Raw genomic sequence first — 55,408 nt, forward strand, 5'->3', positions numbered from 1 at the left:
AGTGTACACAAATGACAGTATGAAATTATCATGATTAATTGCATTAAGTGCATACTGCAGTTGTGCTGCAATTCTATCACAGTTATATGTTTGCATTGTCCCAGTCATAGAAGAAAAAAACTTACTATATTGGCAAAAGAAAGCAATGCTGAAATGTGGCTGGAGTGGCCACGATCCTTGCTAAACTGCCACCCGAAACCGTCAGCAAAAGTTGTTACAGGCGATCCTTAAGGGCCCGTTTCCACTAGCGCGCAGGATTTTTCTGCACGGTAGACCCCGCAGAATTCGCCTGCATGTGGAATGCAGGCGAATCACAGGCGATGTATTAGGGAAATCGCTTGCGGTTTCCCCATGCGTTTTTTGCAGCGAATTTGCATGTGAATTCGCATGGGTACCAATGTAAATCCACACAGGCAGTGACATGGTTACATTCGCATATACCCTTACCTATGCGAAATCGCGGCAAAAAACTCCGCATGCGATTTCGCCAGCGGTGAATCCAGGTGATTCCGCACCGCAATAGTGGAAACGAGCCCTAAAGAGAGACTGAGGCCACTATAAAAATCAGTTTTTACCTTTTATTTCTTTTAAGGATCATTGCCAGACATAAACCGCCGCATCCCTGCGGCAAAACAAGGGTTATATCACCCCCAAATTCCCGGGGCAATGTTGGGGGAGCGCTTCCTGATTGAGCCAGAACTTTCCGCTGTAGCTCTGCCTCTAGTCTCATCAATCCACGCTGATCGCCGCCTCTCTCCGCCCCTCTGTCGTCTTTCACAGAGGGGCCGGGGAGAGGCGGAGATCCGCCTTGCATTGACGCGAATGGAGGCAGAGCTTCAGCGTTAAGCTCTGCCACCCTGGGGAACAAAATCCATGACCAGGAAAGTCGTGAATTTTGCACAGGGGATTTGGGGGGTATAAACCCCTCGTTTTGTCGCGGGGATGCAATAATCCTTAAATGAAATAAAAGGTAAAAAACTGATTTTTATAGTGGCTTCAGAGTCTCTAAGTGAATCTATAGCTTACATCAGACTTCTGAATGCTGACTTCTGCAGCAATCCTTAGAATATAATGTCTTTATAAAGGCCGCCATGCCCGATTGAACTATGCATGGGAACGTGATGTCCTGGGACATAGCTTCTGCCTAGATATCCACGCCACAAAAAGCTGTAACAAGTGTTTTGGAGGCGGTCCAGCTGGGCGGGCTGCAGGCGTTTGCATGCCAGCGTGTGGCTTGTTTACGTAGAGGAAACAGTACATAGAGTCTGCCAGATTAGCCTGTGTGTGTAAAGGACAAGGGGGCTCTGATTTCACATCTGCTCCCTCTGTCATTGCTCCATGGGCTGCCGGTGGTAATAGCTGCAGCTCCTGTAATCGCAGAACAGCTAATGGCTGAGAAATGTTTAGAGGAGCCTTTGCAGTGTTTCTTCAACAACCAGTGCAGAGCTGTGTGTGGTCTGCTAATAACCATGTGCAATGCATCACCTTCTGTTTGGCAGGGTTTCTATTGAGTGGGTGCCTGTTTTGTGTACTGCAGGAAGGCTCACTCACAGGCACAAATAAATCAGCTGATACATTAAACCAAGCGTTCTGATTGGTGGCTCTGAGAAGCTGCTCCATTTTTTTTCTCCAGTTTTCCTTTGTATGTTGATTTGTAGACTAGTCCCATTGGCTTAAAGTGGATCCGAGATGAACTTTTACTCATTGCATAATTGTGTTCCTTTCCTATTGTTTATAGGGCATTCCTCAAGCCAAATACTTTTTTGTTTCTGTTTTAATACTCTAATTCCCTCTAAACTAAAGAAGCCGCGCCCACAGGTTTTCAGAGAGCCAAGGCACTTTTAGACAGTAGCAAGGGCTCATGGGAGATCTGTCTGGGCAGGAGGAGGGGAAGGTATTACTAGCCAGAGATTTCAGAGGCAGAGGGGAGGAGGAGGGGAGATTAGGTGTTTTTTTTTTTTTGTTTTTTTTTTGCTCAAGATGCAGATAAGCCTGCTTGTGTGTAATGTTTTACAAACAACATGGCTGCTGTCGTATCACAGGAAGAAATAATCATATTCTATTAAAGCTGTTTGCAGCTAGATTTGCTGTGTAAACTATCTAAACTTTAGATAAGATATATAGGCCAGTTACTTGTTATAGTTAGTTTTTTCATCTTGGATCCACCTACTTAAAGCAGACCTGAACTCAGAACTTCTTCTCTGCTCTATGCTGGGTACACACTGGGATTTTCTGGCAGATTTACTGTCAGATCGATTATGTCCAACATGTCTAATCTGATTTCGGACTGTTTTCCATTTACTTTTATCGGAAATCAGATTGGAAATGTTGGAAATAATCGATCTGACAGTAAATCTGCCAGAAAATCTCAGTGTGTACTTAGCATAAAAGATAAGCAACAGCATAATGACCTTTAAAGAAAAACCTTTCTTTTACAGCTGATACAAATCCTGCAATCAACCTGCAGTGTGTCTCCCTCCTGCTTTCATGGAAACCGATATAGGGTTAACATCCTGTGTTTACAAATGAGCTGCTCTGCCAAGGCAGCTGACACAGCTGAGAGATCAAATTACAGTTGTGATTAGTCACAGATGAGGGGGTTGTAATTCGATCTCCTCCCTCCCCTGTGTCACATGACTGCCATGGCAGATAAGTTCATTTGAAAGCACAGGATATTAACAATATGTCTGCTTCCGTGAATCAGGAAGTAGAAGCTGCAGATTTATTTTAGGATTTGTATCAGCTGTAACAAAGAAATGTTTTTTGTTTAAAGGTTATTATGCTGTTGTGTGTATCTTTTAGAGCAGAGAGGAAGTTCTGAGTTCAGGTCCAGTTTACAGTGTACTGGAGTTGAAGCTCGGGTCAAAAAAGGAAATGCCCAAGAAGAGGGAAGCCTCTTTATCGTGTAGAGACTTCCTGGGGGTCCTCCCGGCTCCTGCCTCTGCTCACCGGGACCCTCCAGAAGATTCTGGGCTGCACTTTTCTCCAAGCACGAGCTGCTGCTTTCCATCTTCTTAAGGGGCCCATACACCTAACGATTTTCCTGCCGATTTACTGCAGATTCGATCACTGTGATCGAATCTGCTGTGAAATCGTTGCGCAAACGATTGATTTCCGTCCGAAGTCAATCGTTCCCATTGAGCAATCCGTGCGGAAGATTTTGCTCGATCGCCTGCGGGTTGGGAGTGCGTAGATAGTGGCGTTCGAATGACCGACGCAATACAGCGACAATACATTAGCTGCTCTGGCAGGCGCGAGTCCCCGCTGTCACTTCTCTGCTGGATTCCGAGTTCCGGCTGGCTACTTCCTGTCCTGGCAGGAAGTTTAAACAGTAGAGCGCCCTCTACTGTTTAAAATTCCCCGGACAGAAAGAAGTGAAGCCAGCCGGTCCGGAACCCAGCGGAGAAGAAGACAGCGGGGACTCGCGCCTGCCAGGTAATGTATGCGGGCGGGGGGAGTGGCGGCAGCAGCACCACCACCACAGATTGTGATCGGTTTCATGTTGAAATCAATTCACAATCTGTTTGCAATAAAGGCAGCCATACAATCCCTCTCTGATCAGCTTTGATCAGAGAGGGATCTATCTGTTGGCCGATCTGATGGCAAATCGACCAGTGTATGGCCACCTTTACATTTTCGCCTTCTAAGCTGGAACTTCTGCTCTGCAGACGGAAGTGTGAGGAGATGGAATGCAGCATAGAATGCATAAGAATGAAGGCGGTGGCTATGTGAGTTATCCCCAACATATCTCGCCTCCTGCACACTGCAGGACATTCTTGCTTTTCACAAGAATGTAATCTCTTATCCCTACTCGCCACTTACGCCTACACAGAGCTGTGGCCCAGGAAGCTGCACAGCTGATACAGGAAATGGGGGCGTCACCTGCAGTAAAGATCGGGCCACACTAGATGCAGTTGCAGAATGCAATCCGCGATCCGGGCTCCGGTTTTCTAAAACCAGAACAGAAACTGATCTGTGCTGCCCTATTGCAGCATATGTTTGATATCCGTTTGCGCTTTAAAAAACTGATCCCCAGCTGTGGGTGGGGAGGGTTCCGCCATGTGGGAGAGGGTAGCAGCCAGAAGGGGGGCAGTGGGCACAATGCTGGGGAGGGGGCCGCCATGCTGGAGGGGGTAGCAGCCAGGAAGAGGGGCAGTGGGCACAATGGTGGGGAGGGGGCCGCCATGCGGGAGGGGGTAGCAGCCAGAAGGGGGGCAGTGGGCACAATGGTGGGGAGAGAGGTTGACCCCCCTCACCTGGGTGCCCCCTTCCACGCTCCCCCTCTAGCTAGTTTCTTTTAAAATCAATCAAGCGGGAAACTCGCTCACTTCCTTGTTCCACGTCTCACCGCGTCACTTCCTGCAATGTCGCCCTCTGAACTACAGAGGGAGGCATTGCAGGAAGTGACGCTGCTAGCGATGGAATGCAAGGAGGTAGGTGAGTTCGCCGCTCGCTGCTGGATTGATTTTCAAAGAAACTAGCTGGAGGGGGACCGGGGAAGGGGGGACCCAGGTGAGGGAGGGGGGTGCGACCCTCCTCCCCACGGCTGTGCCCACTGCACCGCTTCCTGGCTGCTACCCCCTCCAGCATGGCGGCCCCCTCCCCACCCACAGACTGAGCAGGGACACTGGAAACGTATCCGTTTCTGTGTCCAAAGCTGTCTGTGTAGAGGGAGATCGGCATTTGCATTGCTTTTCACTACCCCTCCGTGTATCCGGGGTCTGTGAAAAACTTGCAAATCCGACCTCTGCTGAGTTTATCAAACGGAATCCCCGGAACGCCCACGGATCTCTTTTTAAATTGTGTGAAGACGGCCGCTATTTTTAACATTGGTATCCGTGGCACCGGTTTTGGTCCGGGCCAAAAAACGGAGCCATGGATACACTTCGTATACAAGTGTGAGCCAACCCTAAGGCAGAATTCCGTTGTTTTGCTTGAAATGTAGAGCTAGCAAGACACAGAGCATTGAAAATATTGGAGTTCATCAATGGAAAGAAAGCAGTAATACTTGCAGAGAAGTTGCTTAGGATCCATGTGCCATTTGACAGCTGGACTCTTCGGTTGCACTAAGGATCTGCTGCACTTTAGTTCCAGTAATCCTTCCTTTGGTCTGTGTCTCCCTGCTGATTGTGTTTCTCTGTTTTGCATTGAAGAGTTCTCAACGACTTGCACCAGCTATTCCTCCCCAGAGAGAGTCACCGAGACAGACCACAGAAGAGCCGATCCCGGAGGAGCCAGAGATTAAGGTGCAAGTGAAGATAGAGAGGGAGGATGAGGAGGAGAGGATTCCTGTCCCTCCACCAAAGGTCACACAAACCTTACAAGCCAGAGAAACAGTAAGGACAATCAGTGTATTACTTACATTAAAGCACGAGGGTCAGCCATAATATCTCAGGAAAAAAAAAAACGTACCGGTAGATAAATACTTAAAATCTGTATTGTACTGTCCATGTTTTGATTTCAGTGAATTTTATTAAATACTAAATAAAGAGAAAACCATTGCAGACATTTTCTATCTTTACTGTCTCTGAAGCCAATCCTGATGTAATTTCCTCACTTAATCTTTTGTTCTCTGCCTAAAATGGTGAACGCATTGCCTGCCCTCATCCCCACTGAGCTCTGTACTAGGAACTGCACTGTCAGTTTGCTTTTTAAACACACGAGCACAGCATACATCAGTTTTCAGGAGATTCTGCAGAGGGGCAAGGTGATGTGACTTCTATTTCCCTTCTGAACCTTGTGTCACACAATCTCCCTTAGCTGCCCGCAGCCTATCAGTGAGGAGCAGGAATGTGGGAGGGGACGAAGTGGAGATAACAATGCTTTTTTGCTTTTTTTGCTTTAAAGCTTCCCTTGGCAATGTACAAGAAGAGACGTCAGGCTGACTGAGATAAGATTCATTACAGCAGACACATTTATGATTATATTGGAATGCTTGCAATGCAGGGTCAGGTTGTAGACTACTTACCGTACATACTGGCATATAAGCCGAGGTTCCCACCTTTCCCTTAGAAACCAGGAAAAAAATGATTGACTCATGTATAAAACCCTTCACAGTAGCCAGATATGCACCAAGTTCGAGTCATCCGCTCTTCCTATAAGCCAGTTCTGCTTCAAAGAAGATACAGCTGTGTCTCAAGATGCCACTAGATGGTGTCATAGGTATGAGAGATAGAGATTGCCACACAGGAAGAATCCCTGATCATTGCACCGCCTACACCTTGCTGGCATGCTCCGCTCCATAAACCGGGGGACACAGGTAGTCTTGAGCAGCGCACTCTACACACCTTGTAGCAGGGGATAGGGGGCAGGGACACAGCAGGGAGCCAGCTGGCAAGAGTAGGATCACTAGTGCACAATCCTTACACTCCTCTGCCAGTAGCAAAACCCACTCCACCATCTGTTCTGCTTCACTGACGCATATTAGCCGAGGGGGGAACTTTTTAGCACATTTTTTGTGCTGAAAAATTAGGCTTATATGCGAGTATAGGTAATAACACAGAGCATTGGGTAACTTTATTTTGATTCCATGGCTGTAAATCCCTCTTTAAGAATCTCAGTTTTGACACCACTACGGGGTATATGAAGCAGTCTTATCTTGGGGTAGCAGATGAGAAGCTGTATTTTAGATGAATGCATGGACAGTCTTTGGTTTAGATCTAAATGCTTGTTTGTTTGTCTTTCTCAGGCAAATGACACCTTGCTCCTGAGGACCCAGGAGCACGATATGTCAGCGATGGAGAGAACGCCAAAGCCAAGAGGCCGACGCCCACAGACAAAATTCTCCCCGGAAAGCACGCCAAAGTCAGAGACTCAGAACAAGCCTGCGCAACAGGAGGGCACATTCCCCTGCAAAAAATGTGGCAGGTAGGTGGCTTGTGTCTCTGACTTCTTTAGTGGCTCTATGGTGTACTGGTTACGAACTTGGACATAGGAGACCGGAGTTCAAATCCTGGCTGAAGCCAGTACCTATTCAGTAAGGAGTCATTGGGCAAGACTCCTTAACCTGTAGGGTGGCTTATGGAGCACATCCTTAGCACTTTGAGTCCGACAGGAGAAAAAACGTTATACAAATTATTATAACATTATTGTTATTGTGATATCTGTGTCAGGAAATGATCTGAATAAAACAGCATTTGTAACGATAACATAGTTTAAAGATAATTTGTAAATTTAAATGGACTCCCCAAAAATTCTAATTGTTTTGAATGGAATGTATAAAAAAATATATTTTGTATAAAATCTTTTAACATACTGTGTGCAGCTTTTTCTCACAGTTTGCAAAGCATGCCGAGCTTTCTAGTTAAAATGCCAGGTAGTGATGAGACGAAATTTTGCATTATCTTAAATACAACACGAAATTTGCAATTATGACACGAAAACTTAATTAGTAGAAAATTCCTACATTTGTGTTGTAATTTCGCTTTTATTGACATGACACAAATGCAAATGCAGGCAAACTGCAGCAGGCACTGGGATTGCTTTTTGAAATCTTAATGCATTCGTGAGGAAGATGCGTTCATTCCATAGTTTCCCTGGTGTCCATGCGAACAGCAAAAACGCATGCGCTTCGAAAATGCGATTGAAGCGCATGCAGTGTGGAAGGGCCCTTAGAGGATGATCTTTGTATCTTGTAGATTGATGTGGTACCTCTGTGCGTTAATAATCACGCTGATGAAATTGTAATCTGGTTTGTTTTTCTAGAGTGTTCACCAAAGTAAAAAGTCGCAGTGCGCACATGAAGAGCCACGCAGAACAGGAGAAGAAAGCGGCAGCCCTGCGGCAGAGCGAAGCAGCGGCAGCCTTGCGGCAGAGCGAAGCAGCGGCAGCAGCAGCGAGAGCGGCGCTACAAGCGAAGTCACGCCATATGGACAGCAGTGACAGCGGGAGCAGTAGTGGCAGCAGCAGCGGGAGCAGCATTGACACCAGCGACAGTTCAGATGGAGAGTTATAACTGGACCACCAACTGGCGCAGTGAGGCTGGACCCTCGCGCTGTCCCCACAACCCGTTCTTTTTTTTTTTTTTTTTTTCCTTTTTGTACAAAGTATCACATCGTCGGCAGTTTTCTGTAAGGATCAAATTACTGAAAATGTAAAGTGAACTTGAAACTTTTTATCTTAAATTAACTATTTATTGGGAAAACAATATATAGTTTACCAAGCGGTTTGGAGAGTAAAATAATTATTTTTTATTCTACACATGTGCCTGTAAAGACAACTTGCATAAAGAAAATTTCTGCAAAACTTTTTTTTTTTTTTTTTTTTCCTCCTCACCTTCCTTTCTTGTGAAAGGGGAATTTCTGCTGAGTAATAGAAGCATTTCCTTTGTGGACATGGTGTGATTTATTTTTATTTTTTTTTACTTCAGATATCACCTCATTATGTGAATTACATCAGTTTGTATTCTTGTCTTGTAATATTCACTGTATTACGATGAGGGAATTTTGCACAAGAACACAAGTATTGTGACGACGTAAAGGAGTTTTTCACGTGCTGCAAAAATATCCTGTTCTGGGGTCCTCCCCACACTCTGTATTATTGCATGGGTGTGTATCAGCACTGCCCCCTTTCTGCCCAGTTGGGAAGCAATTTTCATAGATTGTATGTGCTGGCATAATGTTGATAGTTATCTGGGAGTTGTTGCAATCCTGAATAAAACACAAATATGCTGCACACCTATATTTACTGTGCAACCGAACGCTCAGTACTGAAAAGGCCGGCAAAGGTCACTTTTGCTTTCATTCGAAGAAAACTGAAATCTGGTTTCCCATGTCTCTGTCTCTGGCCCATAGCTGACTGGTAGTTTAAATTTTGAGTTAAAAATGAAACATTTTCTAGAGATAGACAACTGAACTTTCCACATGATGTGGCCCTCATGACTCCCCCCATGCCTAGATCCAATGCTGCTCGTAGCTGGCGGCCACAGCAGATTTTGACCTATCCTACAACAGGATTACAGAAATACCCAAGCAGCTCGGGGTGACCTAAAACCACTAGGAAAGTATAGGGACTAAAATAGACCGAAAAGCACTCCTAGTGAAAAGCAATGCTTGGTGTAGAACAGAAGTTATTTGTGAATCAGCTTTAAAGTAAACTGCGGTTACCCACAATGCACCGCTACTGAATATGCAAATTATCTCTTTACGCCCTTAAAGGGAGGGTTCACAGAGAAATAAAAATACTAATCCACTTACCTGGGGTTTCCTCCAGCCTGTGGCAGGCAGGACGTGCCCTCGACGCTGCTCCGGAGGCTCTCGGTCTTCTCCCGTGGCTCACCCGACCTGGCCAGGTCGGGCTCTTGTGCGTTCCAACGTGCGTCTCACGCGGTCGCGCTGACGTTATCGGACGTCCTCCAGGCTGTACTGCGCAGGCGCAGTAGTTCTGCGCCTGCTCAGTACAGTCCGTAGGACGTCCGATGACGTCAGCGCGACCGCGTGAGATGCACGTTAGAGCACAAGGAGAAGCATGACCAGGAAGCCGGCCAGGTCGGGTGAGGCACCGGAGAAGACCGGAAGCGTCCGAAGCGGCGTCAAGGGCACGCCCTGCCTGCCACGGGCTGGAGGAAGCCCCAGATAAGTGGATTAGTATTTTATTTTTTAAACAACTCCGTGGATCTTCCCTTTAAGCCAGGCTTGCATTTAGAACCGCTGGTGTATAGAAAGCCTATGGGTAATAAATGTTACTGAGCCACACCAAACCCACATACGGACATAAGGACTGGATACTTTGCTGTGTCCAATAGTCATCCTCTTCACTCTTATGGTACCCATAAACTGTGCAATAATTTCAATCAAACTCAATTCAATTAAATACTTTTTCATTAGATTCAGTGTTTTTAAGTTGAGCCCCTCTCAATCGATGATTATCATTTGGAAATTGCTTGGTTAAAGCTGTTCTTTTTGCCAGTGAGTGAGCTGGAATGTGGCGAGGACAGCAGTAAATGATCGGTTGCCACACAAGGCAGTACAAACCCATTGGAATTTGGAAGTGGATCAAGTTTCTGCTGGAATTTGATCCCGTTGTGCATGGTTGTTATTCCTGGAGAAATCAGTTGTTCCCTCTAATCTACTAGTGTGTAGTCCTCTTTATACCGCAGTAATGGACACCAGGGAAACTGCAGGCTAGTTTCTATTGATTACCATCCATGAAATACCTTATAAGAAGATGTAAAGCATTACAATTAACTAGTCAATTTAAGCAGCCAAACAGACGCATCAAGGATTTAAAAAATCAGTTCAAAATGACACTGGTTTGAGTACACAGCATTAAAGAGACACTGTAGCGAACTCATTTTGCCCATTTTACCTTATAATATGCTTCAGTGCTCTCATGACAAGTAAACTGTTGCGTCCCCGCCGCAAAACCAGGGCTGCAGAGCCCCCAAATCCCCAGAGGGCAATCCAGCCGGCATTTCCTGGAAGGGGCAGGGGCTTTCTGCTTCAGCTCTGCCCCTCCTGATGTCAATCACGGCGCATCACCGCCTCTCCCCGCCCCTCTCACTCTTCCTTTACAGAGAGGGGCGGGGAGAGGCGGCGATCTGTGCGCCGATTGACGGCAAGAGAGGCAGAGCTACAGCTCATAGCTCTGCCTCTCAGAGCAGCAAAATCCTTGACCAAGTTGGTCGTGGATGTTTGCAGAGGGATTTGGGGGCTTTGAAGCCCTCGTTTTAGTGGCGGGGACGTGGTGGTTTACTTGTCATGAGAGCACTGAAGCGAAATTATAAGGTAAAATGGGCAAAATTAGTTAGTTTCAGTGTCTCTTTAAAAGTACTCTGAGCACTGCTCATGGGTCCTGTAAAGAGACTCCGACCAGTACTGAAAAGTACTTAAAGATGCATACCATTCTGTAGCTTTTGCTCTCCTCTTTCATTTGATGCCTGAATCGCTTTAACTTCCAGGTCACCCCTGTCTTCTCTGTTAGAGAAGTGCATCACTGAATGAAGCAGGAAGAGGAAGTGACATGCATGGCCATTGCAAGAGGCTCCTCCAGAGGGGTCATATCACAACTTTGTTGGAAGTCATCTGGCTTAAAGGCATACCCATGAGAGGTGCTCTGAGTGCCTTTAATAGCTGCTGTGGCCATGGCAACTACTGAAAGGTTATTGCATTGGCATTTGTGTGGTTAAAGCAAGCATGTTTTATTTCTCAGCCCTTCTCTGGACAAATGTAATTCACACTGTGGAAATGTTGCATTTTTTTGTGCTTTTGCAAAGTCAGAAACAGAAGAGTAAAAGTGCTTTGTTTCAGGCCCTGAGGTTGTGGAGTTGCTGTAGGTTCTTCAATTGGATCATTCTACTGTTAAGACTGCAGGACAGGTGGCACAGACTGAATTTGTCTGTGAAGATTGCAGCCTGTAGCACAGTCAGACTGTGGTATAGTAAGTAGCTGGTGTCTGAAATTTGGATTTTAACTTGAGATTGGCTAATCAAGGAACTTTGTAGATGGATAAAACGAAGTGCAGCTATGGAAAGCCCATACCGTCACAGGGACTTATTTTGCCCGGAGTACTTCCAGGATTTATGTTGAATGCTTCTACTGCAGATGTACGCACACAAATACTAACCAACTTACCTTTCTGCAACCCCTTGTTGGGCTGCAGGGAAATGTAGGAGAGTAAAATGTTGCCAGCGGGGTTTTTTTTTTTTTTTTTTAAACCTTCTGTGACTTAACTGGGTGACAAACAGCATACAGATAACTTATGGGGCACCAGATCCAACAAAATTTGTGCAGTAAACTATAAAAAGAATCTTCCAAACATAATAAAAACCCCAAACATACTGCTTTCTTAATTCAAAGGGTGATGACACCCATAATATGACATCAGGGTGGTCCTGTCTAGGAGAACTCCTGGAAAAGCATGTGCTTTGTTGGATCAGATGATAGATTTGCAAAGCTCTGATTTGCTGTGATCACATCCCGCTTTAGCACATGATCATCACTAGCAAATCAGTGACTTGCATATCTATCACCTGACCAAACTGATCACATGCTTCTCTATGAATTTTCCTAGACACGCCCATCACTAATCAGTAAAGTGTGTGGAGCAATCCAGTCCTTTCTTTTGCAAAGGAATGAGGTGCCTGGCTCCACCCACCATGTATGAGTTATCATGCGCAAATACCTTCTGTTTCAAGAAGGCTTCACAGTATTTTGCTGTATCCTGAGCGTCTTTTTCCATTTGACTTGATTTCTGGTTTTGTTTGCCACAGACAGACACAAGATGTCAGTTGCCTGATATAGCCAGCTTTGGTTGGATTGGTAAGAAGAAAAAAAAATCAGATTGTAGGAACAATTCTCAGCTGATGGTTGTAAACGGTCTCTACAGCTTATTTCCCCTCACACCCCCCTCCCAGGCATACAAGTCTTCACTTGGCCAAGTGTTTTTGTTTATGAACAAGTTGGCAGCCATGATGTCCTGAATTGATTGCGCCCGCAGGTTTAATCATGGCCAGCTTGCTGTTTACTTCATTGCCCAGACTTGCATAAAAGTCTCAATATATTGGCGTTTTTTTTTTCTACTTTACAAAAACTACTACAAATGGTAAATACAATGCAGATGTTATGTATATACACTATATGTAATATATCTACTTTATGTTTTGTAAAAAAGAGTTAATAATAATCTTTATACACTTATACATTGTGACGTTCATCATTTTGGGTCGAGTGAGTGAGCGAGCTGTATTTTATTCATGGATAATGAATGTTGCTAGCGTATGAAGTACCATGTACATGTGATACAGAATGTTCCACCAACATTCTCTGGCTTCTAGTTGTGCAGAAGCAATGGGTGTGCATACAAAATGGGAACAGAACAGTATTAGAATTCACTGTAAATGTATACCTGACTGCTGTGACATGTATATTGTGTTATATTATATGTTGTGTATATTATTATGTGCTGCACCTGCATCAAGCTAGCAAGGCCAGGCCCACAGCTGCATCAACTTTGATTGAGCATGAGCTCAGCAAGGCCAGGCCACTCCTACAGGCATATGTAACTAATCGGTGCAGGATACAGACAGCATATGGCTTATCCTGCTGCACAAGTTCCCGCCTGCGTTTATTACTATTCCCCCTCCAGGTCACTGTGGATAGTGGGGAATGTTGTAATTCAGCTTCCAGCAATAGCTGGAGGCCGAATTACAGAGTTTTAAAAGCTGCACTTGAGAACAACTGCTCTGCTCCTACAGATGGCAACCAGCACAACAAGGCCATGCCACACCTACAGCTAGCATGAGCTCAGCAAGGCCAAGCCACTCCTACAGCTAGCAAACAGCTCAGGCCACACCTGCAGCTAGCAAACCGCTCAGCAAGGCCAGGCCACTCCTACAGCTAGCAACCAGCTCAGCGAGACCATGCAACATCTACAGCTAGCAACCAGCTCAGTGAGGCCAAGCTACTCCTACAGGTAGCAACCAGCTCAGGCCACACCTGCATTTAGCAAACAGCTCAGCAAGGCCAGGCTACTCCTACAGCTAGCAACCAGCTCAGGCCGCACCTGCAGCTAGCAAATAGCTCAGCAAGGCCAAGCCACTCCTACAGCTAGCAACCAGCTCAGTGAGGCCATGCAAAACTTACAGCTAGCAACCAGCTCAGTAAGGCCAAGCCACTCCTACAGCTAGCAACCAGCTCAGTAAGGCCATGCAAAACCTACAGCTAGCAACCAGCTCAGTAAGGCCAAGCCACTCCTACAGCTAGCAACCAGCTCAGTGAGGCCATGCAAAACTTACAGCTAGCAACCAGCTCAGTAAGGCCAAGCCACTCCTACAGCTAGCAACCAGCTCAGTAAGGCCATGCAAAACCTACAGCTAGCAACCAGGTCAGTAAGGCCAAGCCACTCCTACAGCTAGCAACCAGCTCAGTAAGGCCATGCAAAACCTACAGCTAGCAACCAGCTCAGTAAGGCCAAGCCACTCCTACAGCTAGCAACCAGCTCAGTAAGGCCAAGCCACTCCTACAGCTAGCAACCAGCTCAGTAAGGCCAAGCCACTCCTACAGCTAGCAACTAGATCAGCGATACCAAGCCAGTCTAAACATTCATCTAGTAACCAGCTCAGTAGGCCAGGTCACACTTATAACTAGCACCAGCTTAGTGAGGCCAAGCCACTCCTGCAGCTAGCAACAAGCTTTGACCTTGAAAAGGTGTGGCTTGGCTCAAGCTGGCAACGTAAAGGAAACCTTAAGTGAGAGTGATATGGAGGCTGCCATGCTTATTTCCTTTTAAACAATGCAAATTGCTTGGCTCTCCTGCTGATCCTCTGCATACTTTTAGCCTTGAACACGCATGCAGATCAGACGTTTGACTGGATTTTCTGCATGCTTATCTTAGGTGTGTGATTCAGATGCTACTAATGCCAGAAAGATCAGCAGGGCTGCCAGGCAACTGGTACTGTTCATAAGGAAATGTATATGGCAGCCTCCATATACCCCTCACTTCAGGTTCTCTTTAAGAATCATCACTGTACTGTGGAGCAGAGGAAGATGGTGGCCTGGTCTGATGAATCACATGGAGGCCCCATCTGGGAAATTACACAATTTACAGGATTATAGACCGCACCAGTGAGTTGTCGCCCTCCTCTATTCTTTAACCTGTATAGGGGAGAGTATCTGTGTGGGGGGGAATAAATCATCTGTTATCAGGGCTTTCACACTAGGAGCTCATCCGTGTGTCTTTTTGACTTTCATGTCATCTTTCACGTTAGACAGCGTTCCAGAGCGTTATGTTGTAACGCATCAGGGAGCCTTGAAATGTCCAGCCGCAGCATTTTCCCATCAGGTGAATTAGGACTACCGCCGCTAATCCCCGTCGTACTGCAACTTCCCGACATCACCAATGCGTGCACGAAATTGGTACTGTGAAAGAGCCCTCAGCCAGCCACACCTTACATCTGTGATCCTGTGGAAATTTCCTGTCCATTGTGACACTCGAGACAGCAACAGATAGTGAAATTTGACCCATTATAGATTTTGACAGCAATAAATACACTTTGCCTTACTTGCTCAATCCACGTTTAGTTGCCCGTGTGAAACCAGCCCTAAACGCGGCAGTTATGGCTTTTGTCGTTCCGAAGTAATCAAGGGCCATCTATTCAAGTGAATGGGAGCACTTTTTCAACAACTTTTATGGCTTTTTGAGTCGTTCGTGTAAACGCCACACGAGATCTTGTCCTGGGTGTCATGTTCGGTGCTTCCGTGTCCCCCTAGAGGGCTTAAAACAGTACAATGGCAAATGCGTTTCTGAATTTAACATGGGCTACATGAGGTACTGCCAGAAGTCCATGTCTCCCCAAAAAGCTATTCCAAAAGTTGTCAGAGGTTTGGACACTGTGTGGAATATAGGGATGTTCAATGAGATGCAAATAATTTTGAGTTGATTCAGATTTATGCAAATTGTGTATGCAGCTTTAAAATAGACCAATCAAATTTTACCTCAGCAGGATTTGGTTGGTTCAATTTTAAGCTGCATACATTTGTATACAAAATTTGCATAATGCTGCATCAACTTGAAATTATTTGCATCGTATTGATCATCCCTATGTGGAAATGCATTTCACAGAGCTTGGTTGGGACTCTCAGAAGGTTCTAAAGTATCAGCTAATGGAGTGCAATATAGCTGAACTTTGTATGGCTTCTATAGAGAGTAATTATGACCAGAAAATTGAGGGTTTTTTTTATTCTGTGATTTACATTGGAATAGTTTGAAGTCTGTTCTGCATTTGAGTAACCATAGCAACATGATTTGCACAAATTTCCTGCCATGAACAATCGACTTGTCTCCTCCAACGCTCTCATGCTTTTCCCACACACTGCAGCGGTTCAGCCGGCCATCAGTCGCTGGGAGTGGGAGAACCTTTGTTTACCTTCCTTGGCAAGCAGTGGTTGTTACGTAGATACACAGCAAGTCGGAGCTTACAGCCTCTTCACTGACCTGTATTCAGTAAACTGCAGTCTGAATGCAATTTCTGTGGGAAGCAACTGTTTGCACATCTCTGCCATGCGTTATCTAACAAGCCTGCTTAAAGGGACACTGAGCAGTATGAGAAAAAGAATTGAACTTACCTTACTTCCTCCAGGTAACCCCGCCTCCCACGAGGTCCCCCAGCATCCTCATCATCCCTTCCGTGGTCCCGCTGGCGGCTCCGTTAATCCAGCGACTTTGCGACATCACTTTGGTCGCCACAAGTGTCTTGTGCATGCGCGGGTCAGTCTTTAGAGAACTGCGCAGGACGCTGACAGCGTGATGACGCGCCAGGTGCAGTGCGTGTAACTTCACCCACAGTTGCCGTATTACCGGAGCCGCCAGCAGGACCACGAAAGGGATGAAGAGGATGCCGGGGGACCTTGCGGGCTACGGAGGGGGGGGCGGATTGGAGGAAGCCCCAGGTAAGTTCAATTTTCCTTTTTTTTTTTCCTACTGCTCAGGGTCCCTTTAAGAATAATTGTGCTATTTGTTTCTTGGTGAATCTAATACTCCAGGGGAAACGCTGATTGCACAGTTAATCCTGCTACTCCTGTATGAGGGCTTGATATTTTGGACCCCTTTTTATGCAACATTCACAGTAGAGTGTTGCAGTGCGGCATAGTGCAATGCACCAACTATGCGACTTTCACATTGCGGCAGGTGCTTTGCGGTATAACTGTGTGCAGCATTTCATCGCACTACATGCAAAATACACGTTGAAAGTGAAGCATACTTTTCATTGACTGCTTCACTGTATGCAACACAACATGTGGATAACATGGCGCTGCATTCCTGATTAATTTTATTTCTGCTGCTACAGGGAATGTAGCGCCTAATGTGAATGTAGCCTCAAAGCTAACCTGAGCCAAAGCTTACGTTTTAAATAACCCGTTACCTTTAATAGAGGAAAGCCTCTGGATCTTATTGAGGCTCCCCTTGGTGGTTGAAAGCCCCCCGGTGCTGAGCGCAGACCCCCTCCACATCAGGACCGCGCAGCTCCCATCTCTGCATCATAATTACGTGAACCCGCATGCGCAGTAGCCCTCGGATGTGCGGATGGGCTCTGTCGGCTATTGTGCGGCCACGATCCAGGAAGTTATCCCCGCGCTTGGCTACAGGGGACAACAGAACACAGAGGGAAACCTCAATAGGATCCTGAACAGTCCAAGGATAGGTTCGCACACCAGCTTCTCCAAAGAGCCAAAAGGTAGTTATATTTCATCATAATGTGTCAACACAGAGTATGACAATTGTTTCAGGGCCACGGAGGGTCCCCTTCCTCAGATAAGTGCAGACAAACGATTGTCTGCACTTATCTGAGGAAGGGGACGCTCCGTGGCACCGAAACAATTGTCATACTCTGTGTTGACACATTATGGTGAAATAAAACTACCTTTTGGCTATTTGGAGAAGCTGGTGTGCAAACCTATCCTTGGACTGTTTGGAATTATGATAGATGTAGCTTTGCATCTATGTTCAGCACCCTCAATATACGGAACGGTGTGCCACTCCTAACCACATGACTGCATCAATAGGATCCTAGGGCTTCCCTCAGTTTAGGTATCTTATTTTGCACCCCAGCTTCGGCTCAGGTACACTTTTTAAGGTGGCCACCAGGCATGCTCAAATCCGAATTCGGGAGATACCCGGATACTTCTATCAGGATCACCCAGTAAAGCTGTGCGGAGGGGGGGTTCAATCTTACCTGTCTGACGTCTTCTTGCTCCGTCCCTCGGCGCCTCCCACGATGCGCTCCACGCGGTGGTCACGTGACTCTAAACACTTCCTCCTTTCTGGTTGAAGGAGGACGTGTTTGAAGTCGCGTGATGCGTGTGGACCGCATCGTGGGAGGCGCCAAGGGACGGAGCAAGAAGACGCCAGACAGGTAAGATTAACACCCCCCGCACAGCTTTACTGGGTGATATCCGGATAGAACTATCCGAGTATCTCCCGAATTCGGATTTGAGCATGCCTGGTGGCCACACACCATACAATTTTTGACATTTCTTTCCAATTCAAGAATTATAATATTTTTTTCTGTTTGACTAACTTTTGAAAATATGACCAATGTACTACACACGCGTGTTTTCATTTTCTCCCCAATTATGAAAAAAATTATTAAAAACGCAGAAAAAATTGTTTGGGTCTATACATTAAGAAATTGAAAATCTACCCTACATCATTTAATTTTCATTAAAAAAATTATCAGAAAAATCCACCACAACCGATCCAATTGTATACAAAAAAAAAAGGTAATTTGATCTGACTTCTCAAATTAAAAAAAAAGCAGCTTTCAATTTTTCTGAACAACCGATCATTTGAATCGGGTTGACATAAAATTGGAGCATTTTATTGTATTGTCTGTAGCCACATTTAGTCTGGTATTTGTGTGTTTTTTTTCCTCCATGACATGATCCACCCTGCCACTAACTACTGCTCTGAGATATTGCCAAATGCTTTGACGCCTATGAGTGAAAACTACTTTATAAATGTTGTTATATGTCTTTATACAGGATAAAGCTATATGGCTCTGGCCTGTGTATAGAGATGTCAAACCACAAGTTTAGCACCTTAACCATAAAGTCATCTTGTGGCCGAATATGTTCACCAGACTCCATTCCAGCCATTGACAGAGGTAGTTCCTCACAGGAAGGGGTGTTTACCAGAGGAAACACACAATGACACAGATGAGCTCAGCCTCCAGCAACATGCAAACCTCATAGACATGTCTGTCACCCAGTCAGTGAGATTGTGCCCCAGTTCCTGTCACTTAAAAAGAAAAAAAAAAAATTTCAACTAGACCGCAATAACAATAAGATGGATGTTGTAACATCTACCCACTGTATGAAAAAAAAAATGAGTGCTGAGGCCCAGTTCAGCACTGTCAGCAGCGTTCGAAACTAAAACAATGAAAGCCAGTGACAGTGATCCCACCTTAGTGATTGCGGTGCCTGCATTTTTAGAGCCTTTGTGCTTCAATACAACGTATATGATCGCTTTTTTTAAATGCTGTACAAATCGATTTTGCAACAATTTTCCTACCCAGAACCAGATTTACATCAGATCACAGGAGCCTATAGGCACAGATGTCCTGGCATCCTAGCGTTCACCCTCCATGAACCTTCAAACCCCCACCGAACTGCATTGCAAGTGTGCTGGCTGTCCCAGCTGTCACTTCCCCGTCTGTAATAGGTAGCTACAGGTGTCCCTTAGCATTGGGTAGCCCGAGGTACCTTCAGTATTAGGTAGCTAGTGATGCACCTGACTGAAGGGAGATCCGGGGGAGTAAGCCCTCATTTACACTCTGCTCAGGACTTCACTAGTGCCTCCCTTCCTCCGCAGATTGGAGTGAGTCGCCTTTCCATCTTCAGGCTCCTGTAGGCACTTGCCTTATGGTAAACAAAAAATTGATACAGTGGTGTGAAAAACTATTTGCCCCCTTCCTGATTTATTCTTCTTTTGCATGTTTGTCACACTTAAATGTTTCTGCTCATCAAAAACCATTAACTATTAGTCAAAGATAACATAATTGAAAACAAAATGCAGTTTTAAATTATGGTTTTTATTATTTAGTGAGGAAAAAAAACTCCAAATCTACATGGCCCTGTGTGAAAAAGTGATTGCCCCCCCCCCCTTGTTAAAAAAAATAACTTAACTATGGTTTATCACACCTGAGTTCAATTTCTGTAGTCACCCCCAGGCCTGATTACTGCCATACCTGTTTCAATCAAGAAATCGCTTAACCTGCTGGGCGGTCTGGACGAGCACAGCTCGTCCAGTACCGCCGGAGGCTGCCGCTCAGGCCCTGCTGGGCCGATTTGGCTGAAATAAAAAGCAGCACACGCAGCCGGCACTTTGCCAGCCGCGTGTGCTGCCTGATCGCCGCCGCTCTGCGGCGATTCGCCGCGAGCAGCGGCGAAAGAGGGCCCCCCTAGCCGCCTGAGCCCTGCGCAGCCGGAACAAAAAGTTCCGGCCAGCGCTAAGGGCTGGATCGGAGGCGGCTGACGTCACGACGTCGGCTGACGTCGATGACGTCACTCCGCTCGTCGCTATGGCGACGATATAAGCAAAACAAGGAAGGCCGCTCATTGCGGCCTTCCTTGTTTATTCTGGGCGCCGGAGGCGATCGGAAGATCGCCTCCGGAGCGCCCTCTAGTGGGCTTTCATGCAGCCAACTTTCAGTTGGCTGCATGAAATAGTTTTTTTTTTATTAAAAAAAAACCCTCCCGCAGCCTGCCTGGCGATCTTAATAGAACGCCAGGCAGGTTAAATAGGAGCTGAAACAGAGAAGTAGACCAAAAGCACCTCAAAAGCTAGACATCATGCCAAGATCCAAAGAAATTCAGGAACAAATGAGAACAAAGTACTGTAATTGAGATCTATCAGTCTGGTAAAGGTTATAAAGCCATTTCTAAAGCTTTGGGACTCCAGCGAACCACAGTGAGAGCCATTATCCACAAATGGCAAAAACATGGAACAGTGATGAACCTTCCCAGGAGTGGCTGGCCGAACAAAATTACCCCAAGAGCGCAGAGAAAACTCATCCGAGAGGCCACAAAAGACCCCAGGGCAACATCTAAAGAACTGCAGGCCTCACTTGCCTCAATTAAGGTCATTGTTCATGACTCCACCATAAGAAAGAGACTGGGCAAAAACGGCCTGCATGGCAGATATCCAAGGCGCAAACCACTTTTAAGCAAAAAGAACATTAAGGCTCGTCTCAATTTTGCTAAAAAAAACATCTCAATGATTGGCAAGACTTTTGGGAAAATACCTTGTGGACCGACGAGACAAAAGTTGAACTTTTTGGAAGGTGCGTGTTCCGTTACATCTGGCGTAGAAGTAACACAGCATTTCAGGAAAGAACATCCTACCAACAGTAAAATATGGTGGTGGTAGTGAGATGGTCTGGGGTTATTTTGCTGCTTCAGGACCTGGAAGGCTTGCTGTGATAGATGGAACCATGAATTCTACTGTCTACCAAAAAATCCTGAAGGAGAATGTCCGGCCATCTGTTCGTCAACTCAAGCTGAAGCGATCTTGGGTGCTGCAGCAGGACATTGACCCAAAACACACCAGGAAATCCACCTCTGAATGGCTGAAGAAAAACAAAATGAAGACTTTGGAGTGGCCTAGTCAAAGTCCTGACCTGAATCCTATTGAGATGTTGTGGCATGACCTTAAAAAGGCGGTTCATGCTAGAAAACCCTTAAATAAAGCTGAATTACAACAATTCTGCAAAGATGAGTGGGCCAAAATTCCTCCAGAGCGCTGTAAAAGACTTGTTGCAAGTTATCGCAAACGCTTGATTGCAGTTATTGCTGCTAAGGGTGGCCCAACCAGTTATTAGGTTCAGGGGGCAATTTCTTTTTCACACAGGGCCATGTAGGTTTTGAGTTATTTTTCTCACTAAATAATAAAAACCACCATTTAAAACTGCATTTTGTGTTCAATTATGTTATCTTTGACTAATAGTTAACGGTTTTTGATGAGGAGAAACATTTAAGTGTGACAAACATGCAAAAGAATAAGAAATCCGGAAGGGGGCAAATAGTTTTTCACACCACTGTATATTGCAAATCCCCACAAATTTATCACCAGAAATTCTCTGAAAAAAGCTGCAAAAGTCACTTTAGAAGTGCTTAGCGATTAGGATTCCCAAATTCTAGTTGGTCCTAGCCCTAGAGCTCCAAGCATCCACAGTTCAATTAATGTTAGTGTACCTACAGCTCAAGCTGTTTTCTAGGTTAATGTACACCAGACAAATAAAAAAAAAAAAATCACTCCATACTGCACCTGGTCTGCAATGAAAATAATGCTAAAATAGTTGTAGTAAACCAGTTGTAGTCCAGCTACTTTTTTTTTTTTTAAGTTCTCTTTCAGTCATGGCAGATGATTAAAAAGTTGCTTACTTGCAACCACAGTAAACATCACAGTCTAGCAGGTCAACTGCAGACACACCCAGTCACCACTTTCCATTCAGGTGCCAGCAGGTCAACTGCAGACACACCCAGTCACCACTTTCCATTCAGGTGCCAGAAGGTCAGCTACAGACACACCGAGTCGCCACTTTCTACCCAGGTGCCAGCAGGTCAACTACAGACACACCCAGTCACCACTTTCCATTCAGGTATCAGCAGGTAAACTGCAGACACACCCAACCACCACTTTTTTTCATTCAGGTAGGTACACGGCAGGATTTACTCCCCTCCCCCCAACTTTGTTGGGGTTCCCCTTCCTTGTAAAGCCAAGCTATTTTTCCAGATATAGCAAATAATAACCTGTGAAAAACTCTACAGAGAAAATGTTTTATTGTAACACAAGTAGACTCACACTTTGCATCCCGATATCAAGGATTTTAAAAAGGTAACAGATATAAGAGCACACAGTATTAAGGTAATGCAGTCAGCAAAAATACTGCATTGATCTGGTTTTGAGACAGACAACATTTTCAGTATCACACAAAAATATCTTCTGAAAAAAATAGAATTCACATACAGAATACATTTTGGCCCACATCGCGCTTAAATCAAATGAGAACGCCACCAAAGGGTCTTGCTTTGTCAAGAGTTGTGCACCCACTGGAAATTGCTGCAATGCAGAGTACAAACTGCAGAGGGCAGCAAAACTGACAGAGCAAAGCGGGCTCACTGGGGATCACAATATAAACCACTGGGAAACAGACTTGTGTAATAGATTACGGCAATCCCTTTCTAACTTAAAGCAAATCTGTAGTAAAAAAAAAATCTGATACTTGCCTATGAACAGGGGAGGCTCTGGATCGTATTGAGCTTTTACTATCCCCTCTCGATCAACTCAATCCAGATTTGTCCCCCGGTAAAGGAATGCTACCCCCGTGAGCCCGCTTCTGAAGATGGGTGGCTCCATACTGCACGAGTGTGTGCTCACGCATGCGCAGTACAGAGTCACTCGTCTTCAGGAGCATTCAAAGACATGAGCGCTCCCAAAGCCTTCTGAGGCTCCCCAAAAGAGTATTCCCTCCAGTTGGTCAAATACGTGGAAAGGGGGAGACATCGCTGGAACGAGTGGACCGTGAGAGGAGTGTGGAGGCTCAATAGGATCCAGAGCCTTCCCTCTCCATAGGGGAGTGTCTGATTTTTTTTTTATATATTTAACTTCACTATCACTTAAAGAGACTCTGTAACAACAAAAACCTCCCCTGGGGGGTACTCACCTCGGGTGGGGGAAGCCTCCGGATCCTAATGAGGCTTCCCACGCCGTCCTCTGTCCCACGGGGGTCTCGCTGCAGCCCTCCGAACAGCCGGCGACAGAGCCGACTGTAGCTTCAATATTTACCTTTGCTGGCTCCAGCGGGGGCGCTGTGGCGGCTTTCGGCACGGAAATAGACGGAAATACCCGATCTCCGTCGGGTCCGCTCTACTGCGCAGGCGCCGGAAACTTGCGCCTGCCCAGTAGAGCAGACCTGACGGCGATCGGGTATTTCCGCCTACTTCGGAGCCGACAGCCGTCAGAGCGCCTGCGCAGGAGCCAGGAAGGTAAATATTACGTCACCGCTGCACGGAGGGCTGCAGCGAGACCCCTGAGGGACGGAGGACGGCGTGGGAAGCCTCATTAGGATCCAGAGGCTTCCCCCACCCGAGGTGAGTACCCCCCAGGGGACGTTTTGTCGTTACAGTTCCTCTTTAAGTGTGTGATGTCCCACAATAGAAGCGAACTTCATTTCTGGCTTCCAATGGGCACAATCGGTGCTAGTTACCTAACCAGCGCATTTATAAGTAGCTGCTTGGCATGACTGGCTCAGTTTCTATTAGTGGAAATTTACATGGCTACCATATATACTTGATTATAAGCCTAGAAACTTAGGTCTGACTCAGTAAATAAAAGTATAGGGGTTGACTTATACACAAGTCACTTGCAGCACTGAGTAATGTGTGTACTATTAGTGACATTCTAATTTGCAGCCATTTACCAAGTGGTAGGTGACGCTTTCTCAATAAAGGAAATGCCAAGAAAACACAGGTCTGAAAGTCCTGGCCACAACAATTAACAAGGGAAGGGGGCGGGGCAGGGGGAAAGGTACTAAGCTGCAGGAAGGGGGCGAATAATTGCTGCACTTGGGGGGCCTGGAGGAGTTATTGGCTGCACTTAATGGAAAGGAGGGGTTAATGGATGCAATACTGTATGCAGTGCCGTCATTAACCCCTCCTGATCCCCAAGTGCAGCCATTCACTTTGCTGGGTAAACTTATACTTGAGTCAATAAAAATTCCAGTTTAATAGGGTCAAAAATCAGAGTCGACTTATACACAATGCCGACTTATGTTTAAGAATATACGGTAGTTGGCATTGAAGCTCATCTCCAGAACCCAACTGATAATGATCCTAAAGTGACCCCGTTCATTCCTCCCCGCACCCAAAACCCTTTGTGGATTGACATATTCCAACACATACGAATAATACAAATCCCCAACATGCTGATAGTCTGCTCACGTGGCACAGAATGCCATCTTTTCACAGCTCTGTCTCATAAAAATACTCAGACTTTACAAAGTGTTCTTCGTGGCCATATCTACTTCTATACAGGATACAAAAGTTTTGTGCACTCGGCTGACAAAAGATATTTCAGCATTAGGTAGATGCACCTGAAGTCACAGGAATATGGAGGCTGACATTTTATTTTCCTTTTAAACAATGCACATTGCCTGGCTGCCCTGCTGATCTCTAATACTACTATCTCTAATACCTCTAATACTTTCAGCCATAGACCCTGAACAAGCATGCAGATCAGGTGCTCTGACTTAAAAGGACACCTGAACTGAGAGGGATATGGATGCTGCCATATTTATCTCATTTTAAACAATACCAGTTGCCCGGCAGAACCGCTGACTTCATTAGCATCAGAAGTGTCTGAAACACACACCTGAAACAATCATGCAGCTAATCCAGTCAGACTTCAGCCAGAGCACCTGATCTGCATGTTTGCTCAGGGTCTATGGCTAAAAGTATTAGAGGTAGAGGATCAGCAGGGCAGCCAGGCAATGTGCATTGTTTAAAATGAAATAAATATGGCAGCCTTCATATCATACTCACTTCAAGTGTCCTTTAAGTATGATTAGCTCCATGCTTGTTTCAGGTGAGCGATTCAGACACGACTGCAGCAAAAAAAAGATCAGCAGGGCTGCCAGGAAACTGGTAATGTTTAAAAGAAAATATATATGGCATCCTCCATATGCCTCTCACTTCAGGTTTCCTTTAAACCATATAACAGCTTTCTTATATCTTCAGGTCCCCATGGTTCTAGGTTTGCTGTAGATCTTATGGTCTCCCTATTATACAAGTGGCCACACCCATTGCACGGGGTAGGGGGAACACCCCAAGGTGGGCAGAGACAAAACCAGGAACAAAAGCAAAGACATTTTCCACTGAAGTGGTCAAGATGTATAGGAAGCCAGCAGATGACCAAAGAAACAGTTGTTTTAGATGGGCCAAAAAGTTGGAAAGGCTCTGGTTTTTATTACTGTCGGTGCCGTTTTGCAAGGGGAATCCCTCACCTCCTGTTCTGAAAGTCTGTCAGTAATTGAAATAAATAATAGTTATATAAATAGACAGAAACAGAAAATATTCCCCCCACCCACAATGAAAGTCATTTTCTATTATTTAGCAATGCACAAAGTTTTGTACATTACTATATATTTATTGCAAAAATTAAATTGCAAAAAAGTCCAAATACCTGGTCGGCTTAGTCCTGTAGCTCCTTGCTGTCAGGGGAGTGGGAGTGGCTTCCCCAGCACAGAACAGATCACCTGACTAACCTTCTCCCACTGCTGAAATATGAATGTGCTCAACACTGCAGCTTGGCAGGACTGCCTTCCTGCCCATTCCCCCCTTGCACAATGTGTAATAAAGCACATAACCCTCCACAGTGATTATAAGAGCCAATTGTACCTCTCATCGCCATGCCCTGCCAGCATCTAGCAAGCATTTCTCACTCACTGCACTAATCATAATGATGCTGGCTAGGATGTGGAAAGCATTCATTTTCTCGTTTACACACTGAGCAGGGGGCAGACAGAAAAGACTCTGTGGAGCTGTATCTGCAGTGCTGGCCATAAATGAGTTAATCTCTTGGCAGTACAGAGAGGAGGTGGCCAGAGCCAACTGGAAAGACTTGCTTCTGCACCATCTCAGCTCCGCCCTGCCTACCTCATGGAGGCAATGATGGGTTAGAGTTAGAGGACTTTGGACAGCTTACAGACTTGCAGTACTCTCAGGCAGCAGCAGGGGTGTTGCTAGGATCCTAAAAGATCCAGGACACTTTTGGGCACTCCAAATGAAAAATGGGTGTGACCATATACTGGAATGTGGGTGTGGTCATCAGAGGAGCCAAAATTACATGAACTAAAAACAGCAGTCTAAGTAGGCCTTGCTGGCTGATCTGGCCTGCTGCCTGCTGGCAGTACCCCCATAGCATTCCCTGGCCTTCTAGTGGACCACCTCCCATGCTCCCACTAGCCTCCCAACACAACTACCAGCATGCCCCCATAAGACAACCACAGCTCCCTGCATGCCCCCATGAAGGCATCACAGCACCCAACATGCCCACATAGAGGCACCACAGCACCCAGAATACCCCCCTGGGTCCCGTGGGTCCATGCTGGGTGCTATGGTGTCATGTTGGGTGCTGTGGCGCCTCTATGGGGCATGCTGAGTGTTGTAATGCCATGCTAGGTGCTGTTGTGCCTTGCTGGTACTGTGGTGCCTCTGTGGGGCATGCTGGGTGCTGTGGTGCATCTACTCTGCCTGGGTGACATCCGGGGCACCCCAGAATAGATCCGGAGCACGTGCCACTGATCTTTGGGGCTAGCCACGCCCCTGAGCAACAGCATGGAACAGGAAGAGAGGTTTGCAAACCCAGCCAGCCAAGTATGGTACTTTTTATATATATTTATTCCGGAGACATGTAGGTTGAATTTTTGACATAGGTTTTACTCTTGCCGAGTCAAAAATAAATAGCAATTTCTTCCCAGTAGAGTTCAGCCATCTGTATTGCTCAGTCTAACTGAATGGAATTCTCTATTGTGCTCCTCTTGGCAAACAGTTGAGGTAGCCATTGTGAGCACTGAACCAATTATCAGCTTTTCAGTCCAACAAGACCATGGAAGATAAAAGCCATCACAAGCTTAGAGTGAATCCATGAGCTGATAATTGGCTGAGCCCAAGGATGCCCCCCCCCCCCCCCGTCTGTGATTGGATACGGAGAACACTCTGCCCCTCCCTGTGATTGCATACAGAGAACACTCCGCCTCTCCCTGTGATTGGATAAGGAGAACACTCCTAAGAATGAATACCTCGTATAAAGTTTCAGCACCCCATGGAAAGACCACACCCCCTTGTGCTTCTTACAGGAAAACTCAGCTCCTCTGCGCATGTTCGGGAGGGTAATTATAAACTTCTTCTTAGACTTTGGTGGCACCGATCCAAAGTCACAGTTCATATAACGTCCTGCATTCATGATCATTTAAAATGTAAAAAAAAAAAAAAAAGGAAAATATTCAAATCTCTTTTTTTTTTAAATATACAAAAAAAGAAATTATAAAAAGCATCTTCGTGTATCTGGAATTTTACAAATAACTTAAAAGGAAAAAAAATAAGGCAAAAATTTTAAGAGTCATCTCCATCCTCGTCCTCCTGCTTAATGACTGGATTACCTGAAAGGCATGGAGAGAAAGGTTAGAGTGTATTTTCGTGACATTTGGTCTAATTCGGCGAGGCAGTGCAAACAGCAATAAATCACACTAACGATGTAGTTAGGCCTCGCTCACACTATACACGTTACAGTGTGCATTTCAATGTGTATGGTGTGTGACCCGCAATAAAATCAGAAGCGCATAGATTGTATTGTATGACATTTTCACTTAATGCGCTGCATAGATGTTTGATGCCAGATAGCACTGCAGCACGCATATTTAACAAAATGCAACATGCCCATTCACTGTAATGAATGGGATAAGCAGCACAGCACATGGCAAAGCATTAACCCCGATCCAGCGAAGAGACCCCAGGACAGCTCCACAACCATAACAATGCAGTAGCGCCTTACCACTTGGGCTTTGGCGGAAATAGCTGAGTCCAATCAGTCCACTCTACTGTGTAGGCACAGATGGCTCGTGTCTGCGCAGTAGAGTGGACAGAATCGGGCTCGGCAATTTCCACTGAAGCCCGAACGGTAAAAGCCACTAGTGCGCCTCGCCTTGCATTGTTAAGGTTGTGGAGTCAGATGACTGCTGCACTTGCGTGAGGTGCCAACAAACCAGCCTCGTCCTTTCTTGGGTCTCTACTCTGCTCTACTGCAGAGGAAGCTTCTTCAGGATCCAGAGGCTTCCCCCTCCTGATGTAAGTACCCCCCAGAGGCACTTTTTTTCTTATAGGTTTACTTTAAAGGATACCTGACTTGAGGCAAATTTCCCCAAGGTTAGTACAGAGGTATGTTCATGCTGGATCCACATACTGTACACCTCTGTGCATTGTCTGTTCCGCTCTTTGTTCCCCCCGTTGTCCATAATCGCTCCTTAAAAATGTTAGCTAAATTTTTGGCTAAAGTCAGATTTTCAGATAGGAAGAGGCAGCAGGCTTGAAGCAATGTTTCCTTCTATCAGTTTCCCATTCCCTCCTTTCCCCCAACCCATTCACTACCCTTAAAGTGGATCCGAGGTGAACTTTTATTCATTGCATAATTGTGTTCCTTTCCTATTGTTTATAGGGCATTTTTCAAGCCAAATAGTTTTTTGTTTTTGTTTTAATACTCTAATTCCCTATAAACTAAACAAGCCTCGTCCACAGCATTTCAGAGAGCCTTGGCATTTTCATACAGTGGCAAGGGCTCATGGGAGCTCAGTCTGGGCAGGAGGAGGGGGAAGTATTACTAGCCAGAGATTTCAGAGGCAGAGGGAAGGAGGGAGGAGGAGGGAGATCAGATTTTTTTCACAGGCTGAGTGCTGAAGATGCAGATAAGCCTGCCTGTTTGTAATGTTTACAAACAACATGGCTGCCGTCATTGTATCACAGGAAGAAATATTCATATTCTATTGAAGCTGTTTGCAGCAAGATTTGCTGTGTAAACTATCTAAACTTTAGATAAGATATATAAACAAGTTACTTGTTATTAGTTAGTTTTTCATCTCGGATCCAGGGTCTGACTAACACTGCTTCGGCAAATGAGAAGCATCAGGCAGTGCTGAGCTAGTCAGCACTAGCCCAAGTAACTGCTTTTAGTTTCAAGTTTTACATGGGCTTTAAAGGGGTTCTCCGGTACCTAAACAAAAGCTGAAACTGACACTTACCTGGGGCTTTTATCAGCCCCATGCAGCTGTAATGTCCCACGCCGTCCTCCTCCGATGCTCTATTCCCCGCCGCCGGTAATCTGCTAATTATTCGTCTAACTAGACAAATAGAACTGCGGCTGCGCGGCCGTCGCCTGCCTGCGCAGTAAGCTTCTGCTGACATGCACGGCTGCGCAGCCGCAGTTCTATTTGTCTAGTTAGACGAATAATTAGCAGATTACCGGCGGCGGGGAATAGAGCATCGGAGGAGGACGGCGTGGGACATTACAGCTGCATGGTGCGAGTATATACGGTATGTGTCCTTAAAGGGAAGGTTCAAGCAAAATAAAAAAATGAGTTTCACTTACCTGGGGCTTCTACCAGCCCCATGCAGCCACCCTGTGCCCTCGTAGTCACTCACTGCTGCTCCAGTCCCCTACTGGCAGCTTGCCGACCTCGGAGGTAAAAATGTACGCATTGAACCAGTAACGCGTAAAAATGTATGTGTTAATGTTCCTGCACTAGCGGGAATGCGTAAAAATGTATGCAATGCGTCCCGCCGACCTCCGAGGTCGGCAAGCTGTCAGTGGGGGACTGGAGCAGCAGTGAGTGACTACGAGGGCACAGGGTGGCTGCATGGGGCTGGTAGAAGCCCCAGTTAAGTGAAACTCATTTTTTTATTTTGCTTGAACCTTCCCTTTAAGGACACATACCGTATATACTCGCATATAAGCCGACCCGCATATAAGCCGACCCCCCAACTTTTCCATGAAAAACCAGGGAAAAATGATTGACCCCCATATAAGCCGGGGGTAGGAAATGCTGGCCGCGTGATCCCCCCAGTGTGTCCCAGTATAGCTAGTATAGTGCCCAGTAAGGGTAGGTAGTGCCCCAGTATAGCTAGTATAGTGCCCAGTTTAGCCAGTATAGTGCCCAGTATAGGTAGGTAGTGCCCCAGTATAGCTAGTATAGTGCCCAGTATAGCTAGTATAGTGCCCCAGTATAGCTAGTATAGTGCCCCAGTATAGCTAGTATAGTGCTCAGTTTAGCCAGTATAGGTAGGTAGTGCCCCAGTATAGCTAGTATAGTGCCCCAGTATAGCTAGTATAGTGCCCCAGTATAGCTAGTATAGTGCCCAGTTTAGCTAGTATAGTTCCCAGTATAGCTAGTATAGTGCCCCAGTATAGGTAGGTAGTGCCCCAGTATAGCCAGTATAGTGCCCCAGTATAGCTAGTATAGTGCCCAGTTTAGCTAGTGTAATTCCCAGTATAGCTAGTATAGTGCCCCAGTATAGGTAGGTAGTGCCCCAGTATAGGTAGGTAGTGCCCCAGTATAGGTAGGTAGTGCCCCAGTATAGCTAGGTAGTGCCCCAGTATAGCTAGTAAAGTGCCCAGTTTAGCTAGTATAGTGCCCCAGTATAGGTAGGTAGTGCCCCAGTATAGCTAGTAAAGTGCCCAGTTTAGCTAGTATAGTGCCCAGTTTAGCTAGTATAGTGCCCAGTTTAGGTAGGTAGTGCCCCGGTATAGCTAGTATAGTACCCAGTGTAGGTAGGTAGTGGCCAGTATAGTGCCCTGCTCGCCCCCCTCCCACCGCTGCCGCTGCTATTACCTGCAGCGGCTTCCTCTTCCCCGGCGCTTCCTCTTCCCCGCTCTGCGCTCTCATGCCCGTATGAAGAGATCACAGCAGCGCGCTCGGCGCTGCTGCTGTGACGATGCAGGGGGCAGGAAAGAGCGGTTCCCCTGGTAACGGCGATACAGATCGCCGCTACAGGGAGCCGCGCTCTTTCCTGCCCCCTGCATCGTCACAGCAGCAGCGCCGAGCGCGCTGCTGTGATCTCTTCATACGGGCATGAGAGCGCAGAGCGGGGAAGAGGAAGCGCCGGGGAAGAGGAAGCCGCTGCAGGTAATAGCAGCGGTGGCGGCAGGGGGTAGCGGGGGCCGCGGACCACGGACCACCAGGGAAGACTCGCATACAAGCCGACCCCCCAACTTTTGACCCCCTTTTTGGGGGTCAAAAATTTGGCTTGTATGCGAGTATATACGGTAGCTTAAAAAAAAAAAAAATACAATCTGAACCACACATGGTCTGAGTGACCCAGAGTCAACACATTAAGATCTATTGCCCTGCAGAGATCATGAGTGCCTTCCTGTACATCCTCCCTTCTGGGAAGTGTAGACAAGGCAAGACAGGCGATTGGCCCTATACCAGACCTTTACTAGTTTGTTCTCCTCGATTTGCTTGATGAAGCAGGAGAGTATCTGCAAACGTGTGGCAATTTGGAGTTCTTATTAAATGTTATTTTTAATATAAAATAACAGCTTTGTGTCTGCTTGTCTACTGGGGAGGTAAGTCCAATACTACCTCCTCTTTTAAATGGTTTTTAGACTTTTTATCTTACTTTGGCGCCTCTGTTCAAGCTTTGACATTACTGTGCCAGAGAAGGGCTGGCTGGGTAGTGCGCAATGGAGGAATAACTACAATTCATGGGGACCCCAACAAAACTTTGATGCCCCCCCCATGTTCACACCCCTTCCCTTGCCTCCCCTTGGAGCCCGTCTCACAAGGGTCATAAAACAAGTACGACCATCATGATCTTCATACCCATAACAAATGTCACAAAAACACCTGATCTGAAGCATAGTACCCTATATTGGGAGGGGGGGTTAGTAGTTTTAGCTCCCCCACAGCCCTGGACCCCCGTGTGATCACAAGGGATTTCCCCTCTAGTTATGCCCCGGGTAGTGTGAAGTGAATCCAGAATGCAGCTAGAACAGGTACTTTCTGAAAATATATTCGAAAAATAATCAGGCTAAAAATAAATGTCTACAGTGTTGTTTTGGTTACCGTCTTTCCCTTAAAATAAGACATCCTCTAAAATAAGGCCTATCTTATATTGCAAGCATGCTTGAAATATAAGACATCCCACGAAAATAAGACCTAGCTGCGCTTCCCCATCGACCTGCCCCCCCCATCCCTCCCCCCGCTCCGCCACTGCTGCCGATTTACCTCTCCTGCTTCTGCCCCTCTCCTCCAGAAACTTGGATCCCCCTGCGGGCTGTGGCTAATGCTGTGCATAATTCAGAGGCAAAGCTGTGTATGGCAAGCACCGATGGGGGAAATTTTATAGTAAATGGACGTGCTCCAGACTCGCACCTGTGCACTACAGGTGTTTTCCAGTATGCCCTTTCTCAAGCTGTAAAGCATGGCATCCTTTACATGATGCCATGCCATGCTTTACAGGTTGAGAAAGGGCGGATAGCCCGAAACAGCGGAGCTGTTGCTGTTTGCTACATCACAAATTTTTAACTTTTTCATAATAAAAGAGTTATTTTATGAAGGTCGGTGCTGACTCATTCGAACGCATAATTCAGATGCATCAGCAGTGACGGCAGCTAAACTTGAACAGTAACAGAGCCCTTATTTAAAGGGAGAGAAAGGAAAGAAAGCCCATAACAACAGCACCACTCAAGAATAAGCAAAAATTTATTGATACATAATTACAATACTTATTAGGACATTTGTTGAATATTCAAATAAATAAAAACACTAAAAACAGTAAAAACACTAAAAACAGTATTATTTGAATATTCAACAAATGTCCTAATAAGTATTGTAATTATGTATCAATAAATTTTTGCTTATTCTTGAGTGGTGCTGTTGTTATGGGCTTTCTTTCCTTTCTCTCCCTTTAAATATTATCTTTTTGGGCCCTAGCACGCTCATTATTAATATATATTGCTTAGTGTTGCGGACATTATCCTTCTCGAGTAACAGAGCCCTTGTACAGGAAGTGATCTCTGTTTACTTCCTGTAGAGGGCAAGGCTGTTACTGTATAACGTTAGCTGCCTTCACCGCTGATCGGAGCCCAGGCTGAATTATGCATAGCGCTAGCTATCCGAGTTTCTGGAGGAGAGAGGCAGAAGCAGGGGAGGTAAATTGGCCGCAGCATCAGCTGCGTGAGGTTATCTGCTACTACTAGCTAGGGGATCTGGCTATATACTTAGGGGATCTGGCTATATATGTTTGGGGAAGGGGGATCAGGCTATGTACTGGGGGGGGGGGGGGCCCTAGCACATATAAGCCCTAGCACATATTTTTAATGAAAAATTAATATGACAGTGTCTTATTTTCGGGGGAAACACGGTATAAATGGTCTCCTTCTTTAACAGACAGACCAAACACATCAACCAGTAAGGTGTGAAAAAGTGGGAAAGTCTTGACGTAAGGATATATGAATTGTGAAAGGGGGATAGATGACGTAACAGATAAAATAACACAGAGTAATCAGATAATGTGATGGGAGGGATCTGTATCTGTGTCACATTGGGCTGGTAATACAAACCATCCAATTTCTTCAGCTTGGGGAGGCGTTTTGTTGCCTCTTCCACCCAGTTACCCTCCAGCGTGTGTTTCTCCTCCAGAGGGTTTCCCACAAACACGAGATCTTCCAGACAGGGCAGGTCAGCCAGTTTGGAGAACTCCGCTGAAACCAAAGAAAAAAATCCACTAAATTCGCTTTTAAAAGGCACAAAAGATTATATTTTTCATGAAGAAAAAGCAAGGTGTACACAAGTCATCATCATATCATGGATGTTGGAAAATAAAGGTAGAAAAAGGCAGCAATCATGATTACACTATACCAGGCTTCCTCAACCAGGGTTCCGTGAGTACTCTGCAGGGGTTCCTCGGCATCTCCCCCCATCGTGGGGTAAGTATAATAGAGCATACTATAATAGGGGGTACTGCAAAAAAAGCACTAAATTGGGGGTTCCAGTGTTCTCCCCAGAACTTTTTTCCAGCCGGGTGGCATGAAAAAATAGCCGGGTGGGGTGAGATGAGATGAGAGAATGCAGGGCTGGAGCTTCTCTGCTTACAGCATAGGAGGAGGTGAGCAGATAACAGCCGGGTGATCACTAAAACCAGCCGGGTGGAGCACCCAGCTAAAAGAGCCTGGGGAGAACACTGGGCTCAGAATAATAATGAGCACATTAATTAAAAGCACTTGAATAAGGAGACAGTATAATGAGGGGCAGTGCAATAGGAGGTGGTGAAATTAACAACCACTCCTACTTTTAAAGACCACGCCTCCTGCTAAATAAATGCAGGGATTCCTCAAGATCCAAAAAATAAATACAGGGGTTCCTTGAGATCCAAAACTTATTTGCAGGGTTCCTCCAGGATAAAAAGGTTGCGAAAGGCTGCACTATACATTGTGGCTAGGGGGAGATAGGGGGGGGAAGAAATGAATACATTGCAAAGTGAGAAGTTAAAAAGAGATATCAAAAAATGATTGGTATTTGCCATGTAATTTGTTCATGTTGTTTGATCAACAATGAGCCCATCTTTACTGCTGGCAGACATTTAAAAAAAAAAAAAAAAAAAAAAAACAGACAGCACCAACCGCCATTATCTATAACCCCACCCACTAACACTGTGATAGGCTAAAAGGTTGTTGTTACTTGGCAGATCAAAACATCTGTTATTTCTTGCAATGCAACAAGGTTCACAGACAGGAAACTGCCAAGACCTAGGTGCTGACATCCCACTGCGGTTATACAACAATATCAGCCAAGCAGACCCCCTGATGATCTATTTCAGAAAAGGTAAAGATTTCTCATGGGGAAGGGGTATCAGCTACTGATTGGGATGAAGTTGAATCCTTGGTTACAGTTCCTCTTTAGAGGACAACTGAAGTGAGAGGGATCTGGAGGCTGCCATATTTATTTCATTTTAGGCAATACCAGTTGCCTGGGAGCCCTGCTGATCCTCTGCCTCTAATACTTTAAGCCATAGACCTTGAACAAACATGCAGCAGATAAGGTGTTTCTGGCATTGTCAGATCTGACAAGATTAGCTGCATGCTCGTTTCTGGTGTGTTATTCAGACACTGCTGCAGCCAAACAGACCAGCAGGGCTGCCAGGCAACTTGTATTGTTTGAGAGGAAATACATATAGCAGCCTCTGTATTCTTATTACTTCAGTTGTCCATTGAAGTGACCCGGAGATGAATAAAGCTGCCGCTTTTTACTTACTCGGGGACTCCTCCAGCCCCATAAGCACAGATGCGTCCCTCGCCGTCCTCCCAGAATCCTCCGTGCAGCCGCAATCAAACCCTGGTACACAGCTCAGTCGGACTCACTCTGACTGAGTGACGTCAGCCGGGGCCTTCTGCGCCGCTGACGTCACTGAGCCGCTTACCAGGGCTCACCGCGGCTGAACGGGTCATCGTAGGAGGACGGCGGGGGACACAGCCATGCTTATGGGCTGGAGGAAGCCCCGGGTAAGTAAAAAAGGCAGCTTTATTGATCTCTGGGTCACTTTAAGTAACCCCACTGGTACTGTTTTCCTGCATCCCCTTCATGTTACCATGGAAACACAATCTTTATGAGCAGTTTAAACATATCCCCTCCTCACAGGCCACAGAGCACTACGCTACACTATGTAGCCCATCATGGATCCCCCATGTGTACCTTATAGAAGCTGTGCTTAGAATATACTTACCCCAGTCTTTCACTGTATTGTTGGACATATAAAGTACTTTCAGCTTTTTCATGACATGAATTCCTTTTAATTTTTCAATTAAATTGTACGAGATCCACAACTCTTCCAGAGTCTCCCCCACTGCTTCCTGGATGTGAGTAAAAACAATATCAGTTTCCGTCTGTAGGCCAGACAACATCAGTTTTAAGCACAAGCCCTTACTAGGGCAGCAGCTTTCCTAGCTGACAATGTGACTTCTAGCTCATCAGTCATCCTCAGAAACACCAAGTAACATGAAGGGGCAATAAATGCATGTTTTGTAAAGATACACTGTGTAACAATTTGGCAATTGTTATACAAATTATTCCACAACAGTCCCATACACATGCCTGATTGTTGGCTTAGGGAGACTTCATCGGCCACCTCAGGCTTGTGTACGAGGTTTACCTTCCAGGGTAATCCACAAAACCCTGATGTCACAATAACCAGACAAATAACATTTATATTGTGCTTTTCTCCTGGGGGACTTAATAGTCAGTGCTGCAGCCACTAGGATGTGCTCTATAGGCAGTGGCAGTGAACCTTGCCCAAGGTCTCCTTACTGAATAGGTGCTGGATTACTGAGCAGGAAGAGCCGAGATTCAAGCCCAGGTCTCCTGTGTCAGAGGCAGAGCATTCGACCAGTACCTTATCCAACCACTCCAAAGAGGACCTTCACCTTCAACCTATTCCAGCCTACCTTCTTCTCAATCTTTACTTATTACTACCTGCCATTATCTCATCCTTCACCTATTACTACCTGCCATTCTCTCATCCTTCACCTATTACTACCTGCCATTCTCTCATCCTTCACCTACCTATTACTACCTGCCATTCTCTCATCCTTCACCTATTACTACCTGCCACTATCTCATCCATCACCTATTACTACCTGCTACTATCTCATCCTTCACCTATTACTACCTGCTATTCTCTCATCCTTCACCTATCACTACCTGCCACTATCTCATCCTTCACCTATTACTACCTGCCATTCTCTCATCCTTCACCTATTACTACCTGCCACTATCTCATCCATCACCTATTACTACCTGTCACTATCTCATCCATCACCTATTACTACCTGCTACTATCTCATCCTTCACCTATTACTACCTGCCATTCTCTCATCCTTCACCTATTACTACCTGCCACTATCTCATCCATCACCTATTACTACCTGCTACTATCTCATCCTTCACCTATTACTACCTGCCATTCTCTCATCCTTCACCTATTACTACCTGCCACTATCTCATCCTTCACCTATTACTACCTGCCATTCTCTCATCCTTCACCTATTACTACCTGCCATTCTCTCATCCTTCACCTATTACTACCTGCCATTCTCTCATCCTTCACCTATTACTACCTGCTTTTCTCTCATCCTTCACCTATTACTACCTGCCATTCTCTCATCCTTCACCTATTACTACCTGCCATTCTCTCATCCTTCACCTATTACTACCTGCCATTCTCTCATCCTTCACCTATTACTACCTGCCATTCTCTCATCCTTCACCTATTACTACCTGCCATTCTCTCATCCTTCACCTATTACTACCTGCTATTCTCTCATCCTTCACCTATTACTACCTGCCATTCTCTCATCCTTCACCTATTACTACCTGCCATTCTCTCATCCTTCACCTATTACTACCTGCCACTATCTCATCCATCACCTATTACTACCTGCTACTATCTCATCCTTCACCTATTACTACCTGCTATTCTCTCATCCTTCACCTATTACTACCTGCCACTATCTCATCCTTCACCTATTACTACCTGCCATTCTCTCATCCTTCACCTATTACTACCTGCCATTCTCTCATCCTTCACCTACCTATTACTACCTGCCATTCTCTCATCCTTCACCTATTACTACCTGCCACTATCTCATCCATCACCTATTACTACCTGCTACTATCTCATCCTTCACCTATTACTACCTGCTATTCTCTCATCCTTCACCTATTACTACCTGCCACTATCTCATCCTTCACCTATTACTACCTGCCATTCTCTCATCCTTCACCTATTACTACCTGCCATTCTCTCATCCTTTACCTATTACTACCTGCCATTCTCTCATCCTTCACCTATTACTACCTGCCACTATCTCATCCATCACCTATTACTACCTGCTACTATCTCATCCTTCACCTATTACTACCTGCCATTCTCTCATCCTTCACCTATTACTACCTGCCACTATCTCATCCTTCACCTATTACTACCTGCCATTCTCTCATCCTTCACCTATTACTACCTGCCATTCTCTCATCCTTCACCTATTACTACCTGCCATTCTCTCATCCTTCACCTATTACTACCTGCCACTATCTCATCCTTCACCTATTACTACCTGCCATTCTCTCATCCTTCACCTATTACTACCTGCCATTCTCTCATCCTTTACCTATTACTACCTGCCATTCTCTCATCCTTCACCTATTACTACCTGCCACTATCTCATCCATCACCTATTACTACCTGCTACTATCTCATCCTTCACCTATTACTACCTGCTATTCTCTCATCCTTCACCTATTACTACCTGCCACTATCTCATCCTTCACCTATTACTACCTGCCATTCTCTCATCCTTCACCTATTACTACCTGCCATTCTCTCATCCTTCACCTATTACTACCTGCTATTCTCTCATCCTTCACCTATTACTACCTGCCACTATCTCATCCTTCACCTATTACTACCTGCCATTCTCTCATCCTTCACCTATTACTACCTGCCATTCTCTCATCCTTCACCTACCTATTACTACCTGCCATTATCTCATCCTTCACCTATTACTACCTGCCATTCTCTCATGATTCACCTATTACTACCTGCCATTTTCTCATCCTTCACCTATTACTACCTGCCATTCTCTCATGCTTCACCTATTACTACCCGAAATTCTCTCATCCTTCACCTATTACTACCTGCCATTCTCTCATCCTTCACCTATTACTACCTGCCACTATCTCATCCTTCACCTATTACTACCTGCCATTCTCTCCTCCTTCACCTATTACTAACTGCCATTCTCTCATCCTTCACCTATTACTACCTGCAAATCTCTCATCCTTCACTTATTACTACCTGACATTCTCTCATCCTTCACCTATTACTACCTGCCATTCTCTCATCCTTCACCTATTACTACCTGCCATTCTCTCATCCTTCACCTATTACTACCTGCCATTCTCTCATCCTTCACCTATTACTACCTGCTACTATCTCATCCTTCACCTATTACTACCTGCCATTCTCTCATCCTTCACCTATTACTACCTGCCACTATCTCATCCTTCACCTATTACTAACTGCCATTCTCTCATCCTTCACCTATTACTACCTGCCATTCTCTCATCCTTCACCTATTACTACCTGCCATTCTCTCATCCTTCACCTATTACTACCTGCCATTCTCTCATCCTTCACTTATTACTACCTGCCATTCTCTCATCCTTCACCTATTACTACCTGCCATTCTCTCATCCTTCACCTATTACTACCTGCCATTCTCTCATCCTTCACCTACCTATTACTACCTGCCATTCTCTCATCCTTCACCTATTACTACCTGCCATTCTCTCATCCTTCACCTATTACTACCTGCCATTCTCTCATCCTTCACCTATTACTACCTGCCATTCTCTCATCCTTCACCTATTACTACCTGCCATTCTCTTAAACCTCCCCTAGTACTGTCTTTCACAAAGTTCTCCTATGTCTCGCACAAGAGCTTAATAGGAGGCACATAATCACTCCTGTATTTCCATTTTTATATTTAATAGCCTTACTGGTTAAAATGTACAAGACACATAATGCTAAAATGTTTCAACATACAGCACTTGACAAAACCATTTTGTCAAGATGAATACGATAATCTGTAACAGACAAGTAAAAAAAAGGCCCGTCCGCCTATTAAATGACGAGTGCTAGGCCAATGGGTGTGTGCCACGCACCCATGGCAGCGACCTCATCCCTGCATTACACGCATGACCAGGACATGCACCAGGACACCACACACAGGGACATAGGAGGACACAGGGACAGGGAAATTATTAAATAGGATTCTTTCTATAAATTACAAAGAAAACTCTTACCAATCCATTTAGATTTTTTATGTTGTTCCTGCCCAGAGACAATATTCTGAGATTCTCTGAAATAAAAGACATATAAAGGTGAGAAGACCCAAACACTTACTAGGTAAGAAGACATAAACATACTAAAAACTGCCAGTCAATTCTGTTACAGAACAACACTGCTACAATACTGTAGTACTGTTGGAAACTTAAAGCAGATCTTACAGGAGGCTGGACATGGCTAAAGACCTCACAACATGACAACCTGCTACAAGATGTTTCAGCAGCATTCAAAGTATAAAAGTGAAGCACAAGCGCTAGATTTTCATTGACCAAAATGACTGTTTCAGTGGAAATCTAGTGCGAGCACTGGTGTCGTCCACCCCTCTTTGGAGGGTTCGCCTCTAGTTATCTGTGTAGTACTCCACCAATCGGGGAGTACTGCACATGCTTGGCCCATGTATGCGCCCTCTATCGTGCTCCCGTTGCCAGGAAAGTTCTGCGCCTGCGCAGTACCACTGTGCAGGTGCAAAACGCTCCTGGTGGCGGGAGCACGACGGGGGAGCGTGCGTGACCCGACTACGCCTACACTGACTGTCGGAATTACCGGGCTGGCAAGCAGAGGATCCAGGCGGCTTGGGAAGATGGTGATGGCACCGATCAGTCTGAAGAGGGCTGGAGGAAGCCCCAGGTATGTTTAATTTTTTAATTTTCCTCGTCTTAGGTAAAACTTTAACTTTTTTTCTTCACCTCAGATATCTTTTAACTACCCTACGACCGATCCACGCCAACGGGCGTGGCCGCGGCGGCAGCCCAAAGACTGCCTAACGCCAATTGGCGTCAGGTTGCTGGGGCCGGCTACTGCAGGAGATTGCGCGCAGGCTGCGCGCGCATCTCCTGCTTGAGGGGCGGAGCTCCGCCCCACCTTCAGTCTCCGAGCAGCGATTGCCGCTCAGGAGACTGTTAGACTGCAAAACCGCTAACTAATTAACATGCACAGCACTGCGATCAGCAGCAGCGCTGTACTAGCGACAGCCGTGTGACACGGCTGTCCCCCTGGGGCACTAGAGAGAGATCGGCTCTCATAGGCAAAAGCCTATGACAGCCAATCGCCAGGATTGGCCAGCTGGGGGAGGGAGGGGTTTGTTAAAAAAAAAAAAAAAAGGGCAAATATTAAAAAAAACCACACAAATACATTTTTATTTTAAAAAAATAAACACCTGGGGGGCGATCAGACCCCACCAACAGAGAGCTCTGTTGGTGGGGGGAAAGGGGGGGGGGGGGTCATTCGTGTGCTGTGTTGTGCGGCCCTGCAGCTTGGCCTTAAAGCTGCAGTAGCCATTTTAGTGAAAATTAGTCTGGTCTTTAGGGGGGTTTACCGATGTGGTCCTCATGTGGTTAAGCAAACAACAGAAACATGCTGTAGCAGGCATGTCTATGGTTCAAGATGCAAGCAATGTCACATTTATTTGAAGCATGCCTTAAAGGACAACCGAAGTGACATGTGACATGATGAGATAGGCATGTGTATGTACAGTGCCTAGCACACAAAAGACTTTGCTGTGTTCCTTTTTTTCTTTCTCTGCCTGAAAGCGTTAAACATCAGGTATGCAAGTGACAGTTTCTGTTTGGGTCGGGACCTGGTCAGACTGGGTCAGACTATAGCATAACCATCACTGATAAGTAATTGCAGCCATAAAACACTTTCCTGTCAGTAAATGGTTTCTCAAAGCAGAAGAGAGATAAAAAGGGTCAATAATTCATAGATTTAGCTCTGGCATACAACAATGAAGGTGTCATTGAGCACAGACAATGCAACAGTAAAAACTTAAGAACTAGATTTAAATGTAAAATAACTGTGGGATATCTAAAAAAAAAAAAAAAAAAAACATTTTAGGAGAAGCAGGATAGATACAATTGTTTTTCTCATCAGTTTATTTTCACCTCGGATGTCCGTTAAGCAAAGATGTGCTTTAAGCCAGCACAAGTCTCTCTGACACCTGCCAGCAGTCAAACTGTTGTAACAGCAGAATGAAAAATGTATGTAGGAAACACTCAGGACTACTGTACACAGGCATCCTTCCCAGCACCACTCCACCAATCACAGGCTGCTACATCACTGCATGTTGGGTGCCACTGCTGTCTCTGACTACAGGATGACCACACTGAAGTCTATAGGAAGACGCTTTGTGACTAGCATCAGCAATATACAGAAACAGACAAGTGGGTGGTGGTGGGCTGGAGAAGAGCAACAATGGTAAATATTACACTTACTTAAACCGTTCAGGTTGGCTATCTTTTCAATGCAGTTTGTAGAGAGAGACAGCTTCCTAGAGAAAGGAAAGAAACATGCATATAATTATGTGCCAAATTTTAAACCAGTGATATGATGCTTACTCAAAGTCATGCAAAGAGTGACGATACTGCGTAGAATATGATCACCAATAGCAGCCAATCAGCTGTGATAATGGAAGATGATTTTCTGATGCAACTAGCTGCCATCCATGTTTGCCTTTATTTATGGTAATACAGTATACAGTAATTTCGTTATAGTTAACTCGGATATAGTAAACATTGGGGTATATTAACCTGAGAGTCCAGGTCCCGGACAAGCACCATTACAAGAATATGGAAGTAACACCTGGTATAGCAAACCCAGATATAATAGAACTTCTGTTATAGTAAACCTGTTTTTTGGCCCCTGCGGTATTCTGTATCTGGCTATAGTGGAAAGTGGGCAGGCGCAAGGGTCATACATCAGTTGGAGACCCAAGAGCTGAGATCAGTGGGCAGGCAGGCTGCTACTTGTAGCCTGCTCACTATCTGCACTCAACTCTGGGCCAAATTGGCCCTAGACCAGGGATGGGCAAACTTTTTAAATCAGGGGTCAAAATGGGTTCTTAAACCCACCCTCCCGATTTGTGCCTGGGTGGGAATAGGTAGCAGATGCGACCTGAGTGTTAGGTAGGCGGTCCCCCCCCCCCCATATAGGTAGCCCACCTCCCCAGTATTGATAGCCAGATGTTCCCCCAGTATTAGGTAGCCTCCCCTGCCTACTATAGATAGCCAGATGCCCCACCAGTATTAGGTAACCAGCCCACCCCCAGTATTGATAGCCAGATGTTCCCCCAGTATTAGGTAGCCTGCCCTGCCTACTATAGATAGCCAGATGTTCCTCCAGTATTAGGTAACCAGCCCACCCCCAGTATTGATAGCCAGATGTTCCCCCAGTATTAGGTATGGAGAGGCTGCGCTGGCACCGGCTCCGGGGGCTATGTATTCGGCGGCGATCTTGGGGGGGGGGGGGGAATCAGAGCAGGCCGGTGGTGAGGGTGATGTAGCTAGCTAAGTGCTAGCTGCACCCCCCACAGAAAATTTTATTAAAAAAGACCCTCCAGGCAGACGCGTATCTGGAGCCGTGCAACTAGGGCACCTGCTATAGGCGACTCTTGTCACTAATCCCCAGGGGGGCGCATCGAGGAGTGAATAAGCAGCAAGTTTGTGCCAGGTCTGAGTCACTCACACTCCCTAAACTGTCTGCCTTCAGCCGTGCGAGTACTTTGTGTCCTGAGGGAGAAACTCCCAACCCAGCCGGCTATTAATCTCCCCATACACACACTCCTTCCGCCCAGCACTGCTGCACCGTTCGCTAGTTGGCTGCAGGCTGGGCATCCCCTCACGTGATTGGCCGAGCGGTGCTGCTAGTGTTGATGGGATCAGAGAAGAGAACTGCCTGCCGACGGACCGAGTGAGGCTCACACAGAGCGCGCAGTGTGCACACACTCGCTGTATTCCCTGTGAACAGAGGCTGGAAGAGCTGAGACAAGCTCTTTGATAAATTAAAGGTATTTATCAGATCAATAACTAGCTGCAGGGGGCTTCTCACTGGTGGTCTGACCTGATGAAATCCTGCTACTTTACTCACCATGCTTTCTCTCACACACACAGTGCTTTGTCACATACACACCTACTGGGTCTACCAAGGTCTGCGCCCGTTGGCTTCCAGCACACAGCCCCCCCACCCCTTCCCCTACCCTTTGTAGTTTACTATCTCCAAATAGAGACACATTGGTGACCTTTTGAGCAAGTGGCCGTGGGTACATGCCAGAGGCCAGTAGGCACGGACCTTGTGAGACTCAGCAGGTAGTAAAAACTTTTTTTTAAGAAAAAAAAAATCACCCACACCCTGCAAAATCATCTATTAAAAGCGATTTAAAAGCAATTGCATTGCACCTATCCTTCACATTGGAGCAAAATTGCTCCTAAAATGCTGCAGGACCTGCAGTTTGTACGAAACCTGCTCTGCCTATGATGCTAGGTAGGATGCGGTTATTTAGGGGGTTCTTGGGGGGGGGGGGGGCGCAATTGCAGTGTCTGCCATGGGCGCTATTTTACCTAGATACGCCACTGCCTCCAGGGGCTGAGCAATCCGCCGCAGCGGTAATGGACGAGCTGAGTGGTTAAACATAACTAGGCAGAGTTACCTGGCTTCTGGGCTGGCTTTCTGCTGGGTGAGCTGGCATGCTACCAGTACCCCCATAGCATTCCCTGACCTTCTAGTGGACCCCCTTCCATGCTCCCACGGGCCTCCCACTGAGGCACAACTCCCAGTATGCTTCCATAGAAGAACCACAGCTCCCTGCATGCCCCCACAAAGTCACCACAGCATCTAGCATGGCACCACAGCACCCAATATGCCCACATAGAGGCACCATAGCACCCAGAATACCGCCCATTGCGGTGTTCTGTGGTGCCATGCTGGGTGATATGGTGCATCTATGAGACACACTGGGTGCTGTAATGCCATGCTCGGTGCTGTGGTGCCATGCTAGATGCTGTGTAGTGCTATGATGGGAGCTGTGGTGGCTCTGTGAGGCATGCTGGGTACTGTGTGCTTCCATGCTAAGTGCTGTGGTGGCTCTACTCTGCCCGGGGGACATCGAGGACACCAAAGAATAGATGCGGGGCACCTGCCACTGATCTTTGGGGCTTGCAACGCTCCTGGTAATAAAACCACATACTCAAAAAAGTGCTGCAGAAGATGTCAGTACTATATAAATACTAGACAAATAAAGTAAATAAATCTTGATAGAGATGAATGGCTGTTGTTCTTACTCGCAATTGACCAATGTGGACAGAGATGCATCCATCTTTTCAATGGGAGGGTTCTGGGCATACAGCTTAACCTCTTTTGCTTCAGATGCCTTTTGTCCAGTCTTTTCCTCCTAGACAGGAAACAAATCAAATATTTGACCATATAATGGAAATAAGGGCCTTCAACCATTCTGCAAGCATTGTAAAACTACAACAGGTCTAGTCATAAGTGGTTCAGCACTGCCCTGCCCGTTTTACCTCAGAGAGATGTTATTTTCTACAATACAGCGGATCCACTGATAACAACCCCCCCCCCCCCCCCCCCTCCTTTCCATGTCAGCTCAGAGCTGTAACCACACCTCCTCACACACTTCCACCCTATCAGACATTTCCTCACAGAAACACCAGGTGGCATGCATGTCCCCCCCACTTTCTTTTTTTACTATTATATAAATTAAAATAACTTTCTATTGAACACATTAAAAACTGGCACTGAACGAAACCCTTAAAGGGAACCTGAACTGAGTAAAATTATTTAAAATAAACACATGATGTACCTGCAAATGAATATTACATACTTACCTCACCATCAGTTCTTCTCAGAAGCTCACCATTTTTTTCTTACAGTGATCCCTTCCAGTTCTGACAACATTTTGTCAGAACTGAAATATACCAGTTGCTGTCAGTTATATATCAGCTGCTGTCAGTTGCAACTGAATGTGCAAGGTAATGTCCATGTTTCCCTATGGCTCAATTGGCGATATAACAGTTTAACAGTGTGCTGACCAGGAAGCTGTTATGGGGTAATGGCCATTTTCAAAATGGAGGACAGAGAATGCCATCGATCACAGTGGACAAACAGAATGCAGATAGGCGAAAGAGATTGATGAGCAGACTACATGGGAGATAAGTATGACCTGTGTATGTTTATTTTGACTTTTTATTTTCAGTTCAGGTTCTCTTTAACTTAAAAAACACAAATTTATTATATTGGTTTCTTAAATCATGAAAATACGGATTATGAAAAAATGTTTTAAAAACATGCTTTGTTTAACTTTTGTAATAAACAACACTAACAGTACAGAAAAAGTCTTCTGGCCAGGTGAGCAATAATTGATCAGTAGGGATGTGATGTCTGAGTTATTGCAGGATTATGTAAATTCTGAATGCAAATTTAATCAGCTTGAAATTAGAATTTCACGTTAGCAAGATTTAATTTAACCTCAAGCGGCTGGGTGCATTCTGTGCTTGTGCAGTACTACTGCGCAGGCGCAGAATGCTCCCGGCGACAGAAGCACACGGCCAGTTTACCATGCTATACTGCGGGGAACAGGAGCCACCCGGAGAGATGGCAAGGGCCTGAGCGGCCTTCAAGGGGGCTTAAGGAAGCCCCAGACAAGTATTGAACCTGAGATGTCTTTCATCTCAGGTTCCCTTTAATATTTGTGAGGACTGAGTTTAAAGAGGAACTCCAGTGAAAATAATGTACCGTATATTCAATGGATAGAGTCAAAGAGGCTGGCACTGTGGGTAAAAGCCTTAGGGGGGGGGGGGGGGGGGGTTTCAACACGGTATTGGGGTGCAAGGTATAGTCTCTTGCGTGCACAGATCAATAAACAAGGTAGAATATGTAATAAACAAAAGAAGAATGCGATCCTGCACTTCTCCAAGGCTCTTCTTTATTGTAACTCAGTCAGTTTCAATCTTCATCCATAAAACATACACGTTTTTCATAGAAAGGTAAATGTAACTGACATACCCTGTTGAGGTCCTGGCTGTGGGGCAATGTGGGGGTGGCAGCGGTCCGCCTGACGACCGTTTCGCTCCAATGAGCTTCCTCTGAGGCTCCGTGCGCCTCGGAGCCTCAGAGGAAGCTCATTGGAGCGAAACGGTCGTCAGGCGGACCGCTGCCACCCCCACATTGCCCCACAGCCAGGACCTCAACAGGGTATGTCAGTTACATTTACCTTTCTATGAAAAACGTGTATGTTTTATGGAAGTAGATTGAAACTGACTGAGTTACAAAAAAGAAGAGCCTTGGAGCAGTGCAGGATCGCTTTCTTCTTTTGTTTATTACATAATGTACCGTATATACTCGCATACAAGCCGAATTTTTGACCCCCAAAAAGGGGGCCAAAAGTTGGGGGGTCGGCTTGTATGCGAGTCATGTTGGTCCGCAGGTCCCCCTCCTCCGCTGGTCCCCCGCTCCCCCCACGGCCGCCGCCGCTGCTATTACCTGTCCGCATCTTCAATTCCCCTCTCCGTGCTTGTAAACATTCACAGCAGCGTGCCCGGCGCTGCTACTGTGACGAGGCAGGAGGCAGGAAAGAGCACGGCTTCCTGTTACTATGTGAACCGCTCTTTCCTGGCTCACCGCTTGTCACAGTAGCAGCGCCGGGCACGCTGCTATGAATGTTTACAAGCACGGAGAGGGGAATAGAAGATGCGGCCAGGTAATAGCAGCGGCGGTGGGGGCAGGGGGGCAACTATACTACCTACACTGGGCACTTTACTAGCTAAACTGGGGCACTATACGATCTATACTGAGCACTATACTAGCTAAACTGGGGCACTATACGATCTATACTGAGCACTATACTAGCTATACTGAGCACTATACTAGCTATACTGAGCACTATACTAGCTAAACTAGGGCACTATACGATCTATACTGGGGCACTATACGATCTATACTGAGCACTATACTAGCTATACTGAGCACTATACTAGCTAAACTGGGGCATTATACTAGCTATACTGAGCACTATACTAGCTATACTGAGCACTATACTAGCTATACTGAGCACTGTACTAGCTAAACTGGGGCATTATACTAGCTATACTGAGCACTATACTAGCTATACTGAGCACTATACTAGCTATACTGAGCACTATACTAGCTAAACTGGGGCACTTTACTAGCTATACTGAGCACTATACTAGCTATACTGAGCACTATACTAGCTATACTGAGCACTATACTAGCTATACTGAGCACTATACTAGCTAAACTGGGGCACTATACTAGCTATACTGGGGCACTATACTAGCTAAACTGGGGCACTATACTAGCTATACTGAGCACTATACTAGCTATACTAAACACTATACTAGCTATACTGGGTACTATACTAGCTATACTGGGCACTACCTACCCATACTGGGCACTATACTAGCTATACTGGGCACTATACTAGCTATACTGGGGCACTACCTACCCATACTGGGCATTATACTAGCTATACTGGGACACACTAGGGGCAGGGGCGTAGCAATAGGGGGTGCAGAGGTAGCGACCGCATCGGGGCCCCGAAGGGCCCTCCCACAGCTACAGTATTAGCTCCCTATTGGTACTGTGCTCATAATAATCACTTCTATAGATACTTTTAATATTGGTAATCATTAACAAACTGTTCCCCATCCCCTTCTTGCACCTCTGACACTGTAGTTGCCATTGGCAGGTTTTGGTGCACCGTATCAATTGTTATGTATAGAGTGCTTGGGGGGCCCATGTAAAACTTGCATCGGGGCCCACAGCTCCTTAGCTACGCCACTGACTAGGGGAATAAGGCGGCCAGCATTTCCTACCCCCGGCTTATATGGGGGTCAATCATTTTTCCCTGGTTTTTCAGGTAAAAGTTGGGGGGTCGGCTTATATGAGGGTCGGCTTATATGCGAGTATATACGGTAATAAAAAAGTGCTTCATTTTTACAATAATTATGTATAAATGATTTAGTCAGTGTTTGCCCATTGTAAAATCTTTTAAATCCCTGATTTACATTCTGACATTTATTACATGGTGACATTTTTACTGCTGGCAGGTAAAGTAGCTGCTGCATGCTTTTTTGGCAGTTGGAAACAGCTGTAAACAGCTAATTCCCACAATGCAGTAAAGTTCACAGACAGGAAACTGCCAGGAGTACCACGGTACTCAGAGCTTCTTGTGGGAGGGGTTTCACTACAATATCAGCCATACAGCGCCCCCTGATGGTCTGTTTGTGAAAAGGAATAGGTTTCTCATGTAAAAGGGGGTATCAGCTACTGATTGGGATAAAGTTCAATTCTTGGTCGGAGTTTCTCTTTAAAGAGAATCTGTATTGTTAAAATCGCACAAAAGTAAACATACCAGTGCGTTAGGGGACATCTCCTATTACCCTCTGACACAATTTCGCCGCTCCTCGGCGCATTAAAGTGGTTAAAAACAGTTTTTAAAAGTTTGTTTATAAACAAACAAAATGGCCACCAAAACAGAAAGTAGGTTGATGTACAGTATGTCCACACATAGAAAATACATCCATACACAAGCAGGCTGTATACACCTTTCCTTTTGAATCTCAAGAGATCATTTGTGTGTTTCTTTCCCCCTGCAGTTCTCATGCACTGAAGTTTCAGGCTGCTCTTTTCTTCCTGCAAACAGCTTTGCCCTTGTCTGTAATTCCTCAGTATGTGAAAGCCCAGCCAGCTCAGAGGACGTTTTATCCAGCTTGTAAAAGATAAGAGAGAAGAGAGAAGCTGCCCTAATCTAAATAATACACAGGCAGTGTGCATACAGGGGCTTGGAGGGGGGAGATGCATCACAGAACCACAACACTGAAGAACTTGGCAGCCTTCCAGACACGGGCTGACAAGTCTGACAAGAGAAAGATACATTGATTTATTACAGAGACTGTGATAGTAGAAAGTGCTGCAGTAAGCCAGAACACATTAGAATAGCTTTTGGAACTCGTAGGATGATAAAAAACAGGATGCAATTTTTGTTACGGAGTCTCTTTAACGTCTCTGCAGTAGAACAATGTTCACTGCATATGAACACTGCCAGACAAACCAGCAGGTGGAGCCGCAAAAGTATTTGCAATATTTCAAATTTTCCAACTTAAAAACATTAAAAAAATATTTTTACGTTCTAAGACCAGGGCAGTGGAGTCAGAGTTGGAGTCGAGGAGTCGGAAGTTTCAATAAAGTGAGGAGTCGGATGATTTTTGTACCGACTCCACAGCCCTGTCTAAAGGTGCATACACACGTCAGACTATAGTCTTTGGAAAATGAAAGATCACAGACCAATCTTACCACCCTTCATGTAGTATGAGAGCCATACCTACACAGTCTATTCTATGGAGCTGAACTCCCCATCAGAAAAAAAAATCTTTGAAAGATGCTGCACACACTCAAAAGATCTGTAGCTGCAAAAGATCTGTTCCTGCCAAAAATCCATTCCTGCAAATTGCAATGATACTCTATGAGATCTGCAGATCATCATACACACATGATTTAACTGACATTCATCTGCAGATCAGATCCACCAGGATGGATTTTCAGATATGCGGATGATTGCTTGATCTGCAGATGAATGTCAGTTAAATCATGTGTGTATGATGATCTGCAGATCTCATAGAGTATCATTGCAATTTGCAGGAATGGATTTTTGGCAGGAACAGATCTTTTGCAGATACTGATCTTTTGTGTCTGTACAGCATCTGTGTGTGCAGCATCTTGCAAAGATTTTTTTCTGATGTGGAGTTCAGCTCCATAGAAAAGACTGTGTAGAGTATGGCTCTCATACTACATGAAGGGTGGTAAGATTGGTCTGTGATCTTTCATTTTCCAAAGACTATAGTCTGATGTGTGTATGCACCTCAAGACTAATAAATAATTCAAAATACAACAATTTTCTCATTCTTGTTAGAATAAGGGCCCATTTCCACTAGAGCAAATCTGCATGCATTTCCTGCATGCAGATTCGCATAGACAATACAAGTGGATGGGACTGTATCCACTTGTCAGGATTTCTGAGCGTTTTTCTGTGCAGAAAAAGCTGCACGGCAGAGCCATCAGAATTCGCAAACCGCTATGCGATTCGCATACAATGTATTTAATAGGAAATTTGCATACGATTTCGCATAGCAACAATGGAAAAGCACACAGGCACTGCCATGGTTAAATTCGCATACAAAGTCATCCGTGCAAAATCGTGTGCAAATTCGCATGAAAATGTGCATACAACCGCATGCAATTTTTTTACACGACAATTCCCACCGCACAAGTGGAAATGGGCCCTAAAACCACTGAGAAATCTGAAGGAAAACATAATCCCCCTTATGTTGACCATGGAGGTGGGCTACTCAAGTGATGGAGTGAAATCTATAATCAGGAAGAAGAACTTACCCATTTGGCTAATGCATCTTTAATAGTTGTTGCTTTTGCCTAAAAAATACAAAATCAGGTTTATGCACTTCACTTTTTATTTCAAAGGCAATCAGCTGTATGATACGTGAATTGGCACGAGTCTACTTGACGGGGCCCAGCAGGAAACATCATAGGGAACCGTTCTCCAATCACAGCACCCTCCATAGCATGAAGCATTGTGATTGGCTGAGTAGTTGGGGTGTAGTTTACTACAACCTATTGGAAACCTATCTGTTTGAGAGTGTGCTGTCCGCCCAATCACATTAGTGGATTTTCCCTATGAGGTTTCCTGCTGGGTCCCCTAAACTAGACCAGCTCCCATGAATTCAGTTGTTGGATTTTACTTGATGGAGACATAACTAGCACTGATGAAGCAGAACAATTTAGCGACGGCAAATTTGGGCGCACCATAGACCGTAATGTGAATTACAGATATAGCAACGCTCAGAAGCTAATTTGGGCGCCGGCGAAAGACGGAGCCCAAATTGCTTAAAAACAGTGTAATTTGTCCCCCAGCAATAGCTGGCAGCCGAATTACGTCTTTCTCCACTATCCATGGCGGCCTGGAGGGGGAATAATAATTAACACCGCTGGGACTTGTTTATGATCACAGTAAGCCGTTTATCGGCTTTATCCTGTGCCCAAATTTGTCAGCGCTGTTTTACATGTATCCAGGACAGAGGAATTTCTTACAGCGACTTCTGGTTTAAATATCCTGGGTGGTAAGAGGTGGTTTATCCGCACTGGAAGAGCAAAACGTTGGCCGAACACATGCTGGATTTTTGGCAGAGATGGTCATTATCGGCAGCTGCGACCGACTTTCATATGGCATTTGTGCGGAGCTTTAGCCTTGTCCACACACTAGAACAGGGGTGTCACAACTCAAATACAAAGTGGGCCACAATTGAGCTCTGGGACCAAGTCACGGGCCAACCTTAACTTCTAGTGGTCACCTCTCTCACTTATACAGTTCCCTGGTGTAAAATAGCCCTCTTCTTCTCCTATATGGTTTCCTGGTATTTAGTGGTACTTCCTCCCTCATTCAATACACTTCCCTGGTGCTTAGTGGTTCTCCCTCCCTCCCCTTTACAGTTTCCTAGTGGCCCCCTCTTTTCCCTATACAGTTCCCTGGTGTCTAGTGGCCCCCTTCTTCCCTGTTCAGTGTTCCCTGGTGTCTAGTGGCCCCCTCCTTCCCCTGTTCAGTTAACTGGTGTTTAGTGGTCCTCTCTCCCTCCCCTATAAAGTTTCCTAGTGTCTAGTGGCCTGGGTCGGAGTTTGACATGTATGCACTAGATGGTTCTCTGTCGAGTTAGTTGGGCCCACCTCGGTCAAGAATCTAGTGTTTATAGCAGTGCCTAACCCCCCCCCCCCCCCCCCCTTTGGCATGTTGGTGAGCAATCTGTCTGGCATATCATCTCAGCACAGGCCAAGGGTATTTTTCTCTTACTCAGAGCTCACAGTACGTGCCAGTTTATCATGCACCACACTGTCGCCCCTCCTTGGCAACAGAACGTGTTGCTAGCCTGCAGGATAGCAACACATCTGTACAGCCTCAGCCCCAACTAATGCCTGACGGATTGAGTTCCAATCCCTGCCAGGAAACAGCCCTTCAATGTGTGTATGAGGCTTTTGGGGGGACCAACTAAAGAGCGCTATTGTAATTGCTAGCGACTTGTGGTGTCGCTTTGTAAACAATTTTAGAAGCAATTTTTTCCGCTCCTATACATTAGGGTGCAGACGTTCCCAAAATACTGCATGTCCAGCGATTACGATTTATCGGATCACAATCGCTTCAGTGGAAACTGCTCCATCCACTTACATTGGCAAAGCGTTTTGGGAAAACGCTAGCGATTGAAAGCGATCCCAAAACACTGTCAAAAATGCTCTAGTGGGTCCCAGCCCTTATCCCGGGAATACACGGGTCGATCCGGCGGCCGATTAGCCGCCGGATCGACCCCAGACGCGTCCCCGCTCGTCCGCGTGGATCGATTGCCGCTCGTCCCCGCAGGCGCTTCCTTTATCAGTGCTCGATTCCCTGCCATTGTCCGCCTGCGGGGATCGGGCGGGAGTCGAGCGGCTTGATCGGGCCAGCTGAATATTATCAGCTGGCCGGATCAGCTGGTCGATACACGGTACAGAAACGTACCGTGTATCCCCAGCATTAGACTGATTATTTGTACTCCATCAATCATCCTTGTATGTCACACCACCAACAATAGATTGAATTCATGTGAGGGTGCTGTCTATTGTGTGCCAGCGGTGTTTTGTCATACATTGTCAGCAGAAGTGAACGTCCACCAAATTAACCACATGCATCAAAATGTTGAAACTCAATTGATACCTCTGGTTAATGACAACCAAGGCATTAAGCTGCTTGGCCATTGGTTGACCTAAAGCTTCATACACAGGTCTAAATGGACGATAATCGTTGGTTTCCTTATTTGAACGATTCTCGTCTGACCTATTATTTCTTATTCGTTTCATGTGACTGCAGTCCTTTACGACTGCGGTCGCACAAAATGGTCAGGTGAGAATCGTGTGGCTAATTGCACTCTTTCGGGTATTCAATTTAGCACTTCCGCTATTGATCCAATCCGTAGACCACTGTTGAATTCACACTCTTTTGTCGCAAAACCAACCGTCGGGGATCGTCTGTTTAACAACGACAGTGATCGAGCGTGTATACAGAGCTTAAAGGATACATCCGAGCTCCCTCAAAAAATCAGATCTACTTACCCAGGGCTACCTCCAGCCCCTGGCAGCTGATACGTCCCTCGCCGCAGCTCCGGTGTCCCAGGATCCCCTATGTTGCAGATGCTGACCTCGACAGGTCAGCATCTACTGCGCCTGCGCGAGTGCCACTCGCGATCACGTTCTGTGGAGTGTTCTGTACCTGCGCAGAACACTGTAGACCACGTGGGCACGATCACAAGCGGCGCTCACGCAGTAGATGCTGACCTGGTGAGGTCGGCATCTGCAACGGAGGTGATCGCGGGACAACGGAGCTGCAGCGAGGGGTTGGAAGAAGCCCCTGGGTAAGTAGATCTCATTTTTGGGGGGAGCTTGGATGCTTTGGGGGGACCTTTAATGCTGGAAATATACGAGTCAAGCCGGCGGCTCGACTCCCGCCGCGTCCCCGCAGCCGCCCGAGTCGATTCCCGCTCGACCCTGCGGGCTCTTCCTTATCAGCGGTTCGTTTTCTTCCATTGTCCGACCACGGGGATCGAGCGCGGAATCGATCCGCCGCGTGATAGGACACGTCGGAAATTATCAATCGATCCATCAGCGGCTCGATTGATAAGGAAGAATCGTAACGTCTTTTCCCAGCATTACACACATGCAATCGATCAAGCCTTAGCTTATTGTGCAACATAAGCAGCCAATCAAAAACCCTGCGACTATAAGCACAGCACAATAAGGCTGGTATTATATTACAAGAACGTCACTAATTTGCATGTCATTTGGTTTTAATACTAATAGAAGTTTGCTGGTGAAGATGGACTCTGGGCTGTTAATCAGGCTTTATAAGGAAACACAGCCTGTTTCCAGTCCCTCCCAGCCTCGATCAGGGTGCGGCCCCAGCTGGGGGATATGGGATGTGCCCCCCGATCTGATCACATCACCAGTCTGCCGACACCGCGAGAGAATCTGGGGAGCAGCACTCACCATCTTTCCGTTGCTACAGTCGCTCTTCTGGTTGCTAGGAGACCGCTGACTTCAATGCGCAGGTGCGGTGCGCTGGGCTGTGAGACCTGCCGAGCGGAAGTAATCATAATGCACACAGCAGACGACCGGAAGCTGAAGAGGGGAGTAACGCCTTTTGGTTGCCAACCACGTGACCATTCGTGGTTCTAGTAGTAGTCAGCTCAGCAAGCAGTGGAATCCTGAACAACGGCGCATTTACCGTGAAAAACAAACAAAAAGCCGTAATACTTTTTAAGCAATGGAGCATATCATTATTGGGAGTGAGACTACTGCTGCATACACACTTGAGATAAAAGTCTTTGGAAAAGGCAAGATAACAGACCAATTTTACCCTACTCCATGTAGTATGAGAGCCATACCTACACAGTCTATTCTACAGAGCTGCACTCCCCATCAGATAAAATCTTTGCAAGATGCTGCACACATTCAAAAGATCATTATCTGCAAAAGATCTCCTCCTGCAATAGATCCATTCCTGCAAAATGCATTCATAGTCTATGAGATCTGCAGATCCTCATACACACCTTGTTTAACAGACTTCATCT

At 45.9% G+C, this 55,408-nt stretch overlaps 2 protein-coding genes across 5 annotated transcripts in view; one reads left to right on the plus strand and one right to left on the minus strand.

The window, feature by feature from the left end:
* The window catches only part of MIDEAS (mitotic deacetylase associated SANT domain protein), a 153,192-nt gene extending 143,894 nt beyond the window's left edge, over positions 1-9,298 (plus strand). For 3 of the 4 annotated variants that reach the window (XM_068254283.1, XM_068254282.1, XM_068254284.1), the window contains exons 11-13: positions 5,154-5,336; positions 6,689-6,867; positions 7,705-9,298. In XM_068254283.1, coding sequence (XP_068110384.1) covers positions 5,154-5,336; positions 6,689-6,867; positions 7,705-7,954 — 612 coding nt within the window. In that variant the 3' untranslated portion in view covers positions 7,955-9,298. Of the gene's footprint in view, positions 1-5,153; positions 5,337-6,688; positions 6,872-7,704 lie in introns of those variants that run through there. The other variant, XM_068254285.1, reaches the window with a different exon arrangement.
* Positions 9,299-27,490: 18,192 nt separating this feature from the next.
* On the minus strand, positions 27,491-54,920 carry DNAL1 (dynein axonemal light chain 1). Its single transcript, XM_068254286.1, has 8 exons — positions 54,825-54,920; positions 51,138-51,176; positions 44,996-45,105; positions 42,155-42,210; positions 39,902-39,957; positions 35,766-35,892; positions 33,607-33,747; positions 27,491-27,652 (listed from the first exon to the last, which is right to left on the minus strand). The coding sequence occupies exons 1-8, from the start codon at positions 54,825-54,827 to the stop codon at positions 27,606-27,608; spliced, it is 579 nt and encodes a 192-aa protein (XP_068110387.1). The 5' UTR covers positions 54,828-54,920; the 3' UTR covers positions 27,491-27,605.
* Between the last annotated feature and the right edge of the window lie 488 nt (positions 54,921-55,408).

The sequence above is a fragment of the Hyperolius riggenbachi genome, chromosome 9 (assembly GCF_040937935.1).
Source record: "Hyperolius riggenbachi isolate aHypRig1 chromosome 9, aHypRig1.pri, whole genome shotgun sequence".
Lineage (NCBI taxonomy): Eukaryota > Metazoa > Chordata > Amphibia > Anura > Hyperoliidae > Hyperolius > Hyperolius riggenbachi.

Bases quoted from the DNA above. Each gene is read 5' to 3' on its own strand.
- DNAL1 (XM_068254286.1), bottom strand. The intron at 42,211-44,995 runs GTAAGAACAACA...TCCTTTCTCTAG, and splicing joins TCCACATTGGTCAATTGCGA to GAAGCTGTCTCTCTCTACAA. The intron at 39,958-42,154 runs GTAAGTGTAATA...CTTTTATTTCAG, and splicing joins AGCCAACCTGAACGGTTTAA to AGAATCTCAGAATATTGTCT.